Genomic DNA, 72,089 nt, shown 5'->3' with positions numbered 1-72,089 from the left:
TTCTTTTTAGAGCTGTCCTAGTTGACGTGCCTTCATACCATAGCACTGAAGTTGTGGGCAGTGCCCACAACTTCCTTTTTACAAGGCGATGCCTCCAGCTTCAAGAGGAATCACATTCCTCACATTGAAGGGTGCAGAAAGGAGTTTGCCCGCAACAGTCTACATGCTCTTGAGAATTTGGAAAAGGGATTCAACTGCATCTCTGAGGCTGTCCTCTATTATATAGGTGCAGCCAAGGGGTGGAGGGTCTCTTCTCTGCTTTTTCCAGATGATGTAATTATGCTGGCTTCAGTGAGTGGTAGCCTCCAGCTTGCATTGCGGAGGTTTGAAGCCGCGTGTCAAGCAGCTGGGGAAAAAGTTAGCACCTGAGTCTGGAGCCATGGTTTAATTTCTGACCTTTCAGAAAGGTCCAGTGTGCTGGCTTAAATTTGGGTATAAAAATGTGAATTCATTTGGTATTTGCCTCAGAAATAACAAAATTAATTTTAGCTTTAAATAAGTTTTTTTTTACAGGTTTCTAAAATATTTGGGTTTTCTTATTTCATATGGTCTAGTAAATTTGGTAAGCACTGTATCTCAGGGTCTTGTTCATGAGTGAAGGCGGATTGGTGCAGTATCTGCAGTAATGTGGCTGCTGTGAGATGATGAGCTAAGCACGAAAGCCAAGTTTTTGATTTACTGGCTGATCTACAGTCATACCTTCACCTATGGTCACAAGCTCTAGGTACTGACAGAAAGAATGACACTGCAGATACAAGTAGCAGAAATGAACTTCCTTTGAGAGGTCTTGGGCTCTCCCACAGCGAGAGTAAAGTGCTTAGTTATTCAAGAGGGGCGCAGTGTAGAGCCTTTGCTTGAAAGGAGCTGGTTGAAGTGGTTCAGGTAACTGATGACACTGCCTCCTGGGCATGTCGGATAAGTGGCCAAAAATAGATGGATTTTCAGCCGCGTGTCCAGAATTTCAATCATTAGTATATCAACATTTTATTTATTTAAGCAAACATTTAGTGTGAACTACAACTTCAAACATAAAATATGTATTTTGTTGATTTTACTGATTTTCAGTTCATTAATAATCTAGATTTCTCACACAATTGGCATTAAGTGTCATGCCTATACACGCATAAACACTAAATGTGAGCATGTGTATATGTGCATGTCATCTCTGAACAAAGTTACAGAAAACAGTTGTTATAATGGGATGAACTATAGCCATGTCCTCATGTCCTGAAGCACACTAAAACTGCCAGAAGTGCCCCACTGACCCATGTTTCATTTCATTTGAATTAATGAAAGAAACACATGCTTGCAGATTTCTTTCCACAGTAGCAGACAGCTAACAATCAAACATATTTGATTTTCACCTTACCTGCAGTTGGTAATCCAATTTCAGATAGCCATCTACTCCATTGGTAGCTAAACACACACAGACACACACACACATATATCTGTCACTGTGACTGAAAAAGAGACACCTGCTGGAGAACCACATACAAATGGAGAAATTCAAACACTGGCAGGGGGCTGTGTATTGCTCCTGCATTGTGGCCGGAGGAACATAAAGCTCTGCCTGTATGTAATCATGCAGGTGTGGTCAGACTAATGCAAGAACTGAGCCACCTCGAACTAGAAAGGATTTACCAAAGAAGACACTTTGAGTATTTTACTAGTCTGTCACTTACCACTGATTAGCAGATATGCTAACCATTGCTAACAAAGTATGCTAGTGATAGATGGTAACGCCACCCTTTCATCCAAGTTTAGTCATTTCTGGCTCCAAAAACCTAACAATTCAATTCAGTTTTATTTATATAGCGCCAAATCACAACAGTCGCCTCAAGGCGCTTTGTATTGTAGGTAACGACCCTTCAAATGGCATCAGCTATTTTGATATTTCAAAATGTGGAGTTCAAAAGCAATGAGTGCGTAAAACTATTTTTTTTAATCGGCCAAAGTGGCCAGTGGGGGGAAACATTACATTGGACACAGCCTTGGGGACTGCACTGTGGTGCGGACTGTGCAGGACTTGCTCTCACAGTGGTCCCTACCTGTGGGGCTCAATGTCATCCTCAGTTCTGACTGGCTAGAGTTGAGTGCAGAACTGGTCAGCTGGGCTGGGTTTTGGGAATGTCCTGGTTGAGTGTCCACACTGGACACCCTGGTTAGACCAGTACGCAACGCAGCATTCTGGGGGGTCTGAAAATCATAAAATAGGTTTAAAACAAAACAGTGTTCAAGTGTGATCCCGACTCTCACTTCATGAGGTTCTATTACCTTGGAGGGCTTGAACTGAAGTGGAAATTTGGATTCAAAGCTTTTTAGGGTTTCCTCTCTACCAACTGAGTTTCTGTGTTCTGTGTTGTCGTCACTCCTGTTGAAGTTGATGGTGCAGTCAGCATACGAGCCTGAACGGGAGGAAAGGAATGAGATAATAATGATGATAATTTCTGTGCCTGTATCACATTAGAAAAAGTCACCAGACACTGACTAACTGCTGACTAAAGAGATCATGCGTTAGTAGAAGCTGACGGTTACCTGTGCTTGTGGCCGACGAAGAGCCACTTCTGCTGGCTGAAGACTGATGAGGAGCTCGAGTGGTTCATCTGAGCCTGGAAAGTACTGGAAGACGCACACGCAGCACCCATCACTGTTACAGAGCTCCTTCTACTTTGGTCTGATTCATAACATCTTTTCAAAAGGCCATCTATTTCATTTATTTGAGTCTAGATATAGGTCCAGTTCTTCATCTATGGATTAATTCTTATTCATATATTTTTACTTCTTGCTATTGGCTGCAAATATAAATACATTTCACTGTGCATTGTACTGTGTATAACTGTGACAAATAAAGCTTATCTTATTGTATATCGAATCCCATTCTAGGCAGGTTAGAAATAATCAGGTTAAATTAATCCAGTTAAACAGAATGAACGGCTTCCTAAATTTCACAAAATAGAGTTGATAAGAAAATTTATGTGAGTTTTTTGTTTGTTTTGTTACATGTGGGAGAGTGGAAAAAGATCAAAATCCTGCAGGTGCAAATGTGCCAAAACTGTTCAAGAAAAAATGTTTTCATTTCCTTCAAACCATCAATAATGAACAATTACTATAGTTATGATCACAGTTTATTTAAATTTTTTTAGGGGTGTGACTCGATTAAAAAAATTAATCGAATTAATTAGAAACTTTGTAATTAATTAATCGAAATTAATCGCATTTTAATCACATTTAAATATTTAACATGATAAATATTAATTTAAGTTTAGTTGATGAATGAATCAATGTACATAAGCTTAAACTTCAAAATCTTGTTTATTTTCCCACCAGTCTGCTACACAGACCAATGAAGGGTGGAAGTGCTCCTGTGATAAGCAAACTCCTAAAATTAAAGTTAAGCATCATAACTGGATAGTTTTATTCTACATTAATGTCTCACTTAATATAGTTGAAAATTAATCATTCGCTCAGCTGTATTCTTGATGCTGAAATGTGTTATGCTTGTTTTTAACAGCTTATTTTGAATTAAAGACTTAAAATCAAACCACAAAAAGGGGAAAAAGTTTGTTCTCCGTTTAATCAGCTGCTTTTACACAGCTGTGCTTCGCACTCACGGCTGCTAGGCGACATGAGCTACGCAGAGGTGACGCTGATATGAAGGCGAGCCGCTCACTTCCGGCCTTTGCAGTCTATGTGGGCCGGGTCCTTCGCAGGATGTGGCCCCTGAATCTGGACATTGTGCGTTGATATAATCTGTATGCCTGGAACTCGTGCACTGAGAAACGTTCCACGGTGCAAAATGCGTTAAAAATTTTAATTCTTTATTTTCTCCGTAATTAATTAATCAAAATTAACGCGTTAAAGTCCCACCCCTAATTTTTATTTAAGCTTTTTTTGGATTGCTATTACAAATATTTTCAATTTATGAAATGTGCTTCAGCTTCATCCCTCTTATTCATGTTTATAATTCAAAATCAGGGCAGACACCAATTTTATTGCTAGTATATAGTAAAAACAACTTAAATTTTCCTGAATTTCAAAGAAAACAACTGCTGTATTTCATTTGTTTACTACATATACAAAGTGAAATGAAATGATCATTTGTGGCTCCATGTGATGGCACTATACCTTCATTAGATGGTTCATGGTGTTTCTGACCTCACTCATTGATGGCCTCTGGCTGGGTTCTTTGTCCCAGCAGCGGGTCATCAGAGTCTCTATGGGCTCTGGGAGGTCTTTGATCAGAGGAGGCCGAGTACCTGTCATTGGAAACAATCAATGCAGAAAAGCAGATTAAACCAAAGTGATCATATCGTTGCTACCTTCTTCTTTTGAAGTCAGCACCGGGTGTATATCATTTTTAATCATGTAGTCTTCAGCTGCAACTGATTCAATTCAATTCAATTCAATTCAATTTTATTTATATAGCGCCAAATCACAACAAACTGTCGCCTCAAGGCGCTTTGTATTGTGGGTAAAGACCCTACAATAATACAGAAAAAACCCAACAGTCAAAACGACCCCCTATGAGCAGCACTTGGTGACAGTGGAAAGGAAAAACTCCCTTTTAACAGGAAGAAACCTCCAGTAGAACCAGGCTCAGGGAGGGGGGGTCATCTGCCGCGACCGGTTGGGCTGAGGGGAGAGAAAGACATGCTGTGGAAGAGAGCAGAGATTAATATCAATTAATGATTAAATGCAGAGTGGAGTATAAACAAAGTAAATAAGGTGAATGAGAAGAAACAGAGCATCATGGGAACCCCCCAGCAGACTAGGCCTATAGCAGCATAACTAAGGGATGGTTCAGGGTCACCTGATCCAGCCCTAACTATAAGCTTGATCATAAAGGAAAGTTTAAGCCTAATCTTAAAAATAGAGAGGGTGTCTGTCTCCTGAATCCAAGCTGGAAGCTGGTTCCACAGAAGAGGCGCCTGAAAGCTGAAGGCTCTGCCTCCCATTCTACTCTTAAGTATCCTAGGAACCACAAGTAAGCCAGCAGTCTGAGAGCGAAGTGCTCTGTTGGGGTGATATGGTACTATGAGGTCTTTGAGATAAGATGGTGCCTGATTATTCAAGACCTTGTATGTGAGGAGAAGGATTTTAAATTCTATTCTAGATTTAACAGGGAGCCAATGAAGAGAAGCCAATATTGGAGAAATCTGCTCTCTCTTTCTAGTCCCTGTCAGTACTCTAGCTGCAGCATTTTGGATCAGCTGAAGGCTTTTCAGGGAGCTTTTAGGACAGCCTGATAATAATGAATTACAATAATCCAGCCTAGAAGTAATAAATGCATGAATTAGCTTTTCAGCATCACTCTGAGAAAGGATGTTTCTAATTTTAGAAATATTGCGCAAATGCAAAAAAGCGGTCCTACATATTTGTTTAATATGTGCATTGAAGGACATATCCTGGTCAAAAATGACTCCAAGATTTCTCACAGTGTTACTGGAGGCCAAAGTAATGCCATCCAGAGTAAGTATCTGGTTAGACACCATGTTTCTAAGATTTGTGGGGCCGAGAACAAGAATTTCAGTTTTATCTGAATTTAGAAGCAGGAAATTAGAGGTCATCCAGGCCTTTATGTCTTTAAGACATTCCTGCAGTTTAACTAATTGATGTGTGTCATCTGGCTTCATTGATAGGGAAAGCTGAGTATCATCTGCATAACAATGAAAATTGATGCAGTGCTTTCTAATAATACTGCCTAAGGGAAGCATGTATAATGTAAATAAAATTGATCCTAGCACAGAACCCTGTGGAACTCCATAATTAACCTTAGTGTGTGAAGAAGACTCCCCATTTACATGAACAAATTGGAGTCTATGAGATAAATATGATTCAAACCACTGCAGTGCAGTACCTTTAATACCTATAGTATGCTCTAATCTCTGTAATAAAATGTTATGGTCAACAGTATCAAAGCTGCACTGAGGTCCAACAGGACAAGAACAGAGATGAGTCCACTGTCAGAGGCTGTAAGAAGATCATTTGTAACCTTCACTAATGCTGTTTCTGTACTGTGATGAATTCTGAAACCTGACTGAAACTCTTCAAATAAACCGTTCCTCTGCAGATGATCAGTTAGCTGTTTTACAACTACTCTTTCAAGAATCTTTGAGAGAAAAGGAAGGTTGGAGATTGGCCTATAATTAGCTAAGACAGCTGGGTCAGTGATGGCTTTTTAAGCAGAGGATTAATTACAGCCACCTTGAAGGTCTGTGGTACATAGCCAACTAATAAAGACTGATTGATCATTTTTAAGATTGAAGCATCAATAATTGGAAAGACTTCTTTGAACAGTCTAGTAGGAATGGGATCTAACAAACATGTTGCTGGTTTGGAGGAAGTAACTATTGAAGTTAACTCTGAAAGATCAACTGGAGCAAAAGAGTCTAAACAAATACCAGCAGTGCTGAAAGCAGCCGAACATGAAGAATAATCTTTGAGATGGTTATGAATAATTTTTTCTCGAATGTCTAAATTTTATTTGTAAAGAAATCCATGAAGTCACTACTAGTTAAAGTGAAAGGAATACTCGGCTCTACAGAGCTCTGACTCTTTGTCAGCCTGGCTACAGTGCTGAAAAGAAACCTGGGGTTGTTCTTATTTTCTTCAATTAATGATGAATAGTAAGATGTCCTAGCTTTACGGAGGGCTTTTTTATAGAGCAACAAACTCTTTTTCCAGGCTAAATGAGCATCTTCTAATTTAGTGAGACGCCATTCCCTCTCCAGCTTTCGGGTTATCTGCTTTAAGCTGTGTGTTTGTGAATTATACCACGGAGTCAAAGTGGGATACCGCACCTCGTGGCATTTAAACAGGAAAGCTTTAGTCATTTTTTCACATATGCAGAGCCAGTTGAAAATCACACAATCTTGTTAAATATACTTTTTTTTATTATGCATCAACTGAATTTCAGCTCCGGTTAGTGGATAATAGAACCTACTCACCCCTGTGGACAGCCCACATTATGCAGAATGCAGAACCACCGATCTCATCAAAGGGTTTCTTGCGTGTGATGACCTCCCACAGGATAATGCCCCAGCTGAAGACATCACACTTTTCACTGTAGTTACTGCCTGAGGAATAGACCAAAACCATATTTAAAAGAAACTGAAAGTCACAACCATCAAAATACGTGCAGGGATTCTGACAGTGTATTGTGTGCCGGCCGATACTTAGTGAGGCTGATCCCAGCCAAGCCACAAGCTAGCAAAAACGAGTTACAGAGAGACCAGCTCAGGGCTCACACTGATTTGGCGTTACAGTGAGTTGGATTTTTCATGCACTTTTTATTTGTTTTTGCAGTGTATCTTATTTTGAAGGCATGTTTAAATGTTACCATGGTGATCAGAGAGCCTGGGGGCAGAGAGGATGTTACTCATGTTGTAGGACGCTGCTGATAAAGTTGCGTAAGAGTACACAGTGGATTTATGTTTATTACTATATTTAGGAAATATCAGTTTTTATGCCAGTTGTATAATTTATTTTGTTGTATGTATTGGCCACACCTTAAAGGTATAAATACATAAAGTAAGATAAAAGTAAAACAATACTGTTTATGGCTGACCTTCAAATACTTCTGGTGCCATCCAGGCTGCACTGCCTTTATTGTTGGTCATGTAGGTCTGAATATCACAAGCTGTTCCAAAGTCACAGATCTTCAGCACAGTACCACGAGCCACAAGCAGCAGACTGCAACAGTATAAAAGAGATACAGACTTTCAGCAACTGATAGTCTATATTCTGTTACACTTTATCAAAATGGATCAACATCATATTGATGCCATCATCAAGAAGAAAAGTTTGATGATGATCCTCATTGGCGCGTGGATGTGTGTACTACACTTCATAGCAGTGCAGCAGTCTTTACAAATGTCAGCTTGAAGAGGCCAACATTTCAGGGAATCAGGATTCATCCCATGGGCACAACATGTGGACAGCATTTCATGTAGCCCATCCATAGTTACTGAGCTGTGTAGGTGTGCAGCCACAGACTGAACAGCAGATTAATGTAATGCTTCACATTAGTCAAACTGTTTTATTTTTATAGAGGACATCATTTTTTAATCAGCAGCACTGATCAGTGGGCAAAGACTGTTGCAGCATAAAAGTTCTGAGACTTCGTCATCATGCAGTTTTATCTGCTTTATCACTGACAATCTTACTTTGGTGGTTTGAGGTCCCTGTGAATTAATGCCTTTGGCTTCATGGCGTGAAGATAGGCAACACCCTGGGCACACTGCAGACACCAGCTCATTGCATGGGCCGCTGTATAGAAGGGCTGTGGGTCTGCACCATGCAGAACTTTGAGAGAGAAACAGAGAGAGAGAAACAAATAGTTATGACATCGATAAGCACAATCATTCTACTGCTATTTAAAATGCATTGAAATTCAGCTGTGATGATGGTAAATGGTAATGGTATATGAACTTGTGTATATTTCCATAGTTTCTAGAGTCATTTTCCAGTGCTGAAATATCCCACAAAGGACACCAGAAAAGTTTCTGCAGCACTGGAAGTAACCCAGAGTACAGCAGCCGCCATTATTTTAAACCCGAAACAGTGTACGACTTACGGTTATATAAAGATCCACATTCTGCATACTCCATGACCAGACAGACCTGAGAAAGAAATCACATGACCTCCAGATAAATTCATGAAAACCATGAAGATGAAACTTCTAAACCTCCCACTGCTTCTCCACATCCTGCAAGTTTCAATAACTAGCATGGGATTTTTTTAATTCACTAAACTTTTACTGTTGAGTGTTTGATACTCACTGGATCGTCACAGAAGCCATACAGCTTAACAATGTTGGGATGACTGACCCGGGAGAGCTGGCGGAGCTGTGAAAAAGGGCAGGTGGAGAGAAAACACACATTTCAAACTAATGAAAGAAACTTTATGGTTTCAGATGATCACAGCTATCACATTAATTCATAATTCACTGAATCATCGTTCATTTCTGCTTGATCTGTTGATAAAACTGATGAGAGAAATAAGATTTTAAAAGTTGGATGCAGGTCATGTTTCCCTTTGTGTGCATTTGATTTTTCAGAGCACAGCAGATGGAAAAAGTAATCTGTGGAATATGTTGCTATAAATCCAGTATAAACTATTACCAGGGCCTTCAGACATGTGCGAGTTACCTATGCCAGGTGTGCTCACGAGCTCTTCTCTTTGGAAGGTGCTGCATTACTGATTTAAAAAAAAATAAATCACATCCCGCGAGACAAAAATGAAACTTCTGAGCAAAAAAAAATTAAGTGTGCCGCCTTTCTCTGAAACATTTGAGGTTATTATGTGGGCAGATTTGTTTGTGCTTCCACCTAGTGGACAGTTTTTGTAATTACTGAGTCAGTTTCTAGCTTCTCATTGGAGTGTTTGGGCCCCATTATGCCTGTCACATTTCATTTATGCTTGCTGTTACAGAGCAGGTACCGGCTGCAGTGTGCTACTGAATGATAGGTGAGCCACTCAGACTAAACCAACACAGCAGCGCTGGTGCTGTGGAGGTTTCTCCTGGAGCAGAATCCTGGGGTCTGTACTGAAATATCATTAACATGGCATTAAACACACCTGCATATTTGCACACTGTTCGTGCTGTAAACAGCGTAGTGGAAAAACTGCCTGAAAGTGAAGCATCCAAGTAAAAGGATGACTACTTGGTGGCATTTCCTCATCTCATATTTGTCACAGGCCAAGGTCAGAAATGATCCTAGCTTTGCTTTCTCTTCTTCAAGCTGCCACCTGCCTTCAACAATACAAAAAGAGCCACAAAGCTTCAGTAAGGCTAAAGACTGCAACGTTTAGAGCGCAAAAATGACACACACATCACAGCTGAGCATTCAGGTCATCCTCCTCCCAGGACAGAAAGTGCTGTGGCTGATGAAGAAGAAAGCAGGCAGCATGCAGACAGCACATGCTCTGTCACAGATGTTTGTGGGGACCCACACAGCCAGTGTTCATCCTGCAGAAAGCAGGAAGGATGTAAGCAGTGCTGCATGAACAAAGTAACAAATCACTTTCCAAGACAGTTCTTCAGTCTCTTTGATATGAAGGCCACTTCCATACATACAAACATGCTCAGGAGCAACAGAGACTTCAGGCAGGAGGCCCCAGTTTAATTAGCTGCCTCATGATGCGAGCTGATCGATCAGACGTTTCTTCCTCTGAGGTTGCACAGCATCACTCACACCCACAACCAGCTGCCACAAGATGTCTTAAAAGTGCACAAGGTATGGGAGAGAATCAGTGGGCTTCATGGTGCTCCTCATTTGTAGTGGCTTGACCTGGGCTGGGTCACTGGGTGAAGCTTATCTGGAAGCAGTTCTTTGCCCTTCGCCCGGTTCTGGGCCCTCCTACCAAGTTAGTTCACAGATGAGTGTACAACGTGTACAAAGCAGATGTGTTGTACAAGGGTCACACATCCTTTCCCAATCCTTGTCTAAGTAATACTCTATTGCTGTACATTGTATTGCTGTAAAGTGACGGCACATTACAGTAATACACCCGCACCACATTTTACAGTGAAGTAAAGAGAGCTCACTCTGTGAGGGGACATAGCTTTGGACACTCAGCGAGGTCTAAGGATGACCCCAAACCAGCACAATCTGTGGATGACAAACACTTTATTCACATCATGAATAAAGAAGAAAGTCCAAACGAGGAACACAGCTGGGTGGCCTTACCATTTCATTCCCCAAGATCATGCATCCAACCACAGAAAAACACAGCAGAAAGACAACAGCGATCATACAGAGCTGATGCAGAAAATGCTCAACAGCCTGAGCTAGCACCATCATTGGAGTAAGAACACTGGTACCTACTGACATTTGGCATGTATCACCCACAGAAACCAGAGCAGATGAGAGCTGTGTGTGCTGAATGTGAAGGTGTGGCTCTAAATGATGTGTTCCTCTAAGGCTGCATAAGGAGGCATAAAACAGTGAGCAGCTAACAGAAGCTTTTCTTGTGCAGAAGAACTGAAGGATTTGGTGTCGAGCCTCTTCCTGTAACACAGCTGAGGCTCTCCTGGAGCCAGCTTACATTCATAGTGTATGCATGAAGAGGTGAACCGTCTATATGACTCTCAGGGATTTGTTGCTCCTGTAATAATGCAAGGAAAAGCATTAGTACAGGATCTTTGTGTGAAAGCAGTGAGTGGGACACTGCACTGCCCTTGAAAAATAAATAGACTATCATTTATGTACAGTAATATATGTTCAAATTTCTGTGTTCTTTCAGTTTTACACTGCTGATATTTCTTCAATAAACATCACACAAAATTAAAGAACTTGTAGGTTTATTGAAATATCTAAGAGTTAATAAGCTGTTTAGCTCTGCCTGAAACACACTGCGAGGGTCCATCCATCCATCCATCCATCTCCACTTACCCTGTTCAGGGTCGCGGGGGGCTGGAGCCTATCCCAGCTGACACAGGGTGAAAGGCAGGGTACACCTGTACAGGTCGCCAGTCTGTCACAGGGCCAACACAGAGAGACAGACAACATCCACACCCACATTCACACCCATGGTTTCCAGTTAACCTAACCCCAGTAACTGCATGTCTTTGGACTGTGGGAGGAAACTGCAGTACCCGGAGAAAACCCACGCAGACACGGGGAGAACATGCAAACTCCACAGAGAGAGAGAGGGAGGGGCCTGGGCCAAGGTGGAATCAAACCCAGACCTTCCAGATGTTATTCTGTGAGGCAGCAGTGCTAACCACTGTGCCACCGTGCTGCCCGCACTGCAAGGGTGGCATATTAATTTTAGAGGATAAAAAAGACAGCATACAACAGCAAAACCTCATCTGTGTGATTGTAAAACATAACCACAAGCAAACTGTTTCATTTCCACTCACAGAGACTGTTTGCATGCAGCACTCACACCACCACACGAGTGAGACTGTGAGCTGGGCAGCGCTGCAGCACATTCACACTCCTGCTCGGCTCCCAAAGCAGCGACGGTGCCACCTCTGTGCCCGGCAGGCTCACAGGGTTACAGCATGGTGGTGATATAAGCAGCGCCCTATACTGTACAGTTACACTGTGGAGTAACCAAATGAAGCAGTGGGAGCACTAATAACTGTCCTTGCTGTACACCAAGCTTTAACATGACTGTGGACACATTTGATATTTTATTCACTACTTAATCTATTTTATTGTTGAATATTTGTCATGTTTCTTGATGTACATATACTGCAATACTACTTTGTTACATATAGGATTTAGGATGGGATCCTTCTTCCACAACTGAGAGAAGCTGATGATCAGCATTGATGAGAGATAATTACATCACGTGGGCTCTGTCAAGTTTTGGGATCTGCTTAATCAGGATGACTCGTGCCATAAAACATGCACACAAGTACCTTGGTTAATAACCGCACATCTAAGTACCAACTCTTTAATATGTTCGCATTAGTCTCTTTAACAACACTGCTGAGCTTAGTCCATAAACAAATATACAAACTTCAAAGTAAAAATAAAAATCATTAATGCAGCACCTCCAGGACATTATGGAAGAAATATTTTAGCAGTAACAGCAGACGGGCGGTGCTGTTTGGTGTTTCACTGTCTGCAGGTCCTGGGCAGAAGACTGCAGTGATGCATCTACAACACAAATTAGTGAAGTCAGTCAGCCCGTTAGCTGTGCAGAGATAACTGCAAAGCCGTTAAAACAAACCAAAGTGCTAACCATGTTAGCATACTGAGAGCTCAGCAGCTAGAAAGATGGTGTGAAATATAAAGCAGAATGATGCTAGCTCAGGGCCTTATTCCAGGGATCAGGTTTACTCCAGGTCTCCTGATCCTGAGAGAGGGTTAACCTAAACTCTGAGCTCCTGCTGCACCTGAACCAGCTGACTGATAAATGCTTCTCATAGAGCACATCCCATTCACCCGCACAGTATCAAACATTCACACATAATCACTCATCGGGAGCAACTCGGGGTTCAGTATCTTGCTCAAGGACACTCCAGCATGCAGACTGGAGCAGCCAGGGATCGAACCACCAACCTTCCAACTAGTAGATGACGTGCTCTACCTCCTGAGCCAGTTCATTCATTTGTAACATTACTGTGAAACTGCACAGCACAGTGAAGTGATTTGCAGAAGTGTTCACTGAAACCCTGGCGAGACGTTTCTGCACCGTTTACTTGTCTGCAGCCAGCATGACACTCCGATCAGTGATGGATCGCTTGATGTCAGACTGATGGAAAAATCAATATCACAGTGGGGAGAAGTGACTTTGAAATGACTGAGCCTAACCCTACATGTGTCTGAAGCTGCATTCATAGCAGCTTCTTTTGTCTCCACACAATCGGTTTTTATTCCTTAAAACGGCTCATCCTTCCAAAACCATCCTTTAATATCAGGAGTCAAAGGTTTGTATGAACTCCAGCTAACAGGTGCAAAGCTCTGTGAAAGCTTCGGTTTCTTACAGCTTCTTTTTATTGCTGCCGCACTTCCTTCACCAAAGACTGTAAAACAGCAACAGAGTAAAACGTGCTCTGCAGGAAGGCGGCGTGCTCTATCATGCAGATCAAATGGAGAAGCTCACTTTAGAGAACAGCTTTCATGGAAATCTCAAACAGCGTTTTACATCCACGGCAGAAACAATGTAACGCTCACTCTAAAAGAACTATTTGTTACTTCCCATTAATCCATTAAACTTCTACTGAATAATTATGACCATTTATTTTTTTCAGTACACTGTGGCAGAAATAGATATTTTCTCTTTATGAATCTCAGGCCAGTCTGTTACCTGTGTAACTACGATCACCTGGTTCTCCACAGTTTAGCTTCATTTTGTCCCTGTCAGGTTACAGACGCATAAACTAGAATTCCAGCTTCATCTACTAAAATTCAAGTTGGGTAAACAATGACCACAGACAGTATAAAAAAAAGTCAATCTTTTACACTCATATGATGATGAAAGAGCAGCCAAGCTGCTTTTTGATAAACATGGTCAGCACTGAGCTGTAATGGAGACACTGCTCTCCACGTGGCTCGGGCTATGCTGCTGATCGCTGTCTCACTGCACTCGTGGACACCAGCTCGGAATGAATCAACTCACGGTCAGACTTTGATGGACATGATCCCAGGAACAGTGCTCAGAGCAGACAAACTGGCTTCTTACCATTGTTTTAAACAACAGGCGTCCTCGTCTCACGTCCACTCTGTGCTCAGAGAACTTTATCTGGACGAGCGGTTCCCATGGCGCCGGTGCTGGATGTGAACCCCCGAGTTGAGCAGCCAGATGTGTACTGCGGTGTATCACTCACCAGCAGGGCTTATACCCACTTGTAAGTGGACTAGTTCTTATATAGCACTTTTCTACTCTAGCTGAGCATTCAAAGCTCTCTGCATTCACCCATTCATATAAGCACTTCCTTCAACAGCTCAGTGCTTACTAACATTCACACTCCAACGCTTGCATCGGAGAGCGTATTACTTTGGCACGTAGCCTGGAGACTGGAGCAGCCAGGAATCAAACCACCAGCCTTCTGATTAGTAGGTGACCCGCTCTACCTCCTGAGCCACGCTTGTCCACACTTTGGAAAATTAAGTTGGTTTAACGGACTACAAAAAGCTGTTTTTGTTTCTTTTCTTTTTAGGCCCGCCAGGGACATCCCCCAGGGATGTGTGCTGAGTTCTCTACTGTTCACACTGATGACTGCTGTGCCAGACACAACTCGAACCACATCATCAAGTTTGCAGATGACACAGCAGTAGTGGGTCTCATCAGCAACAATGACGACACAGCCTACGGAGAGGAGGTACACCAACTCATCAACTGGTGTGGTAATCACAATCTACACCTCAATGTCAACAAAACAAAGGAAATAACTGTGGACTTCAGGAAAAATCACAAGCCACACACAGCCCTCACTATCAATGGCAGTGCTGTGGAATCAGTGAAAAGCACCAAGTTCCTGGGGGTGCAACTCACTGATGACCTGATATGGACAACCAACACCATCTCCCAACGCCTCCACTTCTTACGCAGGATGAGGAGAGCCAATCTCCCCCCCCTTCAGCACTCACCACCTTCTACAGGGGTGCCATTGAGAGCATCCTCACCGACAGTCTCTCAGTCTGGTATGCCAGCTGCTCTGTTGCTGACCAGAAGGCCCTACAGAGGGTGGTGAGAACAGCAGAGAAGATCACCAGATCAGCCCAACCTTCCATCCAGGACCTATACTCATCCCACTGCCAGAAAAGAGCCATCAACATCATCAAAGACCACACACACCCTTCACACAAACTGTTCACCCTCCTACCATCTGGCAAGCGCTACAGCAGTATGCGCTGCAGGACTACCAGACTCAGAAACAGCTTTTTCCCACAGGCCATCAGGCTTCTTACTCACTCATGAAAACACACATAAAATGACAGCAAACTGTGAAAACAGCAGACTCAACATCTGCAAAAGACTCTTTTTATGCACATGCCAAATTTATTTTTGTACATCACAAGTTTACTAAACTCATCTATCTCCATGCTGATATTCTGCACTTTGCCATATTGCACTTTGTATTGTTGTACACCTGTACTATTACCACTGCACTCGAGTAACATACCTCAACCCGACTACATTCTGGTACACTGTGTTAGCCTAGAAACTGTATCCCCACTGCCTGTCTTATGTTGTGTGATCTGTTGATATTTATTTATGTACATTTTATGTCTAGTAATGTTTTACGTTTAGTCTATGCTTCAGTTTTTATGCTTAGTTGAGTGTCATTTTTGTTTTCAATAATACACATTTTGGGGTTTGGTGAAATGAAATTTCAGTCCTCTGTGTAATGTACTATTACATGGTTTGATTGACAATTAAGTTCACTTTGACTTTGACGTCATGCATGTTCCTCATTTAACTTTAAAAAGCAAATCATAATAAGGTGACACTGTACAACAGATATGATAGGAGTGCAAAGTAGGGCTGGGTGATATGGACCAAAAATAATATCTCAATATTTTTTAGTTAAATGGCGATATAAGATACATATCTCTATTGTTTTCTTCCCAAAGGTATAAACATCCAGTACTGTGTGCAAAATAACAAAACATGTAAACAGACTGAACAAAATTCCATCCTTCAGTCAGCAGGATTATAGTCAGCTCATATCATATCAGTAAATCCATAGACATATCTGCTGACGTATCACAGCAAAGGGCCGAAAAAGACCCACTTTCACTATTAAGGTCACGTGACTTACGGTACAAACCAATTTCTGCTGCGTATGGCGGTCCCCTCTTACCTGCAGCCAGGGACTCTTGGGGGTACTAAAGCATACAAACTAGGGATGTGCGCGATTACCCGACTAATCGACGCTAATCTACTGTTACTAGTCGGTACCAGACGTACTAGTCAATTAGCCTAATTATTAAGGTTTTAATTAACCCAGTGCTGGTAAATCTTCGTCCTAAATTTTATGCCACCAGATGGGGCTGCAGCCGTTACATCGTTATAGAAAACTGCCATAGCGTTACCTGAAGCGCACCTCCCGAGAAACACCCTTCCCTGCATTTCCGGCTACTAAGAAGAGAAAAAACTAGAGGAACAAATGTGTTTGCGCCTTAAAAAAAAAAAAACAAAAAACAAAAAAAAACCACCACAGCTAAGAGTGGGATCCATTAGGGAAAAGGTGCCACAGCATTTTATGTTTCTGTCAGCCACCACTGCACGTAAAACACAGGGACACGACCGAAAGGTAATTAACACGCAATGCACCTGCACAGGTATAAACGTCGGCATCAAAATCGGCCACTTAAAAAACAAACAAAAAACATCGGCCACTTACGTAGTTATGTGGTAGCAGCTGAAGCCTGAATCGGGGATAAAATGGAGGAGGAGGCTGGGTGAGAGGGAGGTCTGGGCTCCGGATGCTGCCCCGGATAAGCGGAAGAAAACGGGTGGACAGATGTTTATATTGTTTTGATGCGTGTCATGAATCGTAGAGCAACGAGCATCGTTGATAATGCGCGGCACAACGCGTCACACTTTTAAGTCACAATTGATTCATTTTTTGGATGTTATTTTCTCATATTCAGTGATGCGTGAACATCGTTTGCAGTAACGCGTTTTCATATATTTATATCAACTGATTTTATGTTTTTATTCCTCGTTGTTTGGAGTGTAACGTGCAGGGATCATAATGTTTGGTGCCGCACAGTTAAGCAGCATTTAAAGTGCGATTCATTCCAGAAGAATGTGATTAATCTTTGTTTACACAGCTTTTGACATTGTCCATTAAACAGGCATAAAATTTAAAGTTTTTCTTAGTTTTAGACTAGTTGGTTAGTCTAATTTTTTCCCGTTGTTTAGTCTAAGAAACTAGTCGCCAGGAGCATCCCTAGTACAAATGGATGCAGTACGAAGGCTGTATGCGCACAACACGGCGACAGCAGAGGATTTCAGTTTTCCAAAACTCTCCAAAAGTCGTTGATGTCACTGGAAAAAAAAACGCTAAATTTGTTGCTAGTTACTTTTTGGGGAAATAAAGTCGCTGGGGGCAAAGCGAAGCTGTGCAGAGAAACTGGGAGAAGAGCAAGGTGAACTGGTGGAGCTACAAGTATGATTGTAACGAGACAAAGACTATATCCATATAAACGATATTGTCTCATCTTATATCGCATATGAAAATATATTGATGCTTATTAGAAACTCGATATATCACCCAGCCCTAGTGCAGAGTCTTCAGATCCTCTGGTTTTTAAGATTTCTCCAGCATTAAAGTAATAACGTGATAGTTGTGAATATTTGCACTGCTACATGTAACTGTGTTTATGTGTAAATTGAGCCTGTCAGTCACAGAGGTGCTGGCTTCACTGCCTTGAACACGATCAGTCACATTCGGCCCTCCTTCGACCCCCACACTGTTCAAAGTGTGGCTGATCTGAGCTCTGAGAGGAGCTGCCTGTGAGAGCGCTGCAGTGCCAAGCAGACACTCTGATGTGGATGATGGCTTCATTGTGCGTATGACTGCTGAGTGGCCGTGAGTTCCGGAATTTAATTGTGTGAGTGGGGATGAATACCTGCACCTCTGAAATAAAATGATTTGCTTATGATTATGATTTAGTTCACCTGCCACTTTTGACTCAAGCTGAAATTCCCAGCTCACCCCACAGTGAAGTGGAGAGAGAGTCATTGTTTAGGGCTTCTTTAATGCATCATGGCCTGAACACCTTACACTCACAGAGACTACCATTAATTCCCAAGAGAAGATTGGGTTTTCCAAGAGAATGTCAAGGCAACAGTCTTTAACCTAAAGAAAATTCCAGCTCTGGAACGGCCAAGTCAGAGCTCTCATTTTCACCCAGCAGGGTGCGAGAACATTATACAGTCATTCCAGGTAAGGACACACATATCAGTAAGTTGAGCCAGCATGGTCTCCAGTAGGCCTACCAGAACACTAGTGTAATGAGTCAGCGGTAGGTGAAGGTGGGTGTCACAGAGCAGATGTTGTCAGTACCTCAACAAGGAAAGCATTCCGTTCACTGTCACTCTCAATGGTCTTGATTGCTACATCCTTTCCTTTCCACACAGCTTTGAAGACAACTCCAAAAGTGCCTCTGCCAACAGCCTGAAGAGAAAACATGGACAATATGCTGAGGGCACAGTGCAGGCTGGGAGATTAAACAGGAGTACACACTGCAATCAGTGACTTCACATTCTGCTTCAGTTTCCGGAAGAAGCTAAGCTGGGATTCACTTGTTAAAGTATCAGGGATAACTGCCCATTAAACCCGGGGCCTTGTTCTGGTTACTGGAAGTAAGCAGCAGTAAACACTGTTGTGTTAAATGCGCAGACCTTTGTTTGATAAGCTCTCACTGAGTTATAGCTTCCAGCTGAACAGACCTCCTTGGTCCATTTCAGTCTTTTAGCTCAGCCTGACTCAGAAACGCTGCTGACCCAAACGCGACCACTTATCACTAGCATTGCTGAGCTAGCATTAGTTTTACTCTATAGCTGTAAATTACCGCTTCGACTTGGATGTCTTCATACTGGATGTCCTCAAAGAGACACCCAGCGAGAGCGTCCACCATCGTGGCAGAAGGCGACACTCCTTGAACCGAGCCGACAGCGATGGGATTACAAGCCGAAGTGTAGCATGTGGCTATCGGACCTAAAAACGCTGGTCGGCTGCTGCCAAACTGCTTTTCTAATCTGTTGCTGTGAATTCAGGAAGTAGGCACCATCCGCTCGCGCAGTGTTTTGGCTACATACAGCTGTGAGACGCGCGCTGGTGAACGCGCACCGGAGCGCGTTTACCGCGTTAAACCGTAACGGAAGGCTTTACCGGCACATTTGTTTCTGCAGAGACTCATATGCGTATTTAATTAGTTGTTTTAAATCAAGCGAAAAACAGAACCGAGCCGCCGCGGTGTATTTGCAGTCTTGAACGTGGCTTTGTTTTGTTTCTGTGCGCACAGGAGCGACCACAAGGGGCGGCAGAGGGAACTACACAAAGGAAATAGCTCGTCTCCCGAGTACGTTTAAAAACAGGGAAACAAATATTCAGATGACTGTTCCTTTTATTGATCAGCACTTCAAGTCCTCATTTGCTTTTTGGAAGTGGAAGCCAATGTTGAAAATAATCACAGAGAAGGTGCCTTAGGCTGTGATGAGGCTATTACCTTGACAGGCAGCCATGGACTTAATTAAAGTTAATAAATACTTTTAGCATAGAACTATATTAAATGTCTTCTCCTAAGGTTCCAATAACTGGAATCTGAACTTAAGAAAATATATCTATGTTTAATAGCTGTTGGTCTGCAGTTTGATGCTCAGCATCTCCAAAGTTTGTTTCTTGTTTATTATTCATTCATACAAAGTAATGTGACATCTAATAATAGTATAATAGTATCATAGTTGTAAAACACAATAAGGAGTGCAATAACTGAGTTATAAAATGTTTGATTAGACAGCTGGAAAAGAGAGAAATGTCTTCCCCATAATTATCACTATTTTAATCTTAGATAACTCCAACATGCTGAGGTCACAAAAACAGGAGAAAAAAATGATATTTGTCACCATCAGCCAAGAAAAGCACAATAAAGTAATGACAAATGTGACTTTGGCCACAGTTCCACAATAATAATAATAATCGTAATTGAATGTTCCCATATATAAAATAGTTGGAATGGCCTAAAAGTCTGCAAAGATTTTATCCTTGTAACATCTGTAGCATCACCCTTACATAAGTCATGAATTTGGGTATTTAGGTTCATAGCTTAGTGAGAGTGTTACTATTTTCAATATTCAAAGTATCATAAGCTTGTTACGGTTGAAAAGATTCTTAGAAAAACATTGAGTTACTGCTTGAGCAATCTGTACAAAAACATCTGCAGTAAAAAAAAGGGAATTTATTTTTTGTTAGAACAAAATTCACCAAACTTAGTTTGTTATGTCATTTTTACAGGCCACACTCGCTGCGACTAAGAAAACAATCATTTTAAAAACTGATGGCTCAGTGACCTTATAAAAACTTTAAGTAGTCCAGCCCTTGAATGTTAACACTTACCATATTGTACAGCATGTTTTTGTGCATGTATGAGATTTGTTTATGTTGAAATCATTTCCTGATTTATTTTGTAATCAGTTTTCTCCTCTTTGTAATGATTGTGAGTCAGTGTGTAACCTCACCTGCTTTGTTTCACATGACTTTATGCTTTTCGGTGTCCAGTTTAAACATTTTGATCTGTGTTGTGTGACCCTTGCAGACTGGTTTGTGGACTGCTTGCCTCGCTGTGTGTACCCACTAGTGTTTAATATTTTTCCCGAAAATGACATGAATCAAATCCCGGGAAATGACGAGCCATTTCCCGGGAATCCCGGGAAAAAGTTTATTTATTTTTTTATTTTAATTAGGCCTTCTGTAGCCTGTGTCGGCCTTAACCTATTGTGATATTGTAGAGGTAGCTTTCCAGCTATGTCCTGTTATGCCCAGTAGGGGGTAACGTCAGCTTGATTAATGCCATAAAACCTACATCTGGACATTTGAGTGCTCGAGCTATGCAGTGTTGTATCGTTCCTCAACACTCCCTTAACAAATATAATTCGAATATTCCTCCATTGTACATGGAATTATTCCAAGATATTTTACAACTGCTGGTACAAAACAATACGGTTCATCTCCACAGCACTGATAAAGGCTCAGCCACGCTGTCGTGGCGACATCTGTTACACTGTATCTCCACCAGTGGAACGCTGTAATAGTCATTGAAAAGTTAACTACCGTACTACACTATAATATGACATAACACAGGGCCTTGAGTAATGCTCCACGACTTGGTCATTGCCATTCTGGCAACAGCAAATTTATAACACCGTGTCTGAGGGTTAAAGTAGGTTCGCTGTGAATCGTCTATTGAAAAACTGGCCAATCCTTATAGCCTAAAAAATATACATTTTACTCAACTCCATTTTAAAAGCGAAATATGTTAAAGCAATCTATTTCATGATAATTTCTTCACACATTAGGCCCGTATCCTAATTCATGATTGTTAGTAAGCTGCTGCAAACGAGGAAAAGAAACACTCGAAGTTAAACAGATATTTCTTTATTGTTCAGGGCAGGTATATTTTATAGGCTATATAATGCAATATAACAATATATAATAATATAAAATTATATAATACAAAATACCTTAGGGTAAACACATTGCCTACGATTTCAACAAATTAAAGAGGAAAAAAGTACAACTGTGTAATACCTCTATTAAAACGCTTGAGATGAAGGCTGAAGCCTTAAACGGAGGCTGAACGTGCCTGAAATGAAGAGTAATGCTTTTCGCATTAAACGAACCCTTCTCTCAATATTTCCTTAAATTTAACATTCTGAAGCTTTCTTTTCTTTCTGAAAGTCAAATCGACCCGCGCGACTTTTTTCCCGGTTTCCCGTCTAACGTTTCCCGGGAAACGGGAAATGGTTCTGATCGCATTTCCCGGGAATCCCGGATCCCGGGATTAAACCCTAGTACCCACTGCCTGTTTTTGACTATAGATTTGGATTTTTGACTTTTAGCCTGTCTCTGTGTGTCCTTCCAAGTCCTCTTCCTCTGAGTGAGGCACATACACGTGTTTGAACTCAATAACTCAGCTTTGCCGCAGTGAGCTGTGCTCATGTTTCCAGCTGTGGTCAGCAGCTGTGGCTCACAGCATGTTTGAGAAAGGAAATTCAGTTTTATAAAGTGATTATAGTTGGGACTGTTGGGATAATAACAGTGCTTTTATGCTTTTATCATTGAGTTATTACCTTTCAAACATACATGAGGTCAAATTATGAAGTTCCGTATGAAGCAGGAGCTGACTGACATCATATGATCTTATTAACGTATCAAATCTTTGATACAATATTAGAAAAATGTGCTCTTATGCTATTGATAAGAGTCAGTCAAATCAAATTCATGTACAGTTTTTATTGTTTTTACATATAAGTTAAACTGAACTGGAGGTGGTGACCATAGGCATGCCAAACCAATGACACTATTTACAATAGAACATGAATTATTGGTCTGAGTCATCATAAATAATGAGCCTAATCCTCTCATCAGTGTCACATTGTTCTTCCAAGTCTTCATAATGTTAAGCTTTTTGTTTGTTTATGTTTTTCCTTTTATTTTATAATCAAAACCTGGGACCAAAACGACTCTCCTTCTCAAACTAATAATACTGGGAATCCAGGGCATCATTGTATGCAGAGCTAGGGTTAGGGTTAGGTTTAGCAATTCAGACTCTAAATGTCATCCATATTACTCTTCTGAATTTAACAAATATGTAGGAAATTACATAAGTGGATTTTTATTTAAAATCCATATTGATTATCAGCCTTCATTTTAACCACTGATCCACCCAGGGTCTTGGTGGGGATGGGCTCTATCCTGGGATCCTTGGGTGAAAGTTAAATTTGCAGCCTGCAGGTCTCTCACTCTTTGACTCTCCTCTACCTGCCCATCAAACCTCAGCAGTAAACAGATATGAAGGCAGCAGGCTCAAAGCTGACACAGTAACAGTGAGCGCAGCGCACTGTGTAGTCTAAACTCTGCTCTGATGAGTTACAGGGGTTGGACAATGAAGCTGAAACACCTGGTTTGAGACCACAATCATTTATTAGTATGGTGTAGGGCAGGGCTATTCAATTAGCGGCCCGGGGGCCACATCCGGCCCGCGGACCCCCTTTGACTGGCCCACACCCCGACTGACCCAACAAGCCGCAAAAAACGCATTTAAATGATATTTGCTGTGACAGTTTTAAAAATTCCCACCCTTCCTCTTCTAATTGAACGCACCGAACGGATGGCAGCAACGCCAGCACAGAATACTCTCTCCAAGTTCGACAACCGCAAAAAGATGTCACTGACAGGTCAGAAACGTAAAATTGACAATGAAAATCGTCATTTTAGAAGAAGCTTTAATTTTAAAGTTATTAAATGTTCACGTGGTGCAATTTCTTTTGTTGAAATATTTAATCCACTGCTTTAATTGGCCTTTCTAGTTCAACAAATGCACTTTTGCAAATACATCTAAAATGTTATAGAAGACTTTACTGTTGCAAAAAGTTGTTTCACATTATTTTTTTATTAAACATATGTGGTGAATAAATGCCTTGTTAAAATATTCTGGTCAAGGTTTGGAATGAAAAATTTGCAATGCACTTGAATTTTGCTCATTGATAAATGATGCAGTATACAGTATAAGTATAAGCCTTTATTGTGAATTCCTTTATTTATTTTTATGATTTAGTTCAGATGGTAGCATATTTAGAGTTAAGTCTCAAGAAATAATATAAGTAGAGGTCTTCGGCCCAGTGGCATCTCAAAATTTTCAAATCTGGCCCAGAAGAAAAAGCAATTGAATAGGCCTGGTGTAGGGCCTCCTTTTGCGGCCAATACAGTGTCAATTCGTCTTGGGAATGACATATACAAGTCCTGCACAGTGGTCAGAGGGATTTTAAGCCATTCTTCTTGCAGGATAGTGGCCAGGTCACGACGTGATGCTGGTGGAGGAAAACGTTTCCTGACTCGCTCCTCCAAAACACCCCAAAGCGGCTCAATAATATTTAGATCTGGTGGCTGTGCAGGCCATGGGAGATGTTCAACTTCACTTTCATGTTCATCAAACCAATCTTTCACCAGTCTTGCTGTGTGTATTGGTGCATTGTCATCCTGATACACGGCACCGCCTTCAGGATACAATGTTTGAACCATTGGATGCACATGGTCCTCCAGAATGGTTCGGTAGTCCTTGGCAGTGACGCGACCATCTAGCACAAGTATTGGGCCAAAGGAATGCCATGATATGGCAGCCCAAACCATCACTGATCCACCCCCATGCTTCACTCTGGGCATGCAACAGTCTGGGTGGTACGCTTCTTTAGGGCTTCTCCACACCGTAACTCTCCCAGATGTGGGAAAAACAGTAAAGGTGGACTCATCAGAGAACAATACATGTTTCACATTGTCCACAGCCCAAGATTTGCGCTCCTTGCACCATTGAAACCGACGTTTGGTATTGGCACGACTGACCAAAGGTTTGGCTATAGTGGCCCGGCCGTGTATATTGACCCTGTGGAGCTCCCGACGGACAGTTTTGGCGGAAACAGGAGAGTTGAGGTGCACATTTAATTCTGCTGTGATTTGGGCAGCCGTGGTTTTATGTTTTTTGGATACAATCCGGGTTAGCACCCGAACATCCCTTTCAGACAGCTTCCTCTTGCATCCACAGTTAATCCTGTTGGATGTGGTTCGTCCTTCTTGGTGGTATGCTGACATTACCCTGGATACCGTGGCTCTTGATGCATCACAAAGACTTGCTGTCTTGGTCACAGATGCGCCAGCAAGACGTGCACCAACAATTTGTACTCTTTTGAACTCTAGTATGTCACCCATAATGTTGTGTGCATTGCAATATTTTGAGCAAAACTGTGCTCTTACCCTGCTAATTGGACCTTCACACTCTGCTCTTACTGGTGCAATGTGCAATTAATGAAGATTGGCCACCATCAGAACATCAGAAACTGTCCAATTTCATAGCCGCTCACTTCCAGCCTTTGTGGTCTTCGTGGGCCCAGGACCCAGTCTATGGAGGACGGGTCCTTTGAAGGATGCGGCCTCTGAATTTGGACACAGCTTTTATTTGGGTGAGTGCAGAATGGAACCAGGAAGATAACCAGAAATGGTAAATGGACTAGTTCTTATATAGCGCTTTTCTACTCAGATATGAGCACTCAAAGCGCTTACACAACACGTTTTACATTTACCCATGCACACCCATTCATACAAGCACTTCCATGATTAATTAATTAAGCTAAGTGCTTTAATTATCTAACATTCACTCACATTCATACTCCGACGGAACGGTCGGAGAGCAACTTGGGGTTAAGTATCTTGCCCAAGGATACATTGGCATGCAGCCTGCAATAGCCAGGAATTGAACCACTGACCTTCCGATCAGTAGGTGACCTGCTCTACCTACTGAGCTACAGCCACCTGAAATCCAAGACTACAGGGAACTACAGAGAAACACAGAAGGGACACGACAGGGGAGCGAATTACGATGACGCGACGACAGGCAGAGAAAACCTGGGACTTAAATACACAAGGATAACAAGGGGAGTGGGAACAGCTGGGCAACACAGGAAATACTAATCACAGTGACAAGACCAAGGGAAGCAAAACAGAACATGTCAGACAGAGACCAAATGACTATCAAAATAAAAAAGGAAGTCAAACGGGGAAACAAGGATGCAGACCTGACACATGGAAACACAAGGAACTAGAAATGACAAACTGAGGACAAATACAAAAGATAACAAAAAACACTGGGCCACTGGCCCAGGACCATGACAGAAGCTGCAGGGAAACTGGTGGTGCTGACACAATGGTCTGAGGGAGAGCTAAGGCTGAGCTGAAGCAGGGAGAGCTGGCACTGGGGAAGCTGAGGCAGGGAGAGCTGGCACTGGGAAGCTGAGACAGGCAGAGCTGGCACTGGGGAGGCTGAGACAGGCAGAGCTGGCACTGGGAAGGCTAAGGAGGCCGAACCTATGGAGGGAGCAGGAGCTGAGTGAGCAGGAGCTGAAGGGACTGAACAGGCTGAAGCCGAGGAGACTGTGACTGGAGCGGAGAGGACCAAAGCTAAAGGGCTAACTGAGGAAAATGAAGGGACTTAAGCTGAAGATGAGGGGACTGAAGAAGAGGGAGCTAACACTGGAGGCTGAGAGGGAGCTGAAACAGCAGACAGAGGGAGAGCTACAGTGGCTGACTGTGACCAAGGGGAAACTACAGGAGCTGGCTGAAACTGGGGCGCCTGGGGATGAGCTGGAGCTACAGCTGACCGGGACTGGGAAAGAGCTGGAGCTACAGCTGACTGAGACTGGGAAAGAGCTGGAGCTGGGACAGAGGATCGGCTGTGGATGGCTGAAGGTGAAGGGTGGTGATCAGAAAGTCTTTCACTAACCCGTGCAAGGAGTCCAACAGCCAAGGGAAACCAGCAATCAGTCCATGAAGCCTGGTGGTGATGGCTTCCTGTTCCTCCTTACACCAGTCTAATAATAAGTCCAAACATAATCTGTCCACTCTCCGGATTAGAATTTTCCTGCTTTCCTCTGAGAGGGAGAGAAGCAGAGTTCATGGCTTCATGAAAAGACATAGTTCCCGTAGGGACTGAGACAGGCTGACTCACAGTTTTGGTGGGCTGAGGTTGCCATGTCCGCTGCCAAGAGCCACGCTCCCTCCCCACTGAAGTGGGCTGAAGACACGGCTGTACAGACGGTGGGGATATCCGCGGCGTTATACCGCACAGTGCCGGAAAAAACTCCTCCCGCAGTTGCCGGGAATTCCTCCTCCTCCCTTGCTGCTCCGTCTGTGAGAGGGAAGAGGGGCGAGCGAACGGAGAGGCAGGTGAGGGAGCGACCAGCGCCAAAAACAGTCTGCCCATATGACAGACCTGCGGTTTAGGCAGGGGAGGTGAGCGGCGTCGCCGGAAACCTTTCAAGGATGCCAGTCTCCCCTGAGCCAGGCGAGTGCCGCGGTACTTTTCTGTATCTGCGGGGTCCATTGTGGTCGCGTCGTACTGTCATGGAACAGTGGTGTGGCAGGCAGGAAGTGGACCCCAACACAGACGAGGTAGGTGAATAAAAAGTCTTTATTTGAGTGAGTGCAGAACGGAACCAGGAAGATAACCAGAACTGAAATCCATGACTACAGAGAACTACAGAAGGGACATAACAGGGGAGCGAATGATGGACTGACAGAAAGCACAGAGGCACTAATCATGGCAACAAAAGAGCAAGCTCTAAGTTCAAGATCAATAGAGGCTGGGGGGTACCACACCAGGTAGGATCCCAGGTGCAGGCTGTGCAGAGATGCTTCTGAGACAATCCAGCACATAACAGCAGGGTGCAAGATGCTAGCAGGCAGGGCATACATGGAACGCCATAACCAAGTGGCCGGCATAGTATACAGGAACATCTGTGCTGAGTATGACCTGGAAGTCCCGAGGTCAAAATGGGACATGCCCCCTATGGTGGCTGAGAACAACAGAGCTAAGATCCTGTGGGACTTCCAGATACAGACAGACAAACTTGTGGTGGCTAACCAACCGGACATCATAGTGGTGGACAAACAAAGGAAGAAAGTTGTGGTGATAGACGTTGCAATACCAAGTGACGGCAACATCAAGAAGAAGGAACACGAGAAGCTCGACAAATACCAAGGGCTCAGAGAGCAGCTGGAAAGGTTGTGGAAGATGAAGGTAACAGTGGTCCCCGTGGTAATCTGAACACTCGGGGCAGTGACCCCCAAACTGGAAGACTGGAACGACATCCAAGATCTCTGTCCAGAAGAGCACAATACTGGGAACAGCTAAGATACTGGGAGGACCCTCAAGCTCCCAGGCCTCTGGTAGAGGACCCAAGCTTGGAGGGCAAAATAGACTGCTCGTAGGGGCGAGCTGGGATTTATATATATATATATATATATATATATATACACGCATACAGACATGGCCAAAAATGATGGTACCCCTGAAAATTATCCAGAAAATGAAGTATTTCCCCCAGAAAATTATTGCCATCACACATCTTTTGTTATGCACATGTTCATTTCCTTTGTGTATGTTGGAAAAACACAAAAAAGGAGGGAAAAAAAGTCATATAATTTCATGCTATACTCCAAAAATGGGCTGGACAGAATTGCTGGCACCTTTTCACAATTGTGGGTAAAACTTTGTTTCAAGCATATGATACTCATTTAAACTCACCTGTGGCAAGTAACAGGTGCGGGCAATATAAAAATCACACCTGAAACCAGATTAAAAAGGAGAGAAGTTGACTCAGTCTTTGCATTGTGTGTCTGTGCGTGCCACACTAAACATGGAGAACAGAAAGAGGAGAAGAGAACTGTCTGAGGACTTGAGAAGCACCACTGATAATGATGATGATGATGATGATATTTTACTGATCCCACAATGGGGAAATTACAGTTAACAGAACACCCATCCAAGAAGACAAACAGAACAAACATGGGGAGATAGGTGAACTGTGGCCATGCTGCCCCCCTTCTGGAGGCGCTGCCATTAAAAAGACAGAAACAACAGTGAAAACATATAAGGATGAGTGAGGAAAAAAATCATCTCATACTTTGTATACATACACACAGAACAGCGGCGGCGTAGAACATCTGTTTACAAAACATCCTGGAGACAATTTGATAAGCGGCAGTCCAAGGCCACCAGGGAGCCAAATTTCTGATTCTACGACTTGTTTTGGTACAGATTGTACTGATTAATTTGTTGACAGCCTTCAGTCTTTCTGGCACCTCTCTGTGGCAAAAAAAATCTAATTCATCCGAATCTTCTTGGTTCATTCCTTCGCCGTGCAGAAACAGCTACATACATCTCCAAGATCTTACTCCTCCGAATCGGCTCCAGATATTCGGAGTCTGAGTTTGAGTCTGTACCTTCCTGCATTCCCATCATAAGCAGCCTTACCAAGGCCAGACAGCTGCCTAGACTTCCTGAATTGCAATGACAAGCCAGGTATCTCCAGGTCCAATTCGGAGAAATACCAGTGTCAATAAGCCAAATGTGTGTGTATTCCATTGACAATATGGCCAGGCACGTCATCTTCCACACCACACAGGAATCCATAATTTAGCTAGATGGAATGTCAATTAATAAGAGGGAATAGGGTTCTCCTTCCCCCAATGTCCTCATGGTGAAAATGTGATTAAAACAATGGCGTTGAGAGACCAGCTGACCAAATCCATAATTATAAATTCCAGTTCGGAAGTTGTGTGAAGAGAGGCTCTAAAGCAGCAAAGCAGGGGTAAAGGAAGGGCTGGGGAGAAAAGGAAAGTGCGACCTTCTCCGCTGAGAGCTGAAGAAGAAAGAAATTGTGGAAAAAATATCAACAGTCTCAAGGTTACAGTCCATCTCCAGAGATCTTGATGTTCCTTTGTCCACGGTGTGCAACATAATCAAGAAGTTTACAGCCCAAGGCACTGTAACTAGTCTCCCTGGACATGGACAGAAGAGAAAAAGTGATGAAAAGTTGCAGTGCAGGATAGTCCGGATGGTGGATAAGCAGCTCCAGTCATGTTCTAAAGAAGTTCAAGCTGTCCTGCAGGCTCAGGGTGCATCAGTGTCAGCGCCAACTATCCATCAATTCAATTCAATTCAATTCAATTTTTTTTATATAGCGCCAAATCACAACAAACTGTCGCCTCAAGGCGTTTTGTATTGTGGGTAAAGACCCTACAATAATACAGAGAAAACCCAACAGTCAAAACGACCCCCTATGAGCAGCACTTGGTGACAGTGGGAAGGAAAAACTCCCTTTTAACAGGAAGAAACCTCCAGCAGAACCAGGCTCAGGGAGGGGGGGGTCATCTGCCGCGACCGGTTGGGCTGAGGGGAGAGAAAGACATGCTGTGGAAGAGAGCCAGAGATTAATATCAATTAATGATTAAGTGCAGAGTGGAGTATAAACAAAGTAAATAAGGTGAATGAGAAGAAACAGTGCATTATGTGAACCCCCCAGCAGCCTAGGCCTATAGCAGCATAACTAAGGGATGGTTCAGGATCACCTGATCCAGCCCTAACTATAAGCTTTATCATAAAGGAAAGTTTTAAGCCTAATCTTAAAAATAGAGAGGGTGTCTGTCTCCCGAATCCAAGCTGGAAGCTGGTTCCACAGAAGAGGCGCCTGAAAGCTGAAGGCTCTGCCTCCCATTCTACTCTTAAGTATCCTAGGAACCACAAGTAAGCCAGCAGTCTGAGAGCGAAGTGCTCTGTTGGGGTGATATGGTACTATGAGGTCTTTGAGATAAGATGGTGCCTGATTATTCAAGACCTTGTATGTGAGGAGAAGGATTTTAAATTCTATTCTAGATTTAACAGGGAGCCAATGAGGAGAAGCCAATATGGGAGAAATCTGCTCTCTCTTTCTAGTCCCTGTCAGTACTCTAGCTGCAGCATTTTGGATCAGCTGAAGGCTTTTCAGGGAGCTTTTAGGACAGCCTGATAATAATGAATTACAATAGTTCAGCCTAGAAGTAATAAATGCATGAATTAGCTTTTCAGCATCACTCTGAGAAAGGATGTTTCTAATTTTAGAAATATTGCACAAATGCAAAAAAGCGGTCCTACATATTTGTTTAATATGTGCATTGAAGGACATATCCTGGTCAAAAATGACTCCAAGAGTTCTCACAGTGTTACTGGAGGCCAAAGCAATGCCATCCAGAGTAAGTATCTGGTTAGACACCATGTTTCTAAGATTTGTGGGGCCGAGAACAAGAATTTCAGTTTTATCTGAATTTAGAAGCAGGAAATTAGAGGTCATCCAGGCCTTAATATCTTTAAGACATTCCTGCAGTTTAACTAATTGATGTGTGTCATCTGGCTTCATTGATAGGTAAAGCTGAGTATCATCTGCATAACAATGAAAATTGATGCAGTGCTTTCTAATAATACTGCCTAAGGGAAGCATGTGTAATGTAAATAAAATTGGTCCTAGCACAGAACCCTGTTATGCACGTGTTCATTTCCTTTGAATGAAAGGAAACGCTGTAGCAGGAGACCCAGGAGGACCCCACTGCTGACACATAAAAACGCTAGACTGCAGTTTACCAAAATGTACACGAGTAAGCCAAAATCCTTCAATTTAATTTAAGCAATTTAATTTCTCCTTCCCTTCTCCACTAGATGATAATACAGCATAAACATTTCACAGAACAGATCTGACAGACTGTTTAAAGAAACCCTAATTCTTTGCACCTGTCCTTATGAAGGGACAAGCCTGCCCACAGGGGTGGTGGTGCTTACTCCATTGCTTACATCGAGGTGGTTATATAAAATCATGGGTTGTAGTTACTTTTTCACACACTATACAGAGCCTGCTAAGAACCAGGTGATTTTTTTATTATGCCCTGATACACAAAGCCTTGGAACTGAAAGAGGATGTAACTCCTTTTTCATATGATTCTACATTAATGGTTAACCGTTGATCTTTTTGGCAGTAAAGCATGGAGCACACTGAAGTGCTAAAGTGCAAACATGGTTAGAAAGAAAAAATAAACAAAGAAATATACAATGCAGAAGTGTATATATGTACATAATGTATTTATCTGTATGCATTTTATATACAGACTTGAACCATGTACAAGTAAATGGATTTTAATGAAAGTAATATCTCTGCTGTGCTAACTAGACATGCAAGACTGGTCTCACTCACTATTCATCACATATGAACACTTTGTCCATACTCCTTGATATTAAATTGTAACACACTAGGTACCCTAAAGCATAATTGTCAACTTGTAGCATTAATCTGTGAAACAGCATATTTTAACCATTTTCTTTCTATTTTCTTAAACCTAACAAAGTATTTCTGACAACTTACAGAGAGTGAAAACAAGAAGCAACAAACAAATGAAAAAACCTTCGGAAGTCTTTCAAACAGGAGCATTTTCTCTCAGCATTCAATACTGCTGTGGAAAGAGTGTATCTCATGGTCTCCAGTGACAAAAAAGCAGTATTTGACCTTCTGGAAACGGGAGAAGGTCGAGCATTCCTGTTTTTCTGCAGGTGTTAACAGCTCCAGTGCAGTGCTGCTATCCATAAAACATCTGTTATTGATTTAGTTTTGTCACTGGTCTCTCCCGACTCCCTGCGTCCTGCATGCTGTGTTTTGGTGGTTTTCCGCGGCTCTTCCTATCCACTTCAAACCACTCTCCGGTGCGCAGAGCAGACACCAAATCATCAAACTCACCACGCTCCCTTTCTTCATTAGCTTTGGCTTTCCTTGGCTTCTGCTCGGAGAGAGAGAGTTTCATAATGCATATTTATCCATGAATGACATAGCTTTAAGATTTATATTGTTATATGGAAACAGGTGAAAGTGGACATGTAAGTCAAAATGTGTGACATTTTCAGCAAGTTCAAATAAATCACACAAAGTTGCCCTCAGTCTCCAAAAGCATTTCAAACATGATTTTTCAATGTTTGCCTACATGAATCTCTCTCTGAGTTGATAAATGAACTAACCTGTATCTCCATGAGTATACGTCTCTCCTCCTCCTCCTTCCATCTGGCCATGCTCTCATTGTCCTGTTTAGCCACTGAGAAGGCTGCGAGAAAAGTGTCAAAGATCCCAAAGAACTCATCTGGCTTCAGGTTGGATGAGTCTTCTCCAAAATGTCTCAGAGCCTTTTCAAACTTCAGCAAGAGACATAATGGGTTAGGGGTCGGTTCTTTTCCACTCCCTGAGGACTACAAGTTAAATCCCTGTACTGTGCTGAGGTTTTGCAAATAAATATTATTCCACATTTAAGTGTGTGTAATAGACATATAATTTTTATTATACACTAAAAAGACTAGTATGATGTCGAAATAGGGAATCTGAATCATTGCTAACTAATCACATACTGACGCAGCTTATCTTAAAGGGACTGCAAAACAATTTGAGAAATCTTTAGAAAAACCACATTAAAACTGTTTAGTATCATCCACTTTCCACTCACCAGCTCTTTGGCCTCACTGAGTGACTCCTCTACATCAGAGAAGCTGAGGGATGCCACAGCGATGAACTGACTGACCACAGGCACAAACTTATCGGTGGGATCCTGAGAGAACTGAGCCCGAGCCTGGTATTGCAGCTCCTACCAATCAAGATAGAGAGCCAAGGAGGAGTTTGGCTTAGGTACACATACACGCACAGATACTGTATGTAAATATTTCCTGTCAATATCTTGCTTCTCTTTAAAACAGCTTTGAGAACAAATTCTCAGAGAAAGATGGTACACAGAGCTCACTCACGGCCTCAACATCCTTCAGGCCAGACCTCAGATTGTTGATGTCCTTTTCCAGCTCTGTCATACTGGAGAGACCGTGAAAGAGACAGGAAGGCTTTGTGTTCAGCATTTGTAATTCTTTTGTTTAAGTGTTAATTTCTTGTTGCACATGATTTAAAAGTCACACAGAGAACTTGCTCTCTGTGTTAATTGCTTCTTACTTGACTTTTGAAGCTTCTGACACATTCTGCAGCTCTTCAGCGAAAGCTGCCACTTTAGGGTACTTCTTTTCCAGGAAAGTGATGATGTAGTGCAGCAGAGTGATGTTTCTACAAATGCACACCACAAACATGTAACAGTCAGTTATTGAGCACTTTGCAGTAACTTTTGAAAAAAATTTGTCACAGTTTTGAAAGCACAACTGGTATTAATACCCTTAATAATGCTCTAACATTAAGAATGCTTCTCGTTTATACATTCAAATAGGTGGTTTGCCCTGCAAGCCAACGTATCCATGGGCAAAATACTGAAATACTGAGCTTATCTCGATGTGTTCATTGTAGTGTGATTGTGTGTGCGAATGTTTGCCAGAATGTACTTGTATGAATGTGTGTGAATTGGTGAATGAGACATGCTGTATAAAAATGCTTGTAGAGTAGAAAAGAACCAAACCATCTATCAAAATGAAGAAAAATGGAAAAAAATGTTAGACCATTCAATGGTAAACAAAACAAAGACCTCTGTATTTTTTATGCTAAAATGAGTGTTGTGTTAAAGAACAAAATTATTTGCATAACAATAAGCTGCAGTTTCAATTCACTGCAGGGTGACAAAAATGTGCTTGAAAAACAACTCGCAACTTTGTATAATATCTGTACATGAAAAATGCTTCTGCATTGGCTCACCCTGAAATAGTGAGAGATTGATTAACATCTGTTACATCTGCACACTGACCCAAGGTTGGTCTATTATGCTCAGAACAGGTAAAAGTAAGTAACTGTTATTTGACAAGTATTACTAAATAAATGGATCATATTACAATATCCAATAACAATACTACCCATGCATAATTTCAGAATACTGTGTTTATGGAGACAAAAAGAAAGCATTAATTAGTGAAAGTGAATGTATTTTTAAATACAGCTATCCATGATCTGTAGATAATTAGCAGAAAAATGTAAGCTTAAAGTATTGAAATTTTGCTGGTCTGGTCCAAACATTCTCTGAGGAAAATGGCAAAGGGCTTGCAGCCTTCCCCGTTCTCCATATTAGACTGGTGTAGTTCCTGATTTCCTACTGCCACAGGTCAAAAAGACCTGACATAGAAATTTTTGTAGCGTAATTTACTTGTCAACACTCGACTTAGTGTCAGCTATCTTGTTAAGGCTGGACACTTTAAATCCATAGGCATTCCCTCGCTGTCCATTGTTCATGTAGTTCCCAAAAGCCAAAACCACCTCCAGGAGCTGACGGAGAGTCCCACTTTCTACCACCTCCCTGGATGCAAGATTCAAAGCTAAAACCAGAGAAACAAGGAGGCAATGTTGCATGTGTTCATAGGCATTTAAGGACTTTCAAAACTTCTCAGTTATGTATTACATATATTTATTGACTGTAAAGAAGATTTTGAGAGAGAAAAGATTACCTCTGATTTTTGGTTTGACATCAGACACTCTTTCAGCAAACTTCTTCTTGAAATATAGAGACTGCAGTCTCTGTTGATAGTGGTTGATTCTGGGCAAAAACAGTTTAAGAGAATATAGCTTATCGCACAGTCTAAGAGACAAACAGTGAGTGGAGTCCAAAAATAAATGTAGCTGTAAATCCCTGTTTTAACAAATTATGTATCAAGCATAAACTGCTTGTGTAGGCTAGCTGATCTGTTTTGGACATTACGATGAAACCAGATGAAAACAAACAAACAAACAAACAAATACATTTGGGCTAGGGTGTCCTTGAGGCTCTTTGTTGAGGCAAAATGGGCGGCAGTCGAGTTTTCAAGTTCAAACAGGCTCCTTGGGGTCTGACCTTTTTGGAGCTACACAAATATTGAGGCCTCATCGAACTCCTCCCACACCCAAGTTTTTGCTTCAGCCATGACCTGAGCCGCATTCCGCTTTGCCTGACGATACCTGTCAGCTGCCTCCGGAGTCTCACAGGCTAACGAAGCCCAATAGAACTCCTTCTTGAGATTGATGGCTCCCTTCACCTTCAGTGACCACCATGTGGTTTGGGTATTACCACCACAACAGGCAACAACCACCTTGCAGCCACAGCTCTGAGCAGCAGCCTCAACAATGGAGGTGTGGAAGATGGTCCATTAAGACTCAATGTCCTCAGCCTCCCTCGGAAGGCTGTCAAAGTTCTGCTGGAGGTGGGAGTCGAACTGGGGCTGGGGCTTCTGCCAGGCGTTCCCAGCACACCCTCATGACACGTTTAGGTGTGCTGGGTCTGTCCAGCATCCTCCCCTAGTACCTGATCCAACTCACCACCAGGTATTGATCAGTTGACAGCTCAGCTCCTCTCTTGACCTGAATGTAAAGAACACACTGCCACAGATCAGGTGATACAATTACAAAATCGATCATCGACCTGCGACCTAGGGTGTCCTGGTGCCATGTGCACTTATGGACATCCTTATGTTTGAACATGGTATTCATTATGGACAAACTGGTTTGCACAAAAGTCCAATAACAAGACACCATTCGGGTTCAGATTGGGTAGGCAGTCCCTCACAGTCACGCCCCTCCAGGTCTCACTGTCATTGCCCATGTGAGCATTGAAGTCCCCCAGCAGGATGATGGAGTCACCAGATGGAGCACCCTTGAGCACCCTGCCCAGTGACTCCAAATGGCAAACCATCAGGTGACTCAGGAGGGCAAAGCGGTGCTCCACTCACACGGGCGCTGCTGACTTCAACTGAGGCTATAGTCAGGCAGTGGAAGGAATACTTCGAGGACCTCCTTAATCCCACTGACACGCCTTCTGTAGTGGAAGCAGAGTCTGGGGATGAGGGGGGATGACTCGCCCATCACTGCGGATGAGGTCACTGAGGTGGTTAAACAACTCCTTGGTGGCAGGGCCCCTGGGGCGGATGAGATTCACCCTGAGTTCCTGAAGGCTCTGGATGTTGTAGGGCTGTCTTGGCTGACACGCCTCTGCAACATCACGTTGATATCTAGGGCAGATGATGCAGTCCTGTTGGCTTCATCAGGTGATGGCCTCCAGCTTGCAGTGGAATGGTTTGCAGTCAAGTGTCAAGCAGCTGGCAGAAAATCAGCACTTCTAAGTCTGAGGTCATGGTCCTCGGCCGGAAAAGGGTGGTGTCCCCACTCCGGCTCAGGAATGAGTGGCTGCCCCAGGTGGAGGAGTTTAAGTATCTCGGGGTCTTGTTCACAAGTGACGGGAGAAGGGAGCAGGAGATTGACAAACGGATCGGGGCTGCATCTGCAGTGATGCGGACGCTGCACTGGTCTGTTGTGGTGAAGAGGGAGCTGAGCATGAAAGGGAAACTGTCGCTTTACCGGTCAATCTACATTCCTACACTCACCTATGGTCATGAGCAGAGGTGGCAAAAGTACAGACATTCTGTACTTAAGTAGAAGTACAAGTACTTGTGTTAAAAAAATACTTTGGTAAAAGTCGAAGTACGGGTTCAACTTCTCTACTTAAGTAAAAGTAAAAAGTACAGGCTCTGAAATGTACTCAAAGTAAGAAAGTAAAAGTAATTCTTTGGAGGAGGTTTCTACCGGCTATTTTTGTTTAAAACTAACCAAACCTCATTATATATTACTGTAATAATATAAAATAATATTACATAAAAATACAAATGTTATTCCAATCTAAATTTTAATCCTAATTAAAGCCGCAAGCGGCGATAATAGGCCCTCGCCGGCCGCCGCCCAGGTGCTGGTGCCGATTTGAACCCAGCTTTTCCAGCCGTGCCTATTTTAGCGGGGGTTTTTTTGCTGTCACATATGAAAAACTGCAATGGATGTATTGACTTTCTCAAAGAAAAAGATGCCATATTCTGGGCATCGCCATGGCAACGCCTTACACATTACAGTATTTTCACCTGTAGGTTTTATGTTCAGGGAGATGTGGACAATGCGTGTACCAAATTTCAGGCATGTGTATGCATTTTTGAGAAAGCAAGGGTCATTTTTCCATCGCAGAAATTTCACATTTTTTCCCATAGGGATAAAATGGGGCAGTTTTGGCATCGTCATGGGAACAGCGTCCAAAATATGACATAGGTGTGATTGACTTTTTTGATCAGGCTGACATCAGCAATCTGTGTACCAAATTTCATGTATTTCGGGCAAAGTAAGCAGAAACTTTAATATGGGGGATTTTTCGCTTTTTCCCATTAGAATAAAATGGGGCATTTCGGGCTCCGCCATGGCAACGTGTTACAAAATAGAGCATGGGTGTGATTGGCTTTTTTGATGAGGATGACGTCAAGAATGTTGACACAAATTTTCATGCATTTCAGTGAAACTAAAATTGTGGACCTCTATACAAACATTTGTTTGCTTCTGTAGGGGGCGCTATTGCACCTAGAAACTTGATTCCCTAATTGTGGGTTCAGGCCAGGTCAGTAAACAAGTTATTACATTTTGAGTCTGATCGGCCAAAGATTGTGCGAACGAATGCACAAACAAAATTGCGGCGAGAGACAAAAACGAAGACCAAATTCACGCGGTTGCCATGCCAACACCGTTGAATATTCTATAAAACCTCGCACATCTTTTGATGCCCAACTTGTGAAGATGTTCCTGAGCGATTTTGGTGGCAGTCGGTTTAATGCCCTAGGACAAGTTAATTCAAGTACGAGGTGTGCAAAAATGCTGACTCTGCGCTTCACAAACTTCAATTCAAGATGGCCGACTTCCTGTTTGTTGTCCGGAGTTGGTGTAATATATTTTTTTGTTGGGTTTCACAAGATCTCCGTTTGATCCGAATTTCATGACTCTTGGGCTAACTTTACATGGCAAGGCCTCCCATAGGCGCAATGTATTTTGATTTTGACAGGGGGCGCAGTTGCACTGGTTTTTTGAGTTTTTTATTGGCGATATTAAAAAACGAAATTTTTCACCGGTCCTGAATTTTGTGCAAAAATTGGTGCGTTTTCGTAAATGTTCAGGGGGTCAAATTTGCGATCATTTGCGGAAAAGAAAAATAATAATAATAATAATTAAAGCCGCAAGCGGCGATAATAGGCCCTCGCCGGCCGCCGCCCAGGTGCTGGTGCCAATTTGAACCCAGCTTTTCCAGCCGTGCCTATTTTAGCGGGGTTTTTTTTGCTGTCACATATGAAAAACTGCAATGGATGTATTGACTTTCTCAAAGAAAAATATGCCATATTCTGGGCATCGCCATGGCAACGCCTTACACATTACAGTATTTTCACCTGTAGGTTTTATGTTCAGGGAGATGTGGACAATGCGTGTACCAAATTTCAGGCATGTGTATGCATTTTTGAGAAAGCAAGGGTCATTTTTCCATCGCAGAAATTTCACATTTTTTCCCATAGGGATAAAATGGGGCAGTTTTGGCATCTTCATGGGAACAGCGTCCAAAATATGACATAGGTGTGATTGACTTTTTTGATCAGGCTGACATCAGCAATCTGTGTACCAAATTTCATGTATTTCGGGCAAAGTAAGCAGAAACTTTAATATGGGGGATTTTTCGCTTTTTCCCATTAGAATAAAATGGGGCATTTCGGGCTCCGCCATGGCAACGTGTTACAAAATAGAGCATGGGTGTGATTGGCTTTTTTGATGAGGATGACGTCAAGAATGTTGACACAAATTTTCATGCATTTCAGTGAAACTAAAATTGTGGACCTCTATACAAACATTTGTTTGCTTCTGTAGGGGGCGCTATTGCACCTAGAAACTTGATTCCCTAATTGTGGGTTCAGGCCGGGTCAGTAAACAAGTTATTAAATTTTGAGTCTGATCGGCCAAAGATTGTGCGAACGAATGCACAAACAAAATTGCGGCGAGAGACAAAAACGAAGACCAAATTCACGCGGTTGCCATGCCAACACCGTTGAATATTCTATAAAACCTCGCACATCTTTTGATGCCCAACTTGTGAAGATGTTCCTGAGCGATTTTGGTGGCAGTCGGTTTAATGCCCTAGGACAAGTTAATTCAAGTACGAGGTGTGCAAAAATGCTGACTCTGCGCTTCACAAACTTCAATTCAAGATGGCCGACTTCCTGTTTGTTGTCCGGAGTTGGTGTAATATATTTTTTTGTTGGGTTTCACAAGATCTCCGTTTGATCCGAATTTCATGACTCTTGGGCTAACTTTACATGGCAAGGCCTCCCATAGGCGCAATGTATTTTGATTTTGACAGGGGGCGCAGTTGCACTGGTTTTTTGAGTTTTTTAATGGCGATATTAAAAAACAAAATTTTTCACCGGTCCTGAATTTTGTGCAAAAATTGGTGCGTTTTCGTAAATGTTCAGGGGGTCAAATTTGCGATCATTTGCGGAAAAGAAAAATAATAATAATTAAAGCCGCAAGCGGCGATAATAGGCCCTCGCCGGCCGCCGCCCAGGTGCTGGTGCCGATTTGAACCCAGCTTTTCCAGCCGTGCCTATTTTAGCGGGGTTTTTTTTGCTGTCACATATGAAAAACTGCAATGGATGTATTGACTTTCTCAAAGAAAAAGATGCCATATTCTGGGCATCGCCATGGCAACGCCTTACACATTACAGTATTTTCACCTGTAGGTTTTATGTTCAGGGAGATGTGGACAATGCGTGTACCAAATTTCAGGCATGTGTATGCATTTTTGAGAAAGCAAGGGTCATTTTTCCATCGCAGAAATTTCACATTTTTTCCCATAGGGATAAAATGGGGCAGTTTTGGCATCGTCATGGGAACAGCGTCCAAAATATGACATAGGTGTAATTGACTTTTTTGATCAGGCTGACATCAGCAATCTGTGTACCAAATTTCATGTATTTCGGGCAAAGTAAGCAGAAACTTTAATATGGGGGATTTTTCGCTTTTTCCCATTAGAATAAAATGGGGCATTTCGGGCTCCGCCATGGCAACGTGTTACAAAATAGAGCATGGGTGTGATTGGCTTTTTTGATGAGGATGACGTCAAGAATGTTGACACAAATTTTCATGCATTTCAGTGAAACTAAAATTGTGGACCTCTATACAAACATTTGTTTGCTTCTGTAGGGGGCGCTATTGCACCTAGAAACTTGATTCCCTAATTGTGGGTTCAGGCCGGGTCAGTAAACAAGTTATTAAATTTTGAGTCTGATCGGCCAAAGATTGTGCGAACGAATGCACAAACAAAATTGCGGCGAGAGACAAAAACGAAGACCAAATTCACGCGGTTGCCATGCCAACACCGTTGAATATTCTATAAAACCTCGCACATCTTTTGATGCCCAACTTGTGAAGATGTTCCTGAGCGATTTTGGTGCCAGTCGGTTTAATGCCCTAGGACAAGTTAATTCAAGTACGAGGTGTGCAAAAATGCTGACTCTGCGCTTCACAAACTTCAATTCAAGATGGCCGACTTCCTGTTTGTTGTCCGGAGTTGGTGTAATATATTTTTTTGTTGGGTTTCACAAGATCTCCGTTTGATCCGAATTTCATGACTCTTGGGCTAACTTTACATGGCAAGGCCTCCCATAGGCGCAATGTATTTTGATTTTGACAGGGGGCGCAGTTGCACTGGTTTTTTGAGTTTTTTAATGGCGATATTAAAAAACAAAATTTTTCACCGGTCCTGAATTTTGTGCAAAAATTGGTGCGTTTTCGTAAATGTTCAGGGGGTCAAATTTGCGATCATTTGCGGAAAAGAAAAATAATAATAATAATAATTAAAGCCGCAAGCGGCGATAATAGGCCCTCGCCGGCCGCCGCCCAGGTGCTGGTGCCGATTTGAACCCAGCTTTTCCAGCCGTGCCTATTTTAGCGGGGTTTTTTTTGCTGCCACATATGAAAAACTGCAATGGATGTATTGACTTTCTCAAAGAAAAAGATGCCATATTCTGGGCATCGCCATGGCAACACCTTACACATTACAGTATTTTCACCTGTAGGTTTTATGTTCAGGGAGATGTGGACAATGCGTGTACCAAATTTCAGGCATGTGTATGCATTTTTGAGAAAGCAAGGGTCATTTTTCCATCGCAGAAATTTCACATTTTTTCCCATAGGGATAAAATGGGGAAGTTTTGGCATCGTCATGGGAACAGCGTCCAAAATATGACATAGGTGTGATTGACTTTTTTGATCAGGCTGACATCAGCAATCTGTATACCAAATTTCATGTATTTCGGGCAAAGTAAGCAGAAACTTTAATATGGGGGATTTTTGGCTTTTTCCCATTAGAATAAAATGGGGCATTTCGGGCTCCGCCATGGCAACGTGTTACAAAATAGAGCATGGGTGTGATTGGCTTTTTTGATGAGGATGACGTCAAGAATGTTGACACAAATTTTCATGCATTTCAGTGAAACTAAAATTGTGGACCTCCATACAAACTTTTGTTTGCTTCTGTAGGGGGCGCTATTGCACCTAGAAACTTGATTCCCTAATTGTGGGTTCAGGCCGGGTCAGTAAACAAGTTATTAAATTTTGAGGCTGATCGGCCAAAGATTGTGGGAACGAATGCACAAACAAAATTGCGGCGAGAGACAAAAACGAAGACCAAATTCACGCGGTTGCCATGCCAACACCGTTGAATATTCTATAAAACCTCGCACATCTTTTGATGCCCAACTTGTGAAGATGTTCCTGAGCGATTTTGGTGGCAGTCGGTTTAATGCCCTAGGACAAGTTAATTCAAGTACGAGGTGTGCAAAAATGCTGACTCTGCGCTTCACAAACTTCAATTCAAGATGGCCGACTTCCTGTTTGTTGTCCGGAGTTGGTGTAATATATTTTTTTGTTGGGTTTCACAAGATCTCCGTTTGATCCGAATTTCATGACTCTTGGGCTAACTTTACATGGCAAGGCCTCCCATAGGCGCAATGTATTTTGATTTTGACAGGGGGCGCAGTTGCACTGGTTTTTTGAGTTTTTTAATGGCGATATTAAAAAACAAAATTTTTCACCGGTCCTGAATTTTGTGCAAAAATTGGTGCGTTTTCATAAATGTTCAGGGGGTCAAATTTGCGATCATTTGCGGAAAAGAAAAATAATAATAATAATAATAATGGAGAACGCCAACGATTCCAATAATGCGCCATTCCAGTCACCTTCATATATACGTTTTCGGAAACGTCTCGACACGACCCACGTTGTCGTGAGGTCCATGGTCAATGACGAGCGCGTTGCGCTCGTCATTGACCCAATTTCATCGCGCAAGCTAGCTCATGACGCTAACGATTTCAATTATGGGCTGCTCCATTCACCCCTATATATACGTTTTCGAGAAGCGTTCGACCTGACTTACCTTGTTTGAGGGTCCGTTGTCAAAGTCGAGCGCTTCGCGCTCGACTTTGACCTTTTTTCGTTTTTCGCGCGAGCGAATACAATAGGCTCCTCGCCGATCACTTCGTGAGGCTCGGGCCTAATAATGGAGAACGCCAACGATTCCAATAATGCGAAATTCCAGTCACCTTCATATATACGTTTTCGGAAACGTCTCGACACGACCAACGTTGTCGTGAGGTCCATGGTCAACGACGAGCGCGTTGCGCTCGTCGTTGACCCACTTTCGTCGCGCAAGCTAGCTGATGATGCTAACGATTTCAATTATGGCCTGTTCCATTCACCCCCATATATACGTTTTCGAGAAGCGTTCGACCTGACCTACCTTGTTTGAGGGTCCATTGTCAAAGTCGAGCGCTTTGCGCTCGACTTTGAGCCTTTTTCGTTTTTCGCGCGAGCGAATACAATAGGCTCCTCGCCGATCACTTCGTGAGGCTCGGGCCTAATTAAAGCCTGACTTTCATGCCCATAATGAGTGTATGTAAACTTCTGACCACGACTGCACATGTACAAGTTGCTTCCAGGCTGTGTTTTCAGAAGGACTACTGTGTGGCTGTAATTTAGTCCCTTATTTGTCACGTACCTGCTCATGTCAAACAGAAAACAATCTGCTTTGGCCATACGATCCAGCTCATGCTTGTGTTCTTCTAAGAGGTCAGTGTCACTCTTCTCAGGGACAAACTTCAGAAGCTTAACAAAAAAACACAGACGCAGTCAGTAGTTATCAGACATGTGAACCCAAAACGAATAACTGTGGTTCAATGAGAAACTGTGAGAAACTGATCCAAAAACGTCAGATAAAATTTGCATTGAATTCTGCTATGAAAATACAAAGTATAGGAGCACTAATCACCTACTGCTGTACATAAAAACAACTGGACTTTAACTGAAAAGAATGTGAATGGCTGCCATTCCCTCTTTGACAATGCAGTTTCCACAGCATTATGTCAACTCTTGTGATGGACATTGGATTGTGTTTTATGTTTATGAGTGTAACACCTGCTCCAGCATGTCTTTAGGCAAGTCTTCTTGTTCATCCATGCTGAGGATGGCATGGCGGATCTCCTCATTGGTCAATCTTAGTCTGTAAAACACACAGACATCACATTTATGTTATTTATATATATCATATACAGCCAAAAGCAGTGCCATATTTCCCAACTGAAATAAAAGTAATTAAGATCCACAGCACGTTTAACAGGACATTCCACTGCAGTGTTGCAGCAATGGCTGCAACCTACAGCTTTAAAATAATGATTAAAATACTGTCTGTAAACACAAACTCATCAGTCCAGATGTTACCACAGAACTTTGATAATTAAGCATTAAGACTTGAGACAAGGTGATTGCAATGATAGCCATCATTCCATTTATTGCTGACCTCTGCCAAGCCAAAGAGTGAGAAGAAAATGAATGGATGGTTTTTATTGAAAATGTAATGTCCCTTCCTGTTCCATATGAATTATTTATTCATCAATTAACAGTTCATTTGAATTACCCTTTTTATTCTTCATTTTATTGTCTATTAAATGATCAAATGATGATAATTTTAACTAGCTTAATGAACCTTACACCTTTTATTTAGTTTTTTGAGTTATCTAAACATCACCTTCATAGCACTAAATTTTTTAATAATATAACTTAAACTGAACACAATTGCTTCTAATGTGCCTGTAAGATCTGTGTGCGACTGTATCTCAAAATAATAATTTCTGTTTAATAAGAAACTCAAGATGATCTTGTGAATACCTATTCATTAATGGTAAATGGACTGTTATTTATACTGGATTTTTCTGCCTGTCCTATAAGGTGATTAGTCAAAAGGACTGCATGTCTGAAAGGGGAAGTGGCATTATTGGCAGAAATTTACCAAATGAGTGTCTGGAGCTGAAGAATGCACCCAGGCTCTTAATGCTAAACAGACATTCTACATTTTTATTCATTCATGGCAGCCTCACACACTGACCGTGAGAGCAGAATGTTACAGTTCTGTGCACGGCGGCCGTCGATCACTGACAGCTCCTTGACTTTCTTTGCAAAGATATGGTCGTCCTCATTACCTTTCTGTTAATACACAAAAAACAAACAGGGTAAAGTATTTTTAAAAAGTCTGCAATACCAAAATTAGAAACATTGTTTAAATGATAAAATTATTAATCTAAATCATCTTCAGTAAAAACATTAGAAAAACTTCAATATTATGTTCAATAATTTTTTTGTGTCACTGGCAAAAGTATCAAGCCATTGTGAGTTATTGTGCCAATATGAAGCCACGCTTTATTGTTAAAACTGTTTTTAGTGCTTGATTTGTGTACCTTGAGTATAGCAGGCATGTTATACCTGGTATGTTTAGTGTGAGTGTGCAGTGCAAACCTGTGGCTTTTGGTAAGCAGAGAAGGTCCTCTGGAACTCTTCCAGATCCAGAACTTTAAACACGTTGATATCATCAATCTCTTCCCATATGGTTCCTTCTATATTGCTCTGAAATGATACATTTTTTGTTTGTTTTCACCTTATATTAACTTGCACATAACTGAAACATAATTTGGACAATTTCAGAACACCTCAGTGCACTAGGCTAATGCCACTTAATATGTATTGTATTCCTAACCTTGACCAAGCAGCTAACTAGGCCTGTTGATGATGGAAGAGCATGTTCCTGTAACATCCTGGTCATGTCCATTGTATCAGTTAGAAGCTGTTTTTGTAATGTTATCAGATTTCTTTGGAAAATGGTAAAATAATAGTGTTCATCAAAATGTCACATTCCTGGGTCAGTTGCCCAGTGTTGTTGAGTTCGCACATCTGACAAGGATGCCTCCTGGGTGAGGTGTTCTGGGCATGTCCTACCGGGAGGAGGCCCCAGAGCAGACCCAGGACATGCTGGATTACATATCTCTGCTGGCCTGGGAATGTCCCCAGATGGTCTGGGATTCTCTGCACAGGTTGCTGCCCCTGGATAAGCGGAAGAAAGTGGATGCCCTGCCTTGTCAGAGACTAAATATTGCGCTTCACAGCTGGAAAAGCTGTAAATTGTGAATCCAAACTAACTCACTCAAAGACGATGGTGATTTGAATGGGCTCTCTTGAAAACTGTTTATTGTGCACCTGTACAGGCCTCCCTTGAATCTTTGTGTGTCTGAGTTTGGCTCTTCTAAGACTGTGTTAAATGTTTCTGAGCCTTTGAAAACATGTTTCTCAGCCTGCCTAGTCAGAGATTGATTTTTGTGTTGGCTATCCTGCAGTACTAGAGACTTGTTCTTTTCCACAGCGTGCACCTCCAATTTCTGAATATTGTGCATACATGCAGGTCTCTCTAGAGAATGTTTTTGTTCATCCTGGGGCCTCCCTTGAGACTGAGCACCCGACACCTGTCACTGTTCCTAATGTGAGAGTGGCCAGGGCGAAGCCTCTACTCCAGGCTCCCAAGATGGCTGAGTTTCCTGCACAGCCCCAGTTGCCTGAAGAGAGCACTATGCTCCCTGCATACTGAGTCTTCAGAGCTGCAACTTCAAGAGCCTCAGATGTTGAAGACTCTTCTGGGTCACCTGCACAGCACCAGTCTGAGCATTTTGAGTTACCTGCACTACCTGAGCATTCTCCACCTGAGTTACCAGAGCCTGCTGTGCAGCCGCAGTCGTCTGAGGAGTCAGCTGTACATCCTGCAGAGAAGCTCCAGTCATTGGGCTGAGTTTCTTCTGAGTATCCTCAGTCTCTTGACAATCCTGAGTCTTCTGACTCACTGGAGCTGGAGCTGCAGGAACCACATATCATTAGATGATATGGATGCAAGTCAGTAGCCCTAGTCCTTACTACTGGAGTCTGCCAAGCAGCCCCAGTGTCCTGAGAACCCCGACCAACCTGCATTAGAATTGTAACAACCCCAGAGTCCTGAACCTGGGTGTCTGGAGTGCATGCCAGAGGGTCTTGGTCTGCCTGAGGCTGAGGTTACACGCCGCCTGAGCCTAAGCTGTAACATCCCGAGGGGCCAGAGCCTGAGCAGCAGGGTCCCTGAGTGTCCAAAGCCGATGCCTGAGTCCAAGGGTCTGACATCGCCTGTGTCAGAGGTGCCCCATTGCTTCCAGAAACATCAGTCCCTTAGAAGGACACCTTCACTGATGTCAGCTCCTGGCCATGCCACCCAGAGGACTCTGTCATCATCATCATCATCATCATCATCATCATCATCATCATCATCATCGTAGGCCTCCAGCCAAGCCACCTAATGGTCTCTGTTGTTTGTGGCCTCTAGCCAAGCCACTGGAAGGTTTCCATCTCCTCTCTGTACACTGGCCTGCTGAGTGTACAGAGTTGCTCTGTCTTGGATGTTGCCATGACCTTCAGTACTGAGACCTTGTCTCATGGCCTGAGCGGCCCCCAGAACTGCTTTGTTTGCTCTGTCAGTTCATATGGAAGTGCTTGTATAAATGCGTGTGAATGGGTGAATGCAAATGTGTTGTATAAGTGCTTTGAGTGCTCACTCAGGGTAGAAAAGTGTTTATATAAGAACTAGTCCATTAACCATGGTTTTGTAGACCCCTAGAACAACTTTTGTTTTGGACTCTGGTGATCCCTGTTTTTCTGTTCTGTTTCAGTGGTACTCTTTTGTTTTAGCCCTCACAGCAGAGTAAGCCACTCTAACATTGTAATTCTTACATAAAAAATTGCCACCTCTCTAAAGGCTAAAAATCTGTGTGTAAAGGCTGAAACTCTGTGAAGTTGGTTAAACATAAGTACAGTAACTGATATGCTGGTAGAGGATTGTCTGCTTTTTTGTATGTAAACTGAACCACAACAGTGAGACCTTTATTATTCTTCATGTTTGGCTGCTTTCAGCACTGCTGGTATTTGTTTAGACTTTTTTGCTCCAGTTGATCTTTCAGAGTTAACTTCAATAGTTACTTCCTCCAAACCAGCAACATGTTTGTTAGATCCCATTCCTACTAGACTGTTCAAAGAAGTCTTTCCAATTATTGATGCTTCAATCTTAAAAATGATCAATCAGTCTTTATTAGTTGGCTATGTACCACAGGCCTTCAAGGTGGCTGTAATTAAACCTCTACTTTAAAAGCCATCACTTGACCCAGCTGTCTTAGCTAATTATAGGCCAATCTCCAACCTTCCTTTTCTCTCAAAGATTCTTGAAAGAGTAGTTGTAAAACAGCTAACTGATCATCTGCAGAGGAACGGTTTATTTGAAGAGTTTCAGTCAGGTTTCAGAATTCATCACAGTACAGAAACAGCATTAGTGAAGGTTACAAATGATCTTCTTAGAGCCTCTGACAGTGGACTCATCTCTGTTCTTGTCCTGTTGGACCTCAGTGCAGCTTTGATACTGTTGACCATAACATTTTATTACAGAGATTAGAGCTTGCTATAGGTATTAAAGGTACTGCACTGCAGTGGTTTGAATCATATTTATCTCATAGACTCCAATTTGTTCATGTAAATGGGGAGTCTTCTTCACACACTAAGGTTAATTATGGAGTTCCACAGGGTTCTGTGCTAGGACCAATTTTATTTACATTATACATGCTTCCCTTAGGCAGTATTATTAGAAAGCACTGCATCAATTTTCATTGTTATGCAGATGATACTCAGCTTTCCCTATCAATGAAGCCAGATGACACACATCAATTAGTTAAACTGCAGGAATGTCTTAAAGACATTAAGGCCTGGATGACCTCTAATTTCCTGCTTCTAAATTCAGATCAAACTGAAGTTCTTGTTCTCGGCCCCACAAATCTTAGAAACATGGTGTCTAACCAGATACTTACTCTGGATGGCATTACTTTGGCCTCCAGTAACACTGTGAGAAATCTTGGAGACATTTTTGACCAGGATATGTCCTTCAATGCACATATTAAACAAATATGTAGGACCGCTTTTTTGCATTTCCGCAATATTTCTAAAATTAGAAACATCCTTTCTCAGAGTGATGCTAAAAAGCTAATTCATGCATTTATTACTTCTAGGGTGGACTATTGTAATTCATTATTATCAGGCTGTCCTAAAAGCTCCCTGAAAAGCCTTCAGCTGATCCAAAATGCTGCAGCTAGAGTACTGACAGGGACTAGAAAGAGAGAGCATATTTCTCCCATATTGGCTTCTCTTCATTGGCTCCCTGTTAAATCTAGAATAGAATTTAAAATCCTTCTCCTCACCTACAAGGTCTTGAATAATCAGGCACCATCTTATCTCAAAGACCTCATAGTACCATATCACCCCAATAGAGCACTTCACTCTCAGACTGCTGGCTTACTTGTGGTTCCTAGGATACTTAAGAGTAGAATGGGAGGCAGAGCCCTCAGCTTTCAGGCGCCTCTTCTGTGGAACCAACTTCCAGCTTGGATTTGGGAGACAGACACCCTCTCTATTTTTAAGATTAGGCTTAAAACTTTCCTTTATGATAAAGCTTATAGTTAGGGCTGGATCAGGTGATCCTGAACCATCCCTTAGTTATGCTGCTATAGGCCTAGGCTGCTGGGGGGTTCACATAATGCACTGTTTCTCATTCACCTTTTTTACTTTGTTTATACTCCACTCTGCATTTAATCATTAATTGATATTAATCTCTGGCTCTCTTCCACAGCATGTCTTTCTCTCCCCTCAGCCCAACCGGTCGCGGCAGATGACTGCCCCTCCCTGAGCCTGGTTCTGCTGGAGGTTTCTTCCTGTTAAAAGGGAGTTTTTCCTTTCCACTGTCGCCAATTGCTTGCTCATAGGGGGTCGTTTTGACTGTTGGGTTTTCTCTGTATTATTGTAGGGTCTTTACCCACAATACAAAGCGCCTTGAGGCGACAGTTTGTTGTGATTTGGCTTTATATAAATAAAATTGAATTGAAATTGAATTGAATTGAATTTGTGCTGTTTACCCCAGTAAGAAAAACTCTACTAAATAGAGAACAATTTGAAAACTATCAGCAGCTGTGCAGAACTATCTGTTTCTATTGTAGTAGTGAAACAGTAGCAACAGTAATAGATTTACTATGAGTTGTGCCAGCACGCCTGATAGTAAGTAAAAATACCTCAGGGAGTTTGCACCAATTGAATGACTTCAGTGGGTTAGGTGGCTGAGGAATGTTCTTCTTCTGGGCAGCTGCTAGTGAAGCTCCAGGAGGAAGAGGAGGAGCAAATGGAGCCATTCCAAAGCATGGGGGGGCACCTGGAAGAGGGGGTGGTGGTGGAGGGGGAGCAGGAGAAGGAGTAGGAATAGATGGAAGTGGACCAGGAGGAACCAAACCATTGGATATCACTGGTGGTCCTCCTGGAACACTGGAGGTCTAATAAGTAAAAAGAGAAAATAATCAAACAATCATGGTGATGCTGTGATTTTTCCAGCTAGTAGATTTTTCCATATGACAAACAAATATAACACTTCAAAATTGTATTGTGACTGAAACTGGCTAAAATTTGTCATTGAACATACAGAGATTAATTGCTGGAGCTGAGTAAATAGTTCTGTAACTTGCTGCTTAGCTTGCTTGTGGTCATTGCTCTCTCGTTTCAGTTTGTCTTTCAGGTTGTTCAGCATTAACAGCACATCTTCTTTCTCTTTGTTCTTCACTTCACATGTCCTCTCCTTCTTTTCAAAAAGCTCCTTTAAGTTCTGATACTCTGGGAACAGAAAATGGCACTTTGTTATTGCTTATTTAAGGAATACTTCTTGAATGCAGAGCTGCTTATCATTTAGTATTAAGCTGGGTTCTTAATATGGATTTGCCAAGATCCTGCCATGCTAAATCATACCAAGTCATAGACACTTTATTATAAGTCAATTTCTTATTTAAAAATTGAATTTTTCTTAGGTTTTGTTTGGTTTTGTTCATCTGTGGATGTTCAGCTGCAGTGAACATGCATCTTCATAATGACCAGTCCAGCCATGAGCTGCAGTTTGCATTAAACACAATGCATGGTTTAATTCTTCTCTACACACATAAGAAAAATAAATGTAATCATGTCTGTGTGCATACCTTTTCTCATTTTATCAGCTTGTTCTTTCCACTGTTTATGTTCATTCTCCTTGACCAGCCTATAAACACAAATGAACACATACACGACCTGAATTTGTCTTCCAAACAGAGCGACCGCCAATTTCAGAAAAGAAAAGAAATATGACTACAAGTTTTTTAATTTATTCAACTTACATGAACGACTTGTTGACTCAAGTTTGATCAACCTTATCATGATATCTTGGGTTTATCAAATTTAGGATTACTATTTAGACCAACTAACATTAAACTTATGTTATGTTGTTTTCCTCTTGTTTTCCTCTTGATATATATATATATATATATATATATATATATATATATATATATATATATATATATATATATATATATTTGGGGGAGCGGTAATATGGAATGAATATAGAAACTCTGCCTTGGTTAGTTAATTCTGCCTTTGTTGGTCCATGATGTTCTTGCAAAAGAGGTTCACTTTGTGATTAAGTAAAGGTTAAAAAAAAAACATGGGCCTAAAAATTGATAATGAGCATAAGTTTGATTTCTTAGAAGCGTCTACAATTGTGTCTGTTTAATATGCTAATTTTATTATCTGTGTCAAAGTAAAAACAAACTATAAACACTGTAAGTTCTCCTCATGTCATTTTACAAAACAGTAAGGAAAGAGCCGTATTTTTAAATGCTCTAATAATGTAGAAACAAGGAAACCTTACATGCAGACTGTATTCTTCACTTTGAAGTCCTCCAGTGGAGCCACATCTGGGTTTTCACCTTTGTCTGTTTGCAGAACCAGCTGCTGCACTATCCGGTCCAACAGAACCCAGTACTGAAGTGAAGTACTGCTCCTCTTATCTGCAGACACAAAGAGACACGTCAACATATTGAGAAAATCCTACAGACATCATTATTTCATGGTCACTGAAAAAAATAACAGGCCTACATGGCGTCATGAGACAGCGCTGCAGTACAGACAGGAGGTGAGGGTAAGCTTCAGTGTGGTTCAAATTCTTCTTGATCAGCGCGAACATCTGGCTGGCACTTTTAGTTTCTATATGCTCCTGATGGAAGGCCCAGATTAATAATACATTACACATATAAACATACATAAATGTTATATTTTATTATTTTGAACTTGCAATTAAAATATGCACCATGTGAAGTGTGTAAAACTGATTATGCTTTGTTTTAAAAATCAACATAATGGAAGCGAGGATGTGACTTACAACATCAAACTGTTTGGACATCAGAAACTCATCTTCATTTCTCAATAACTCAAAGAAGTTCAGATGCCTGGAAGACAATATTACCTTCAACAGTGAACTCAGAAAGCAATTTAAAACAAAGTTTGTCAAAGTTCTCGTAACTTGTATTTTCCATCTCATATCTCATGATGGTGTTTTTCTAATCTTGCACCCTTTGGTGCTCCTGATGTACCTTTCTAGGGTGGCATTCTCATGGGAACGCAGTTTGTCGATGACTGGCTGAATTCCCAACATTAGAAACTCGTAGCGCAAATGTATACGGAACTCCAGACTGCTCTGAATTAAAAAGAATAATAATTCTTGGTTAGACAATAAAAACAAACAATCAAACAAACAAAAACAAAAACAAAAAACAGATGATGAAACATTAAGTGAATTTAGCAATGTAGTTTCTCTTGGTGGATTTGCAGATACAAACAGATCAAATTAAACAACACATTTTTCTGGTGTGACCATTTAGCAGAATGCCAATTCAGTACTCTACAAATATATGGAGTTTTTATTTCTGAGGGATGGAAACAGAAAGCATCAAGAAGAAACACTAGGGAGACCAAGGAAAATAAATCTATATGGGCTATCTATGATACAGTATACCATGTATTTAGTACTACTCCGTGAATTGCCACCTTATCATGGTGGAGCAATTTGTGTGTCCCGGTGATCCCAGGATCTATGTTGTCCAGGTGCTTTTGCTCCTTGTGTTATGAAGGCTGGTTAATACTCTGGTAAGAACTGTGTAAAAGTCACTGTGGCGCATTTGGTTAGAAATGCTCGAGAGGATGTATAGTCCAATAGTCTGTGTGTCTGTGTCTTTAGGATGGCAAATGAGATGTGCAAATGCAACCAGGGTGTGTGGGTGTGTCTGTGTAATCTGAGCCAAGCAGGACGACAGAATGGACCCAACTGAACGCTGTCAGTGTCAACACTTTGACGTGTTTATATTTCCTTTGCAGCCATCTTCACAGGATAGGTGCATTCTGCTAAACCTAACTGCTCTGCAGTGATGGCTCCAGATATCTCACATGTCTTGCATGGCTGGCCATCAGGGGATATAGAGAATGACACAGATGATCCATGGATCACTCTAAGGTCCCGATGCACTGTCCTCAGAGGGAGGTCTTCAGGCTCTCCCTACAACTGCAGGGTCTTTGCTGCCTGGGAAAGCAGGATTGTGCACTCCAAGCCATTGTCCAATATAGCGTAGGCTTCCATATGCTGTCTACCATCACATGGGGTCACTTTGCTCACTCTCAGCATCACTGGGCTGCAGCCTGACCGTCGATCGAGGTAGAACACATCATTCCACCGGGGAGCAGGGCTATGGTCCAGAACAGGCAGGGCATCCAGGCACTTCCCTTTACATTACCTGCACGTAGTTTTATGTGGACACTTGGCCGCCTGGTGATCATGTCCATAGCGCCAATGCTTCTTGTTAGCTTTCACCCATGTGATCTTCTGCTCTGTGGTCAGCTGACTGATATTGGAGCACTGATTCAAATAGTGTTCAGAGTTGGAGCAGTATGGACAATACTCCTGGTTTTTCTGTGGGTTCTGTGGGTCTGTGGGATCCACTTCGACACCACCTTTGAGAGTGTCACGCACCATTTCCTTCATCCTCAGCTCGTACTCTAACCATTCTGCGAAATTCAGCAGCGCAGTGATGCGGCTGTGCTGTGGGTACAGGTATCTCTTATGTCACCCAAACTGAAGTTCAATATGGCCACTCTCTCCAAGCTGATCAAGCATTCCCACTAGTGCCCGCACATGCAGTGTAAACCTCTTAAATGCACAGGTGTCATTGGTGCAGATACTAGTGGCTTCCACCAGTTCTGCAATGCATCTCAAAGCCAGCTGGTGTGGTTGTCCATAATGTTTGGTGAGAGACACCATTGTGTGAGAATATAGCTGCCTTGAGTTGGTATAGGAGCCTGCAATCAGAAGATGCCACCTACAGGAGGACTGCACAGGCCAGAGTTCACAGGTGTGGCTGCTAGAGGTCGCTCTGATCGCTTGCCCCTTCTCTCCATGTGCTTAGTGAGCTCCTCTATCCTGTAGTCATGTGCTACTGCAAACAGCACTGGTTTGGGGCTGCATCTTCAATGAGAGGGGGCTGTAGTGACCAGTCATCCTCATCTTCCTCAATTATAGTAGGTGGTGTAGTGGTGGACAACTGCCGGTGTGGCAGAGGTGGTGGGGGGAGGCTAATGCCTGCTTCTCATAATGGCAGTGGGTGACAGCATAATCCTCAAACCAGGTTGGAGGCCTTCTCACCCTTTTGGGCCAGACATCTCCTGCATAGCTAGACTTCTCAGTATACATCCTTACTTCATCCACACTGACTTCCCTCTCCCGGGTTTCGGCACCACTTTGTTATGAAGGCTGGTTAATCCTCTGGTAAGAACTTTGTAGAAGTCACTGTGGTGCATTCAGTTAGAAATGCTCAAGAGAATGTACAGTCCAATAGTCAGTTTATTTAGAATGGTACATGAGATATACAAATGCATCCAGGGTGTGTGGTTACTTGTAATCCCAGAATGCTAACATCACTTATATGTCCAGTACACTTCCCACTTCAGTCCACGGTCCTGCCACTCTGGCCACAGGGCGCCTACAGGGACAGCATACCCAGGCTCAAACTCTGACTGGCTGCATGACAGCATGACCCAATGACCACAATGGGAGGCTCACGTGCACAGTTTCAGCTTAACCATCAGTCCTTCATTACACCTTGACAGGATCTCCCATGGCAAATTGGTCCTGGGTGAGTGGCCAGGCAAAAGCGCATTTTCAACGACCCTTATGGAAATGACATCAAGGGAACTGTTTACCAGGGAAGTGTTACTGGGGCCCCACCCTGGAACCAGGCCTGGGAAGGGATCTTGAGGGAGACCATTTGGCAGCCTGACATTAGCTAATGGTGCCTGGCTGGGTGCAGCCCCAAGAGGAGACACAGGCCCACCCACCTGTAGGAGGCCTTATAGGGGTCAGGTGCAATGTGTGTTAGGTGGAGGCCAAGGGCATAAGCCCTGGTAGACCAATCCCTGGCTATCGAGGCTGGCTATTGGGACATGGAATGTCACCTCTCTGGTAAGGAAGGAGCCTGAGATAGTGTGTGAGGCTGAGAGAAATTGGCTAGATATAGTCAGGCTCACTTCAACACATGGCCTGGGCTCTGGAATCAGTCTGGAGGTGCTCTCAGTGACAAGTGGCGAGCTGGGATGGGTATTCTTGTATTCCCTCAGCTTGCAGTCTGTATGTTGGAATTTTCACTGGTGGATGAGAGGGTTGCTTCTGGTGCCTAAACGTAGAGTGAGGGTGTGCTCGGAATGCCTGACAGAGGCCCCAGTCTGCAAGATCTTCAACTCTCACCTTCAAAAGAGCTTTGACAGCATTCCGAGTCGGCGTGGGTTGTATGGTTTTCCATTAGGTCCTTGTACCAGGTAATCAAATCCAATTCAATTAAGACTATAAGACTCAATAAAACTGTGGTCTGATGACTGCAGTGAGGCCCTAAGAGACTGTTTTGAATGTACAGACTGGCAAGAACTCTGCAGGCCTTACGGTGAGGACATCGACGCCCTCACCCACTGCATCACAGACTACATGAACTTCTGTGTGGAGAACACTGTGCCAACCAAGAAGGTACGGTGCTTCTCCAACAATAAACCGTGGGTGACCCCAGAGCTGAAAGGCCCTGCTGAATGAGAAGAAGAGGGCCTTCAGATCTGGAGGCAAGGAGGAACTGAGGAGAGTACAAAAGGATGTGAAATACAAGATCCGGAGAGGCAAAGAGAGCTTCAGGAGGAAGATGGAGGAACAGCTCCAACATAACAAAGTCCGAGAAGTCTGGAGAAAAATGAAAAAAATCTCTGGCCACTTTGAGGACAATGGAGGAGCCACAGTGTCTACTGACCGGGGGTGGGCTAACGACCTGAATCTGTTTTTCAATAGATTTGACTCTGGGTCGTTGACCACCTCCCCCACCCCTCAGCTCCCATCTGCCCCCCTCCGTATGCTGACCCCCCTCTCTCCTGGTGTAGTGCTACCATTGCCTGCACTTTCCTCACCCTCACCCACAGCGGAGCCAGCCCCATCACCCACCCCACCCCAGCTTCACATCCACCTCACAGCTGATCAGGTGAGAAGTCAGCTCAGGAAGACGAAGATCAGGAAGGCAGCGGGTCAGGATGGAATCAGCTCCAGACTGTTCAGGGACTGTGCAGACCAGCTCTGTCAGGTGGTCCTGCACATCATCAACCTGAGCCTGAATCTGGAGAGGGTTCCTGAACTGTGGAAGACTTCCTGCATAGTTCCAGTGCCAAAGATCGCACAGCCCAGGGAGTCCAACAACTATAGACCTGTGGCCTGACCTCTCACCTGATTAAGACCATGGAGAGGCTCATCCTGAACCTCCTCCGACCACTGGTGAGCTCAGCGCTGGACCCCCTGCAGTTCGCCTACCAGCCCGGCATTGGGGTGGACGATGCCGTCATCTACCTGCTGCACAGATCCCCTCTCACCTAGAGCAGGCGGGGAACACTGTGAGGGTCATGTTCTTTGACTTTTCCAGTGCTTTCAACACCATCCAGCCTGCACTGTTGAGAGGGAAGATGGAGGGAGCCAGAGTGGACAGTCAGCTCACCGCATGGACCATCAACTACCTCACCAACAGACCACAGTATGTGAGGTGCCATGACTGTGTGTCTGATGTGGTAGTCTGCAGCACGGGGGCGCCACAGGGCACGGTCCTCTCACCCTTTCTGTTCAGTCTGTACACCTCAGACTTCAGGTACAACTCGGACCACTGCCACCTACAGAAATTCTCAGATGATACGGCCATCATCGGATGTGTATCAGATGGGAACGACGAGGAATACAGGGGGGTCATCAGTGACTTTGTCAGCTGGTGTGAGAACAACGCCCTCCAAATCAACGCCAGCAAGATGAAGGAGATGGTCATAGATTTCAGGAGGAAGCCACCCCCTACAGCACCGGTGAACCTCCAGGGAAAGGACATTGAGACAGTGGTCTCCTACAAGTACCTGGGTGTTCATCTCAATAACAAGCTGGACTGGACTACAAACACAGACGTCCTGTATAAGAAGGGCCAGAGTCGACTCCACCTGCTGAGGAGACTGAGGTCCTTTGGTGTCTGCAGGACTCTGTTAAAGACCTTTTATGACTCAGTGGTAGCATCTGCCCTTTTCTATGCAGTGGCCTGCTGGGGGGGGTGGATGCACCGAAAGGGACAGGAGCAGGATTGACAAACTGGTGCGGAGGTCCAGCTCTGTGCTGGGATGTCCTCTGGAGCCTGTGATGGTGATGGGTGAGAGGAGGATGTTAGCAAAGCTGACATCCATCATGAACAACCCCCATCACCCTCTGCATGAGACCGTGGGTGAGCTGAGCAGCTCCTTCAGTCAGAGACTGAAACATCCTCGCTGCAGGAAGGAGCGCTTTCGCAGGTCATTCATCCAAACAGCAGTTAGACTGTATAACACATCATAATGTCTTGAGTCACTTGGACACTTTACCTCCTCTGCCATCACTTTATCCATACAGTCCAGATACATTTTATTTATTACACTCACCCATATAATGCATACTGTGTATGCTGTGTACCTTACCTGCTACAAATGTATATAATGTTTTGATATCTGTATATAGTGTTTTGATGTGTGTGTATATATGTGTATATGTACATGTGCGTATTGACATTGATATATATATTTTATGTATATAGTGCTATGTATATGTGTATAGTGTTTTTCTATTTTATTCTATTTTATTTTATTCTATTCTATTTTTAGTTCATTTTTTTACTCATCCTTTACATTCTTCTCTGTACTGAGCTGCTGTAATCATTAAAGTTTTATCTTATCTTAAATTTTATTTATATAGCACCAAATCACAACAAACAGTCACCTCAAGGCACTTTGTATTGTGGGTAAAGACCCTACAATAATTACAGAGAAAACCCAACAGTCAAAACGACCCCCTGTGCGCAGCACTTGGTGATAGTGAGAAGGAAAAACTCCCTTTTAACAGGAAAAAACCTCCAGCAGAACCAAGCTCAGGGAGGGGCTGGGGGGGGGCTGGGGGGGGGGGGGGGGGGGGGGGGGGGGGGCAGGACAAAAGACACACTGTGGAAGAGAGCCAGAGATTAATAATAACTAAAGATTAAATACAGAGTGAGGTTTCAACAGAATAAAAAGAGGTGAATGAAAAGAAACACTCAGTGCATCATGGGAACCCCCCGAGCAGACTAGGCCTATAGCAGCATAACTAAGGGAGGGTTCAGGGTCACCTGATTCAGCCCTAACTATAAGCTTGATCATAAAGGAAAGTTTTAAGCCTAATCTTAAAATAGAGAGGGTGTCTGTCTCCTGAATCCAAGCTGGAAGCTGGTTCCACAGAAGAGGGGCCTGAAAGCTGAGGGCTCTGCCTCCCATTCTACTCTTAAGTATCCTAGGAACCACAAGTAAGCCAGCAGTCTGAGAGTGAAGTGCTCTTTTGGGGGTGATACGGTACTATGAGGTCTTTGAGATAAGATGGTGCCTGATTATTGAAGACCTTGTATGTGAGGAGAAGGATTTTAAATTCTATTCTTCTGTGCTTGGTGGCAGATGAGAAATGAGAGAGTGTAGCAGGATCTTGCCAAGCTAATAACTGCATTTGTGTCACATAGAAATTATGTCAAGTGATTTCAGCTCATGTTGCTATATTGACTCCACCTAAATTGAGGTGGTTTGCAATTGTAATGGAAACAAAAATAACTGTGTTGGGTCGAGTTGAGTCATGCTGAGCAGGCACTAGAAATGGGGCAATAGAGTCCATATGGCTCATGTTCTCCACCTCCATTGTTGAGGCTGCTGCTCAGAGGGGCGGCTGCAAGGTGGTTGGTGACAGAGGGTATGCTTCACCTATTGGTGGATCACACTCCTCAGCCTCCTTGTGAATATCCAGCCAGGATGCTGGAAAGGAGGATCCATCTGCTAGTTGAACCTTTGATCCAAATGGATCAGGTTCATCCTGCCATTCAGTCCCTGTACAACCACAGCAAGAACCTGGTCCGTATTGCTGGCAATAAGTCGGACTCCTTTCCTGTGGGTGTTATACTCCTCCTGGGCTGCCTTTTGTCACTGTTTTGGTTCATAATTTTTATGGACAGAATTTCTAGGTGTAGCCAAGTGGCACAAGGCTTCTGCTTTTGTCGTCCCAGAATCTGATCTCTGCTTTTTGAGAATGATGCGGTCCTGTTGGCTTCATCATGTGATGACCTCCAGCTCGCACTGGAACTGTTTGAGTGTAAAGGGGCTGGCATGAGAATTAGCACCTGAGGCCCAGGGGTGCAGCTATATACTTTCTGAGGTCAGCGTCGTGCCACTGTTATTGATCATATCATTATGCACAACTGTTGAATACAGAAAACGATGACTACAGACATAATTTCTCCACATAGCTTTGCCCCCCCCCCGTGCCGTGCCCCTACGCATTGCATATAGTGCATACCCACTTTTTGCGCCACTGCTGAGGCCCACGGAGTGCGAATCTAGCTCAGGGACGAGTTGCTGCCCCAAGTGGAGGATCTTGTAGTCTTGTTCACAAGTGATGGGAGAAGACAGCAGGAGATTGAGAGATGGATTGGGGCTGCATCTACAGTGATGCAGATGCTGTAGTGTTTGTTGTGGTGAAGAGGAAGCTGAGTGTGAAAGGGAAACTGTTGCTTTACCGGTCAATCTACGTCCCTACCCTCACCTATGGTCACGAGCTTTGGGTAGTGACCAAATGAACGGTATCACGAATACAAGCAGCAGAAAGGAGCTTCCTATGAAGGGTGGCTGGCCTCTCCCTTAGAGATAAGGTGAGGAGTGCAGCCATTCAGGAGGGGCTCAAAGTAGAGCTGCTGCTCCTCCGCATTGAAAGTTGAGGTGGTTCGGGCATCTGACTAGGATGTGGAACCCTCTTGGGTGAGCTGTTCTGGGCGTGTCCTACCAGGAAGAGGCCCTGGGGCCGACCCAGGACACGCTGGAAAGATTATATCTCTTGGCTGGCCTGGCAACTCCTTAATCTTCTCTCAGATGAGCTGGAGGTTTCATGGTCCTGGGCTGTTTTGTGTTTATATTTTACTGAGTTTTGTTATTTCCTAGTTTGTTATGATTTACATTTTGATTCCTGGTTTCCTTTGGTCCTGTCTCCCTGTGTCTGTGTTCTTGTGTCTGTCTTGTCCTTTTGTCGTGACCTGACCTCTTGTTTTCATATTGGATTTTCTTGCCAGTGTTGTGTCCAGTCTGCGTCTCTGTCCCATGTCTGTGTCTCTCTTTGTCCCTGTTTAGTTTTCTGTGTGCCAGTCCCCTTGTCAAGTCTGCACATACCTTGTTTAGTAACTTCCTGTTTTATTTTGACAGTCCTGTGTTCCCCGTACTTTGTGTTTAATTTTGCTTCCCCTGTTATTAGTTTCATTTGCTTCACCTGCTGTTTCCTCTTGCCCTGATTACCTGATGTGTATTTAAACCCTAACTTTTCTCCTGTTCATTGTTGTGTTGTTGATGATTCCGGTTGTGTGTCTTTCTGTTCCCTTAGTTTTAGTTCTGGCTTCTGTTCCAGTCCAGTTTATTTGCACCATTTTCCCTTTTTCAATAAACCTCATTTAAGTTCCTTTCCCTGTTTCTGAGTCCTGCATTTGGGGTCCACCTTTTCCTGCCTGCCACAGCAACCATGACAGGAGGAGGTGGAGATCTTGGCTTCTCTGCTTAGGCTGCTGCCCCCGTGACCTGGTCCTGGTTAGGAAATATAAACAAACAGATTCTTGGATGATATCATGCTGAGGATAAGCGGAAGAAAATGGATGTATTTTCTATTCCTCAACTGCATTGAATTGTCTTGTCTTTGTAGCCAAAGTCTGCAATACCTCTGTGCCTCTGAGGTTTAGTTTTATAAGTGAGAAGCAGACGTGAAGTGGGGAGTATATTTTTTCAGCAGGACACACACGCACACACATTGATAAATTCACAATAGAAAATAGTCTACGATAAGATAAGATGATAAGCCCCCCCTGGTATGACTTATAGAAATGATTGGTTTAAATTTTTGGGTGTGAGAGCTGAATTTTCTATATTCTGCTTCTGAAGTGGGGTATGCCAAAGAAAGAAAGGAAAGAAAATGAGAACATAAATTATGACAGAGAAAGCATTTAGCATGATCAACTGATGTTACTCAAAATAGGGTTCCCTGCAGTTTAAGTTTAAGTTGCAGCTTTAAGGAAGACACACAGTTGTCCACCTTTCCTGCTCCCTGGCTGAGCACAGCGTTGATGAAGGACATGATGGCAGTCTTCAGATTAACATCTTCTCTGAAGTGGCCTGTAGACCTGTCCAAGTCAATAACCAGGTTCTGCAGTCAAAACAGAAAATATTCATGCTAGATCATTATAGAGCATAAAAAGTTAAGTGTAGCCTGAAAACTTTTAATAAAGTTATAAATGGATTACAATATACACAAAGTAGGTAAAAGAAAAGCAGACCTGAAAGCGGGTTCTCTCTGAGGCAACGTTCTGGTAGTGCAGCATAGCTTCAAGAACTTTCTTATGGCCTCCTGGTACTAAACATACTGCACCGAGAATCTCTAACACTGCAACCTAAGGAGGAAAAGAATAACGGCTTCTTACACGTAAGACATAAGAGTGGCTCTGTGGTGTAGTGCTTCACTTTTCTGCCCACTAAACAAAAGGCCCTGTGTTTGATCACGGGAGGAGACTCAAACTCCTTTAGGGGTTGTGTCAGGAAGGGCATCAGGCGTTAAATGCTGCCAAATCAAATGTGTGGCGGTACCCACTGTGGTGACCCTTTGTGAATAAGGGAGCAGCTGAAAGTCGCTGCACACTGGATGGACAAAGATTTATTTATTTAAAGGTTCAAAAGTTAAAGTTCAGCCTTAAAGAAATTATTTTTGACGTTTATTATAGCAGTGTTGATTTCCCTACAGGTTAACAAGAGTTTATTTTTATTGGTTCTCTTAAAATATTTATTTTCCTTGTTTATCTTCCTTTCAGTCATTCTCAGCTGTGAAACTTAAACACATGAGACCTCTAGTGGTTGTGTGAATAAGTGTGTGTGCATAGTCAAGGCTTTCGTTATTTGCCCTGTTAAAACCCATTTTAATATATTGACACAATTTTGAGTATAGTTTTTTTTATTATTATTTTTGGTTTCTGTGGATTAATTCTCTTTCTCTTGAGAAGTATCCTTAAAGACATAATACATTTTGGCATCAACTATTAATGAATAGGACCAAGTTTCTGCTGGTATGACCAGAAAAACAAAATGTTGGAGGACTTACTGGGAATCTAATTTTTGTCCAGAATGATATCTACATGTATATGGCTGTAGCTCAGTAGGTAGAGCAGGTCACCTACTGATTGGAAGGTCAGTGGTTCAATTCCTGGATACTGCAGGCTGTGTGCCAATGTATCCTTGGGCAAGATACTTAACCCCAAGTTGCTCTCCAACCGTTCCGTCGGAGTATGAATGTGAGTGAATGTTAGATAATTAAAGCACTTAGCTTAATTAATTAATCATGGAAGTGCTTGTATGAATGGGAGTGCATGGGTAAATGTAAAACGTGCTGTGTAAGCGCTTTGAGTGCTCATATCTGAGTAGAAAAGCGCTATATAAGAACTAGTCCATTTACCATATAACTATGACAAAGTAATGCAGAAATCTAATAAATTGTTATTTTGTATTTACATACCTTGGTTTTTGTGTTGTCAGTTCTGAGACTTTGTGCAATTATATTAATGCTCTCACAGTGTTCCAGGACATGAGCTCTGCCCTGAGAGTTATTCATCAGGGCTTTGATGCAGCCAATCAGGGAGGTGTGGATCTGAGACTCCGCAGCTTCATAGTCCATTGACTTGAGGAAATCCAGAACACAAGACAGACCATCCAGCTCGATGAATCGTGTCACAAACCTGGGGGCATCAGTCATATTTGAAGGTTCAGGTTATTTCTGAAGTCACAGTAAAAAGGAAATCAAATATGTTTGGGCAAATCTGTGCAGCTTCGGCTTGACAGAGTTCAAAGTGTACCTCATTGGCTGTGTCCTCAATGCTGTTTTCAGGGATTCTGCAATCTTATAACTGCCCTGATCTTCTTCATCCACCAATGCCAGGAGAGTCTTCCTCTATAAAGACAGCAAATAGAAATGAACAGTTCACAGATTTTTTTCAGTTCAGATACAAGGCTCTTCCCTACAACTATATGTATTATGAAAAAGAGTGAAACTAAAACACTCTATGTATAATTGATTAAAAAGTATATATGTGTTGTTAACCACAGTGTATGTTTTGATACTACCACAATACTGTAACAAGTTACTATTCAGTGACATTAAAAATCATCAAATGTTCACATTTTACATGTCTGTGAATAAATTAGAAGCAAGAGGACGGAAACAGACAAGACAGCATCACTCACAGCAGCTAGAGATCTGAGCTGGTCAATGTAAAACTCTGGCCAGCTGGTTGCCCCCTTATTCTCCTCTGCTTCCTAAAATATATATATAGACACAGGCATGAAAGACATGTAATCACATAATGAATAAACAGAGCAATGTGTTACATTATGTAGACAGAAAACTACTTGTGTTACAGTCACAGGGTTGACTGGTGACCTGTCCAGGGTATCCCACACCTCTCACCCTATCACACCTGGGATGGGCTGCAGCCTGTTGTCCTAAGCATTTAAGAAGCTGGGTAGGGATTAGTTCAGTGTTGGGGGTAGGCAATTCAGGGGTCCTGCCACTGAAGCTTTTGCCTTTCAAGTCACCTCGAGTCCAGCATCCTCCAGAAGATAGGTAGGTAATGCTTGGTGTGATTAGGAAATGGATACGTTTGTAAATGGTAAATGGACTAGTTCTTATATAGCGCTTTTCTACTCAATCAGAGCACTTATACAACACGTTTTTACATTCACCCATGCACTCCCATTCATACTAGCACTTCCATGTTTTGCTAAGCGCTTTTAATTAGCTATCATTCACACACATTCATACTCCAACAGGACGGTCGGAGAGCAACTTGGGGTTAAGTATCTTGCCCAAGGATACATTGGCATGTAGCCTGGAGTAGCCAGGAATCGAACCGCTGACCTTCCGATCAGTGGGTGACCTGCTCTACCTACTGAGCTACAGCCACCCCTGTTTGTATTGGTTGTTTAATGGGTAGCTCAGTATATGTCACTTTAGGTCAGTTGGTCTAAGAGATTAGATTAGATAAAACTTTATGAATCCCTTTAGGAAAATTCCATTGGGGAAATTAAAGAGAGTAGGTTGTGTTAGGTTCAGCATTAAGCTGCTTACTTGTGGCTAGCCTGTGGTTGAGCATCTGTGTGTGTAGTGGTGCCTTAATCAGGTGTGACACGGCAACTGCAGCCAAACCCTGCTAGCTCACCCAGGGTGGGGTGGTTAGAGGTTGGCCTGTCCTTTCACCCATTCCAATAACCAAGGGTGAGGAGCTCTAAGGTCCAGCCTGTCCCTGATCCCATACCTGGTCCTAGGGTGAGGACAGTCAGGTCCCAGCTTCAGCCTTGGGAATCAGTAGTGGGCCCTGCTGAGCAGCCCAAGCAGATGGCAGAGCACTCAGCTGAGCAATCCCAGTTGCCGGAGGATACAGCTTTGTGCCTTGCTAAGAAGCCCCAGTCTTCTGAGTCTTCAGCATCATCTGAGCCACCTGCACATCATGAATCATCTGAGTCACCAGAGGTGCCAGAGTCACCAGAGAATCCTAGGCTGCCAGAGCCAGCAAAGCAAGGTATGAACTTCATTTTTATCCAGTTTCCAGTTTGGACATATGTGTATGGACTTCTGTAATGTGACTCTCTGCAACTGCTTATGTAGAGAAGTACTTAGGAGGCATATACCTCTGTCTGTTAGGGAACCTTGGGTAGTCTTGCTGGCAAAGGTCCCAATCAATTCAATTCAATTTAATTTTATTCATATAGCGCCAAATCACAACAAACTGTCGCCTCAAGGCGCTTTGTATTATGGGTAAAGACCCTACAATAATACAGAGAAAACCCAACAGTCAAAACGACCCCCTATGAGCAAGCACTTGGCGACAGTGGAAAGGAAAAACTCCCTTTTAACAGGAAGAAACCTCCAGCAGAACCAGGCTCAGGGAGGGGGGGTCATCTGCCGCGACCGGTTGGGCTGAGGGGAGAGAAAGACATGCTGTGGAAGAGAGCCAGAGATTAATATCAATTAATGATTAAATGCAGAGTGGAGTATAAACAAAGTAAATAAGGTGAATGAGAAGAAACAGTGCATTATGTGAACCCCCCAGCAGACTAGGCCTATAGCAGCATAACTAAGGGATGGTTCAGGGTCACCTGATCCAGCCCTAACTATAAGCTTTATCATAAAGGAAAGTTTTAAGCCTAATCTTAAAAATAGAGAGGGTGTCTGTCTCCCGAATCAAAGCTGGAAGCTGGTTCCACAGAAGAGGCGCCTGAAAGCTGAAGGCTCTGCCTCCCATTCTACTCTTAAGTATCCTAGGAACCACAAGTAAGCCAGCAGTCTGAGAGTGAAGTGCTCTATTGGGGTGATACGGTACTATGAGGTCTTTGAGATAAGATGGTGCCTGATTATTCAAGACCTTGTATGTGAGGAGAAGAATTTTAAATTCTGTTCTAGATTTAACAGGGAGCCAATGAAGAGAAGCCAATATGGGAGAAATCTGCTCTCTCTTTCTAGTCCCTGTCAGTACTCTAGCTGCAGCATTTTGGATCAACTGAAGGCTTTTCAGGGACCTTTTAGGACAGCCTGATAATAATGAATTACAATAGTCCAGCCTAGAAGTAATAAATGCATGAATGAGCTTTTCAGCAATCAGTACTGGCATAACAATCCTGGAGGGCAGTCTCAGCCCTCTCTGGCCAGATGGTCTTGGTTATTTTCTCTCTTAATAAGTGTTTTGTGTTTGGGTAGTGAGAACAGGGGCCAGTGGTCTGACCCAGGACTGCAGGTATTCCTGGGTATTTTGTTGTTGTTGTTGGTTTGTTTTTTACTTCTAGTGGGATAACATACATTTTGATTAAATCCAGAGGACGGGGTGGCTGTAGCTCAGGAGGTAGAGCAGGTCATCCACTGATCAGAAGATCGGCGGTTTGATTCCTGGCTACTCCAGGCTGCATTCCAATGTATCCTTGGGCAAGATACTTAACCCCAAGTTGCTCTCTGACGCAAGCGTTGGAGTGTGAATGTTAGATAATAAAAAGCACTTAGCTTAGTTAATCATGGAAGTGCTTGTATGAATGGGGTAAATGTAAAAGTGTTGCGTAAGCACTTTGACTGCTCAAAACAGAGTAGAAAAGCGCTATATAAGAACTAGTCCATTTACCATTTACAGACTTGAGGAATGTGTGGCTAATATCCCCTCCTACTACTTTGTTGTTTGTCAGTGGCACTATGGGGAACTTAAACAGTAGTGATAACAGCAGCTGAGAAATCCCTAACGAAATAAAAAAAAGAAAAAGGTCTGCACTTAACCATAACAAAATCTGAACAGCATCTCTCGATATAGTCCAAGTTCATACATCAGGCATTGCTGAGGAAAAGATTCAGCTCTTCTATCAATGTGGGTATAGCTGTGTGGCCTGTTAGCTGAATGGCAGTGTTGGAGATGTTGTTGTTGAGACATGTTTCTTTCAAAAAGAGCCTGTTGCAGTTGTTAAACCATTATTGTGAATTAGATCTCAGTTTACCTCTGTACAGTGCAGGCACAGAATTTCTGATCTTATGAGTATTACCCTTTTAGGAATTACAGAAAATAATCTAAGCCAGTGTCAAAGAGGCTCGCATAGCTCTAACTGACTATATATGGATGCCGACCCCACTATCCTCTTATGATGCAACCATGTAACAACCCTTATAGTTGGGCGCAATCAATAGGCACCCCCGTTAACGGCAGCTCTCCTTTCATGATCCTCGCACTTGGTAAAATGGCTAGGTTACACTTTGGTGGTCAGGAAACTAGGCCCCAGGGATCTGTTACTTTTAGTTACAAGGACAGTCTATAAGTTGGTTGTGATTTGTCACTATATGAATAAAATTGAATTGAATTGAATTGAATTGAAGTACTTCAGTGTTCTGAAGTTTAGATGTCACGATGTACCTGTGCCAACACAGAACAGACAAGTTTCTGCTTCTACTTTGGATCTGTTGCAAAATGTTTAAAGATAGAATTTTCAAACATGAATATGAAAGATGCAATTGATACGCATGTGAAAAATGCCTCGAGTACAATAATGGAACTGAGGAGATATCCAGTATAAAGGATGAAGTGCAAAGGTTATCCCTGGACCTCAAACAAAAAACTGCTTTTTTACCAGTTTCACCAATGTTGCTGTGCAACAGGCTAAAAGGATTGTGATCTTATATCAATCAATTCTCCAAGGAAATACTGTCCACGAAACTCAATCCAGTGAGTTTCATAGACACAGTGGCATGCGGGTGCAGGGCTCCAACGAGGGCCTTTGCCGATCTGGTGTCTTTGGAAGTAATTCACCCTTAGCTTTCTTCCACCTCTGGCCAGCGCTATTCATCCAACAACAGCTGCCTGGGGCCGCTCCTCTATGGTGGTGCCACAAGATACTTTGCCCTGTTCCACTCTTGTATCTGCTGACCACTGAACAATGGTTGGCAGTAAGAACAGAGGACATCAATCTGAACTGCAGCTGAGGAACAGGTTTTCTGTCCTGCATGAACTTGTCTTCTCAAAGCTCTCTGACCATCCACAAGGAATATTACATATTATTATTATAAAGATAATATAATCCTTCTGTTCATCCTTGCTGGTGCTCCAAAAACCCATCTGATTCGAGCTCCAGGAAACAATACCTGCTGTTCAGCCTTCTTGTCCTTCTATTTTCAAATGTCAACCAGATGCAGATATCAGCTGCCAGGATCATCCTTAGCCCTCAGTTTGTCCACTTTTGCCTCCCGCTATCTTGATAATTGAATTGATTTATTAATGAGGGGTATTCATTTCTTCAACACTACTGTACATTGTCTCCCTGGTGCCACCGTTTCTGACATACTAGTTAATCTTAAACTATTTATACTTACACTGACCATCTCAATACAGAGAATTATTGTTCATGTGGTTAATGACACTGCCTGGCAGCAGCCAAAGTGATGAAACCTGATTTTAGATTTCTGTTAGACTTTCTTAAAGTAGTTGGAATGTTTGTGTATATCTGGCCCCATCCCTACTCTCGGTCATGGATATGATCACTTAAAGAGGATTTCCAGTCAGTTAACTTCTAGGGTGCACAAAGTTAGTTTTATTGATAAGTGCAACCTGTTCTGGAATCTCCATCACCTCTTTAGAAAAGATGGCCTTGATCCAAATACACATGGAAAAGATTTACTGCCTGAATATTTCCATTTCACCGTCCGACTATAGTCGGACGGTGGAAGGAATACTTCGAGGACCTGCTGAATCCCACTGACACGCCTTCTGTAGTGGAAGCAGAGTCTGGGGACGGGGGAGATGACTTGACCATCACTGGGGGTGAGGTCACTGAGGTAGTTAAACAACTCCTTGGTGGCAGGGCCCCTGGGGTGGACGAGATTCGCCCTGAGTTCCTGAAGGCTCTGGATGTTGTAGGGCTGTCTTGGTTGACACGCCTCTGCAACATCGCGTGGAGAACTGGGGCAGTGCCAATGGATTGGCAGACCGGGGTGGTGGTCCCCATCTTTAAGAAGGGAGACCGGAGGGTGTGCTCCAACTTTCGGGGGATCACACTCCTCAGCCTCCCCGGTAAGGTCTATGCCAGGGTGCTGGAAAGGAGGGTCCGTCCGTTAGTCGAACCTCGGATCCAGGAGGAACAATGCGGTTTTCGACCTGGTCGCGGAATGCTGGACCAGCTCTTTATCCTCTCAAGGATATTCGAGTGTGCGTGGGAGTTTGCCCAACCAGTCTACATGTGCTTTGTGGACTTGGAGAAGGCATTCGACCGCGTCCCTCGGGGTGTCCTTTGGGAGGTCCTGCGGGAGTATGGGGTGTCTGGCCCGTTGTTGCGGGCCATTCAGTCTTTGTACAACCGCAGTGAGAGCTTGGTCCGTATAGCCGGTAATAAGTCGGATTCGTTTCCTGTGGGTGTTGGACTCCGTCAGGGCTGCCCTTTGTCACCGATTCTGTTCATAGTTTTTATGGACAGAATTTCTAGGCGTAGCCAGGTGGCGGAAGGCTTCATCCTCGGTGGCCTCAGAGTCTCATCTCTGCTTTTTGCGGATGATGCGGTCCTGTTGGCTTCATCGGGGGGGGCCTCCAGCTCGCAGTGGAAGGGTTCACAGCCGAGTGTGAAGCGGCCGGTATGAGAATCAGCACCTCTAAGTCTGAGGCCATGGTCCTCAGCCGGAAAAAGGTGGAGTGCTCTCTCCGGCTCAGGAACGAGTTCTTACCCCATGTGGAGGAGTTCAAGTATCTCGGGGTCTTGTTCACGAGTGATGGGAGAAGGGAGCGGGAGATCGACAGACGGATCGGGGCTGCCTCTGCAGTGATGCGGACGCTGCACCGGTCTGTCGTGGTGAAGAGAGAGCTTAGTGTAAAAGCGAAGCTCTCGATTTACTGGTCGATCTACGTTCCTACCCTCACCTATGGCCACGAGCTTTGGGTAGTGACCGAAAGAATAAGATCGCGAATACAAGTGGCAGAAATGAGTTTCCTTCGAAGGGTGGCTGGCCTCTCCCTTAGAGATAAGGTGAGGAGTGCGGCCATCCGGGAGGGGCTCAGAGTAGAGCCGCTGCTCCTCCACATCGAAAGGAGCCAGTTGAGGTGGCTCGGGCATCTGCTTAGGATGCCTCCTGGCCGCCTCTTAGGTGAGGTGTTCCGGGCATGTCCCACCAGGAAGAGGCCCCATGGTAGACCCAGGACATGCTGGAGGGATTATATCTCTCGGCTGGCCTGGGAACACCTTGGGGTCCCTCCGGATGAGCTGGAGGAGGTGGCTGGGGAGAGGGAAGCCTGGGCTTCTTTGCTTAGGCTCCTGCCCCCGCGACCCGGCCCCGGATAAGGGGAAGAGAATGGATGGATGGATGGATATTTCCATTTCAGTCCTATCCACATGACTGTTTACGAGCTACACATGTGTATCTGGAGTTCCCATTTCCACTTCCTCTACGGTCATTCAGCAGTCTGACACAATCGACCCAACCTTCTGGTGGCCATGTGCAAGTGCACAGGGCTCTATGTCGTCTTAGGAAACTACTAACCATTCATTTCTCTCTGGTATTCCATCCCCTAATTTAGTAACTCGAGGCTAAACTCTGTAGTTTCACTTCTCCTAACAGATCACGGAGCACCAGGTTAGCTTGGACTGATGCTAATAACACCATATCTTCAACCATTAGTGGCTTGGCTTCTTTTTAATTTTCTTTAGGTTATAATCCACCACTATGGGCAGTCCAAGAGTAAACAAGATTTGAACTTTGCTTTTGAAGCTTTAATAAAAGCACTTAAGTGCATAAATCTTTTCATTTCTGTCAGCTATTTCTGTGAGAGCAATCACCACTCCGATGAGTGAATGCCACTTAGAATATGTTGAGCTGTGTTTGGACTGCATTTTGTATGATGTAATCTGTTACCAAGTACATCAGTTGTCCAGGAGTTTACTATAAACTAGCAGAACCTTCGCTCACCATTTTTTTACTACAGTAGATCTGCCACTTTTTCTTTGCTGGCAAATCAAGCATGGCAGCTTTGTGCTCCTCTGTCAGGTCCAGTTCATCCTAGGAAAGAAGAAAAATGGAAAGTTAGAGTGGCAAAGAGAAAATGAAAGGACTGGAAAACTGTGGCCTCTTGAATGCGATTAGAAATGCTCATTGGGCAGAATATAATAATGGACTGAAATCTTGTACACACCACCAGCTCCATGAACATGGCATTAAGCTCCTGAGATGGGGGCATGGGCAGAGTGGGCTCCATCACAGCTGCAGTGTCAACATTTTGATGGCAGTAAGTGATTTCTGGTTGGTCTTCTTTTCTGTAGCAGCATGAAAATAAAGCTGAGAGACCACGCCCCTGAGACTTCACCTGGGTTGCCATGGTTACAGCAGGACCCTCACCTGAAGTATTTATGAAAGAATGGAAAATGTTACCATGAAACATGTTACAGTAACTTTCTCGTAAAACGTGTTACCGATACTTTAGTGCTGCAGGTCTCAGACCTGAAAACAACTTTGTTCATTGATTCAGTTTTATTTATACAGCACAGTTTCTTTTGCAGCTTGCACAGGAGGTTTCACAGAATTTCATTCCTGTAATGTTGTACATGACAAGAATGACAATAAAGTTTTTGAATCCTTGAAGCAGACTCCCCCTTTACATGAACAAATTTGAGTCTAATGGGTAGATATGATTCAAACCACTGCAGTGCAGTACCTTTAATAACTTGGTGTATTCTAATCTCTAAAATATTCCAGTCAACTGCATATATATGTGTGCGTGTGCGTGTGTGTGTGTGAGGAGAAGGATTTTAAATTCTATTCTAGATTTAACAGGGAGCCAATGAAGAGAAGCCAATATGGGAGAAATATGCTCTCTCTTTCTAGTCCCTGTCAGTACTCTAGCTGCAGCATTTTGGATCAGCTGAAGGCTTTTCAGGGACCTTTTAGGACAGCCTGATAATAATGAATTACAGTAGTCCACCCTAGAAGTAATAAATGCATGAATTAGCTTTTTAGCATCACTCTGAGAAAGGATGTTTCTAATTTTAGAAATATTGCACAAATGCAAAAAATCAGTCCTACATCTTTGTTTAATATGTGCATTGAAGGACATATCCTGGTCAAAAATGACTCCAAGATTTCTCACAGTGTTACTGGAGGCCAAAGTAATGCCATCCAGAGTAAGTATCTGGTTTGACACCATGTTTCTATTCCCATAATGATGATGATAATGATGATAATATTTTCCAAAATGGTGGCTGGCTACTTGTCTTGAACTAATTGAGCGAAAATTTAGAGGAATTTTGTTGTGACATTTTGTTCACACAAAGCTTTCAGCCATAAATTA

General features: G+C 43.0%; 1 protein-coding gene and 1 pseudogene across 1 annotated transcript; both read right to left on the bottom strand.

Moving 5' to 3' along the window:
- The window catches only part of LOC115777173 (mitogen-activated protein kinase kinase kinase 7-like), a 23,635-nt pseudogene extending 4,396 nt beyond the window's left edge, over positions 1 to 19,239 (bottom strand).
- Positions 19,240 to 31,317: 12,078 nt separating this feature from the next.
- Positions 31,318 to 71,120, bottom strand: daam1a (dishevelled associated activator of morphogenesis 1a). Its single transcript, XM_030724989.1, has 25 exons — positions 70,938 to 71,120; positions 70,715 to 70,804; positions 63,490 to 63,561; positions 63,102 to 63,196; positions 62,765 to 62,984; positions 61,539 to 61,652; positions 61,298 to 61,408; positions 52,188 to 52,291; positions 51,977 to 52,043; positions 51,694 to 51,811; positions 51,467 to 51,605; positions 50,760 to 50,818; positions 50,216 to 50,403; positions 49,815 to 50,069; positions 45,160 to 45,267; positions 44,753 to 44,850; positions 43,786 to 43,870; positions 43,370 to 43,476; positions 34,947 to 35,035; positions 34,649 to 34,817; positions 33,523 to 33,630; positions 33,327 to 33,387; positions 33,032 to 33,169; positions 32,556 to 32,726; positions 31,318 to 32,320 (listed from the first exon to the last, which is right to left on the bottom strand). Exons 1-25 carry the CDS (start codon positions 71,118 to 71,120, stop codon positions 32,141 to 32,143), a joined length of 3,129 nt encoding a protein of 1,042 aa, XP_030580849.1. The 3' UTR covers positions 31,318 to 32,140.
- Between the last annotated feature and the right edge of the window lie 969 nt (positions 71,121 to 72,089).

Source organism: Archocentrus centrarchus, unplaced genomic scaffold (assembly GCF_007364275.1).
Source record: "Archocentrus centrarchus isolate MPI-CPG fArcCen1 unplaced genomic scaffold, fArcCen1 scaffold_44_ctg1, whole genome shotgun sequence".
Taxonomy (NCBI): Eukaryota; Metazoa; Chordata; class Actinopteri; order Cichliformes; family Cichlidae; genus Archocentrus; species Archocentrus centrarchus.
Note: the sequence above shows the minus strand (reverse complement) of the source record. Positions and strands in the feature narration are given on the sequence as shown.

Excerpts from the sequence above, each read along its gene's own strand:
- daam1a (XM_030724989.1), bottom strand. The coding sequence starts at position 71,120 with ATGGCAACCCAGGTGAAGTCTCAGGGGCGTGGTCTCTCAGCTTTATTT. Across the intron at positions 43,477-43,785 it reads CTAAAGACATGCTGGAGCAG|CTTCTGAAGTTTGTCCCTGA; the intron begins GTGTTACACTCA and ends TTTTTTGTTAAG. Across the intron at positions 35,036-43,369 it reads TTTCTGTTTGACATGAGCAG|AATCAACCACTATCAACAGA; the intron begins GTACGTGACAAA and ends GTTTTTGCCCAG.